Genomic DNA, 72,089 nt, shown 5'->3' with positions numbered 1-72,089 from the left:
AAGGCAGAGATAATATGTGGTCAATGGCTACACACACACACACACACACACACACACACACACACACACACACACACAAAAGCAACAGCTTGCAGTTCACTTCAGTGCAGGTTTTAACTCGCCCATGGGACGACCTCCTTTCAATTAACGACCCAAACAAGGAAATCACTTTCATCCTTGTTACCGAGGTAACGCCTGGGTCATCTCTCTGCCCATCTGTTCCCGCTCTAAGAGGAGACGTCCCACGCCCCTTTCCTGGCCCCGCCCTCCACTCGCCTCCCCGAATCTACATTCCTGTCCTCGTTCCTCACGTTGTGGAGATGTGAAGCTGCAGATCTGCATCCTCACTGAAGCTCCGGTACCCAAACCGTGATGAAGCCTGACGAGCACAAACAATGACGCCACCGCCGAATTACAGAGCGCGGCCGAGGCCGAGCGCGGCGAGGGAGCAGAGGAGTAAATGATTAAAGAGGAACGCTGCATGTGAAAAACTCATTTCATGTGTGATTTACTTATTTATGCTTCAGGGAGGAGATGCGTGTTCCTCTGTGCGTCTTATTGGAGACGATGAGCTACTGTACAATAAAACAAGAGAAGAAACTATGGCTCCACGACGCCGCCCGGATATCCATCCATCAGCCCACGGCCGAGGCTCCAGTCAGTGTTGGGTCCCCAGGGTGCCACAGCGGAAATGAAAAACATGTTTAACGGAGGAGATATTAGGCGACTGGTGGCACCGCCGCTTGTCCAGATAGTGTGTGAAGAGGGAACGAGGAAATTGGAGATGCACAAACACAAAGTGAGACAAGAGAATGGAGAGAGAGAAACATACAGGGCAACCTGAGGAAGAGGGGTTAAGGCGGATTGAGTGTTTTGTTGTTTAACAGAGTGCTAAAAGTCCTCATGATGAAGAGAAAGACAAATGAACGCCTTCTTTAAAAATCCAAGCCACAAGGAGACCTCCAGTCACAAAGAGAGAGAGAGTTTGTCTCCGTGGGGTGATACTCACTTGATAATAGTGTTTCACACAATTCAATGTTCAACGTGACGGGAACCTTGGAGCTTTGACAGGTTTCTAACGCGGACTCTTCATTTCCAGCTGTGAAAAACTAATTGCTCGTGGGAAAACGAGAAGCTTAAAATAACACCGCGTGAAGGGGAGACTCCTCCTGTCCTGCACTCCCGATGCACAGCGACTCGAGAGGAAGAGGAAACACATTCTAGTGATAAACTACCGCCAGCGATGAGACACATTTAAAGTCTTTTTCTGCACAATTACACGCGGCGCGAGCAGCGGAGTGAGAGGACGCGCGCGCGGAATAAAGATCACCACGACAATCTGCTGCGATCCACGTGGACGCCGTCCCGTGTCCCCGTGTCCCCAGCGCCGCTGAACGGACAGAAGACAGAACGCATCTCCAAACACTGCGCGCACTGGAGAGGCGCGTCCCCACATGTACAAACACGCACACTTCCACTCGTGCATTTACCTTCCATCGCAGAGGATGTGCTGACCAGCACGCACAAAAGCGCAAACAAATCCACTGCCATGGCAGAAAGGTAGTGTCCACGGCCCGTCCCCAAATCACCAAGACGCACGGTGCGCGTCCAAAAGAATCCCTCAGTGGTCAGCGCGCTACTCCAGCAGATAGCCGGTGCTGTGAGTCACATTTCAAGCCGTAGTAAACAATGTGTGACAATCAGCGGCGGGGAAGAGCGGAGTGTCGGGGCTGAGGGGTGCGAGGAGCAGCGGGGGGGAGGGAGGGGAAGGGGAGGAAGAGGAGGAAGAGGGGGAGACCCGACACTGCCTGCTCGCAGCAGAGAGCCGCAGCCAATCACCGGCTGGGAGCTGAAACTCAGCGACCAATCGGCGGCCGGCCGCTCCGCCCATCTCGCATTGTCAAAACACAAAACTTTTCCTTGACCTATTTGAGGCGACGTCCGCTCCACTGAAGGGAAACACCGCCACCACTCGGGTGACGTCCGCTACTGCACGCAGAGCTCACAAGGAGCCCGAGTCCGTCCCCACGGGAGGAGAGTCCGAACGGCGGAGTCCCGGTCCACCGGGATGCTGCTGCTCTCCTATTGGACATGAATACCGTCCTGACAAGACGAGAGGGATTGGTATTTCACTATGTTCATTCCTAAATGGACCGTGTGCTTATTCTCCCCCCCCCTTTACATTTTAGACATTTAGACATCTCTCTCTCTCTCTCTCACACACACGTAAAAGCATCATTTGCACTGACGATGTTCTTTAATAGCGTCAGCAAATCAACCTGCACATCCTAATGATATTAAACACACACACACACACACACACACACACACACCCTCCCCCCTTCCATGTGCTTCAACAGATGGTCCACACAATGGGTAATTCCCCTCAGGGGCACACAGGGCCGAGGCCTCCAAGGGGGCAGTCGCTGCCCCGTGGCCCAGAACCACACACCTGTCCTGGGCTGGACGCGCCCCCCTCGTCCCTGGAGCTGCAGCGTTGGGATGGGGTTGTTAATCTGCAGCCTGCAGGTCCTGATTGACCCGCGGCCCCTGGACGGCCTCACACTTCAGTGTTGTCTCTTCACAGCACGCTGGCCCAGATACTTTTTACCTGCTTTACCTGCACGAGATGAATGGGTGGAACAGTCGGGTTTTCCAAATGTTATGCAGCTTATAGAATGAGAGCCTCAATCTTATGAACTATTGTTAGTTCATCTTGAGCCACACCTCCCTCTTTAATGTCTTCACCCTTTGTTCCCCAACACGCCTACACGGCATCTTTCCTGCATCCATCTCTTTGTGCTCCTGTGCTTCTAACCTTTACAATGACAAAAATCACAACACCTTATGAATCAAAAGTGACTCGCACTTAATAAATGGTTCTTTCCAGCTGTGCCAAATGCCGGCAGATGAACTCGGGCCGACGCGGTTGCTTTGGGACGCGCCGGGCGGCGGTCGCTAACACGAGGAAGCAGTTGATGAGAGCGTTTGTCATTTTTAATGGTGCGGTGAAAAGCGGCGCTATCGCACGGCGCCACACAGCACGGCCCCCTGGGCCGGCTGCCGTGCAGGCGCATGATCGCCACCTGGCCTCATGTTTCACCCGGCCAGTCATCATAACCTACGACTCCACAGGTCCTCTCCAAATACAGGAGCAGCACACAGCAATCTGTCCCTGTTTGCTGTCCACGCCCTGGGCTGTGTGGCGGGGGAGGAGGAGGATGGGGGAGGAAGGAAGAGTACGAGGGAGGTAGGAACAATTGTGCTGCTGCCGTCGCACATCCTCCCTCACAATGCACACATACGGATACAATAATACAGACGCGCGTGCAGCCGCTCACCCACACAGCACTCAGATAATGATCCACACAAAGCCACACAAGCACTCGCCTCCTTCAGCTGGAGAGCTTCAGCCCAACACCAGCCCCGAGCCGACAACATTGTGGAGAGCCTCTCATTCTCTCTGTGGCCTGATTTCTTCTGTGTGGTTAAGCCTGCGAGTGCAGCATCCCTGTTCTATTATCTTTCCTCCATTCCCCCATTTCTCTGTTCAGGATTCAAGACTAAATAAAAAAGCAGCGGTATTCTCTGACTGCTGTTTGATTTAAATGTTTTTTTCCCTTCCCTCCCTTCTGTGAGCTGACCCTGAAGTTATTGCGCTCTTGACCTGTAAACATCCAGCTGGTATCTTCCTCTCTGTGACCGATGTGCCGTGACCTTTACGTTCCTCCTCGCCGTCTCCTGTTTCCTGATTCCTGTGCGGCTGCTTGGAAAAGACAAAAAAACAAACACAATTGTTCTGTTTTCCAGTGGAGTCAGGCAGGAAATACAAAACAACATAAACCGGCCGCACACAAGGACGAGCCTTCATGATGAAAAATACATTTTTTTTGGAAACGGCGGTATTTACTCATTATTCAGATGTGTGATGGGCGTAAGGGGAATGCAGTCGGTGAAAAGAGGAAAGAGCTGGATGATTATAATGTCACACAATGTGAAAGGCAGGAACAGACACACGGGGAAGAAAGAGGAGTTTCCCAGAGACCACGAAGCTGGAAACATTTGTCTCCTGATGAATATGAATGCATGGAAATGAAATGCCTAAGTCAATATGGAGACAGTGCAGGGACCCAGGTGACAGAGGAGTGCAGCGCTACCCCCACCCCGGGGGGCTGGACTGGTTATTAGGCTTGGCTTCAGCTCCATCCATCTTCAGGCGTCTGGGCGCTGGCCATTGACAATATGAGAGCAGAGCCGGGCTGAATACAGATGCGCTCTGGACCAGCGTTCCCCAAACAGAGGGTCAGGACCCGCCGGTGAGTCCCGGCCTCGGTCGTATTTTCTGGGTCACGACTCGAGAGAGCGAGGCGATGCAGGATGGGCTGGTTGTTGGAGGGGACGCTGTTCTCTTAAAAGCTGCACTGGCAGAGGCTTCTTCACACGGCGCCCTGCAACTCCACACTATTTACTTCAGTGGACTAAAAATGGAACTTGGCTGCGAAAAATTCAGCCGGTCGCGTTCAATCAGCCGTCTATAAAGAAAATATGAAAAAAAAAAAAGAAGTTTGAAGGTTAGTGTTTCCCGCTTGTGGTCTCATGCAGGAAATAAGAGTTTCAAGAGCAGAACGCCTCTCTGACAGTAGGTCAGACACAGAGACGGGGCCGGAGCTAAATACAGCCCGCTCATTAATCTGCCAATGATGCCCAGACTGATGGTACCCGTCCCCTGCTATCTGCACACACTGCAGACACACACACACACACACACGGGCACACAGCCCTCCACCAGCCGACGTGAGAGCACCTTTTCCAAATATCCAGCAGCCACATAGAGAACAGGTTTAATACACGTTTGTGTTGTTTGTGTGTGTGTGTGTGTGTGTGTGTGTGTGTGTGTGTGAGAGAGTGAAGAGGGATTACACTCCAGTTCCCCTCGGAGAGAGGCGGTAAAAGCGTTCTTCGCTTTAAGTATCGCCGTCTGATTAATAAGTCGTTAGCTCACGTTGGTCCTATTCAAGATTCAAGCTCTTAAGTTGCCATTAATCACAACAACACAATGAGGAGACGCCGCTCGGCGCGCAGCGAGCATCATTACAGCTCGCCCTTCCTCAAGTGTGTGCGAGTACGAGCGAGACGGAGGACGACCGCGAGCTCGGGCCGCGCTCCTATTTACTCTTTTTGTGCGCGTGCACGTGCATCGTCATCACGCGCAAAGGTGGTGGAGCTGACTGAAACAGAGGCTGATGGGTAACGGAGCGGCGCCTCCCCCTCCTCAGTCACTCTGCCCTGTCAGCTGCCATCAGGTTATCTGTTGCAGACGATGTTCTGGCAGCGAGCAACCAATCCATCTCTCAAAAGGTGCCAAAAAGAAACTGTACGCAGGACTCACAAAACAGAATAAATCCCTCTAAACCCGACATCACCCCAGACAATGCACTTTAAACCAGCAATTTACTGATTAATTATTTTGCACTTGGTGGCCGTGGTGATTAGGATGCATTCATTTCTCGTGATTAGGGATCTCTAATCACAGAAGAGGTTAATGAGGTTCTCTGAGCGTTTAAGAAAGTCTCCTATTAACTGTGTCGCCTCGGCCACATCCGCCGTTCTACACCTTTCAATTTATGCACCGCCCCCCCTTCTAAAGATGTGCCTCGACAAAAGCATTTGACACATGGTAAATTGTTTTTTGTATCTCTCAACATGTTATCATGGGCTAGTTGAGCGGGGAGAAGCCCTTAAAGTAGTTTCCTGGCTCGAAAAAAAAGAAGAGACATTTAGGAGGTGGACTTGTTAATGAGGAGAAACAAAACTAGCCTGACAGCTCATCACTTCGCGTCGGCTCCCAGTGACAGCCCATCCCACTCGCTCCCCGGCTCCTTGTTTGTTTCGCGGGGACATCATCAGGATGCATCCCTCCGTCTCCTCCGACCCGTCTTTTACTCCCCTGGCCTGTGACAGATAGTTCAGTACAATCTATCAACCGCAGTCTGCGTCAGCTTTGTCGGGCGGCGTGTGGACAGAACACACACGCAACACGCACACGCTACAGCCCACAACCCCGAGCCCGTCACGCCAAATGGGATAAACATCTGGCGGTGGAGGGGGAGAGAAAAACGGAGGTCAAATCAATCTGGCCTCTGTCTGCCGTACACTGATCCCCGTCACAGGGCGACCTCGGCCAAACGCAGCAAATGAAACTGCAGCGCTGCTTTTGGATTCAAAGAGCTTCAGTTTGACTTGATCACGAGAGAAACTACTGACGGACGCACTCAGCGGACTGAGATACCTGTTCAGGTGATCATTTAAACTGAACAGCTGATAGAGTAATAACCCTGGAAATACATCTTCTGGTTATTGGAAGACATGTTGCCGTCTGTTAGTTAACAGCATTGAACACTTTACTCCCTGCTGGTGGAGGCCTCACGCTACGATGCTAATGCTTAAGTCACGAGACAATAGTATTGCAATATTATTGAATGAACATCCGAAAAGCTCTTTTTTTTTTAACTTTCATTCATTATATGAGACTGATTCATTTAACATCTCTTTGTTTTGCAATTTTGCATCGCAGCAACAGCTGAATGTTGGAGTTTGTGATTACCTTTTGTTTGATAAATCTGTTGTGATTTAGTTCTTCATATTTTGTTTTATACCACAAGATAACGCATTTCTAATTTAAAAAAGGATCCATTTTGTTTCTCTCATATTACATGTAAAATGCACACTGCACACACACACACACACACACACACACACGATGTGATGTGGCTGTGACAGCAGAAAAGAACAAAGGGATTCATAAATAAATGCACAAGCCATCAATAAATGTCATAACAGCGGCGCTCAAAGCTTTTTCCTTGGAGGACGGAGAATGTAAACTGATACTTGGCCGTGGGACAACAATGCACACGGACATTTATTTAGATAATAAGCACACCTCCACAGCAGTTATATTCATGCAGCCATGCAAACAAACAATGCCGCAGAGTTAACACACTGACCTTCTGATATTAACATTGACCTTTGAAAGCTATCTGTTCTCCCAGCATGCATCACCAGATCTATAAACATTGCTGCCAGGTGATGCTTGAAGCAGTATCGGCCTGTTGCAGGCTCAATTACAGGGAACACACACACACACACACACACACAACAAAGCGCATGTCAAATCCTAAATGTCAAAAGCTTGCTCTGCACGCAGAATGTGTGTTATGTTAGTAATTACTACTGTAATACACACTCTGAAAAACACTTTCACTCAGCATTGACTTGTTGACCATCACTAATTGTTAATCAGTGTTTTGTGTTTTGCGTTTAGAATCATTGAGCACAAGTGGGAAAGCAATTAACAGTTCCAATCTCACTGTATCACTCCAACACTTTTCCATGTGCCTCTTTCTGCCATTCTTAGTCGACTCTGAACGCAGGCGGCTCAGCCGTCTGCTGTCAGCCCCTCATCCAATGAGAAGCAGAGCCCATTACCTCACAGTTTCCCAGTCAATGATTTCTCATTTAGACCACACTCCCCAGATCCTCAGCTCATTGAGGGCTTGATAGATGACCTGTCAAATATGCGTGTGTGTGTGTGTGTGTGTGTGTGTGTGTGTGTGTATAGATCTTACCCGGGGCACGAGACAGGTGCAATGAGAAAACAGATTTAAAGCACCACTGGGTCAGAGTCCCTCCAGCACTTTCATCCCTAAAAAGTTAAAATCTCTCACAGTGACGGCACCTTCATCAAGTACTCCATTTTGTTTTTCGCATAGAAGAAATTGAATGAATAATACAAAGCTTTGGTAACGCGTTTTAGATAAACTAAAAGAAAATGTATGCATACACACTCCTATCTGTGTGTTAATGGAATTGCAGAAGCATGTCAAGCAGAGCAGTCACACTGGAAAAGGGACAAAAACTAATACGCTCTATGACAGTATTCATACTTGATTTTGTTCAACAATGCATTTCACAGAGGAAATGGAAAACTGCACAAACCTGGAAATAAAAAAAAATAAATCATGACAGTCCAAGGATGTCTTGGCATAACAGAAAGGTGTTGGATAGGTTTTTTCCTGAGGACTAATTGTCATTGGCGCTCCAAAGTCGCACGGTGGGCACGAAGGAACCCGAAAGACAATCATATTCCCAATTTACCGTAATAAACCCTGAAAGTGATGTGCGGTGTGCCGCTGGCAGACCATGAAGACGCATCATTCAGGCTCCTCTTGGGTCGACTAATGAGAGCGAGGCCTACGGGCAGCAGCTCATTGCAGGTGTGACAATGTTCTTAAGGGAATGAAAGGAATATAAAGGAAACCGACAACGCCACCTGAGGACTCGCACCCCAAGAAATAGAAGTCCAACAACCCTGATTGTTTAAGGACACACAGGTTCAGAACTGATATTGGCCAGAGACGTGTTTTATAGAATAAACCAGAAATGTATTACAGGAGTTAAAATATAAACACAAAGCCAAAACATGCAGAACAAAATAACCAAACCATGCAAAACAAAACAGGAAACACGGGCGCAGTACAACAGGTAAACGCTAAGCTAACTAAAGCAAAACAGACTAAAGCAAAAGGCTAAAAAGGGCAAAGTCAAAGAAACAGGCGAAAGCAAAACATCAAACAAAAGCAAAACAGCAAGCACACGCAAAACAGCAAGCACACGCAAACAGCTAGCACACGCAAACAGCTAGCACACGCAAACAGCTAGCACACGCAAATAGCACAAGCAAACAGCTAGCACACGCAAAACAACTAACACAAGGAAACAACTAGCACAAGCAAACAATTAGCACATGCAAAACAACTAGCACACGCAAAACAACTAGCACAAGCAAACTAACACAAGCAAACAGCCAGCACAAGCAAACAACTAGCACACGCAAAACAACTAACACAAGCAAACAGCTAGCACAAGCAAACAGCAAGCACAAGCAAACAGCTAGCACAAGCAAACAACTAGCACACGCAAATAGCACAAGCAAACAGCTAGCACACGCAAAACAACTAACACAAGGAAACAACTAGCACAAGCAAACAATTAGCACACGTAAAACAACTAGCACACGCAAAACAACTAGCACAAGCAAACAGCTAGCACAAGCAAACAGCTAGCACAAGCAAACAACTAGCACAAGCAAACAACTAGCACAAGCAAACAACTAGCACAAGCAAACAACTAACACAAGCAAACAACTAGCACACGCAAAACAACTAGCACAAGCAAACAGCTAGCACAAGCAAACAACTAGCACAAGCAAACAACTAGCACAAGCAAACAGCTAGCACAAGCAAACAACTAGCACAAGCAAACAACTAACACAAGCAAACAACTAACACAAGCAAACAACTAGCACACGCAAACAACTAGCACACGCAAACAACTAACACAAGCAAACAACTAGCACACGCAAACAGCAAGCGCAAGCAAACAACTAACACAAGCAAACAACTAGCACACACAAAACAACTAGCACAAGCAAACAACTAACACAAGCAAACAACTAGCACACGCAAACAGCTAGCACAAGCAAACAACTAACACAAGCAAACAACTAGCACAAGCAAACAACTAGCACAAGCAAACAGCGAGAAGGTGAACTGCCAGCCACCACAAGGTCGAAAGGGGCGGGCCCTGCAAACAGGTGACTTTTATATTGGCACGTTAGGGGCGGAGCCAGCCCGAAGGCTGCGTTCAAAACCAGTTCTCCAGGGAGCGTTGCCCACTACACAGGCTGACAGGACGTCACATGGGGATCGTCCTCTTCGCTTGTCCTCTAAGACGGACGGAGTGACACGTCCAGCAGACCGACCTCTCCCCACAGCACCACGTCGAAGGCCCGGGGGGGTCAGAGGTCATTATGGATTGGTTGAGGTCACACAGAAGACGTGGGGTTGCTCAAATGTTTGCTGGATCTATGAAGCGTCATCAGGAACCGTTTCAAGCTGCTCGACGTGTATTTTGAAACCGAAGCTTTCGCGGTAAATTATATATTTGTGTTCCTATTTTATTTATTTCCTCGTGTCTGCAGCACGAGAGAGGGATGCCCGTTGTTTTCTGGCAATGAGTGAAAACACTTCGTGTGGCGCCAGACAAAACACTTGATTTCCTGCTGGGATCAGCCGCTGCGGTGCCACAGCGCCCCCTGCTGGACGAGACGCGTCACTGCACGTAGCGTGGCCCTACACACATTATGAGGAGGTGATGGGGAACTGGCTGCTTGTCTGCAGAAAAGAAGAAATATTTTTTGCCAAAGACAGTTTTGACGTTGTAAAAACATTTGTTTTTGAATGTAGTTTGTAAATGTTGGTGACGTCATGGAGAGTCTTTAAACTGAAATGCATTATCGACATTATTCCATTCAATTTTACATTTTGTTTCCTTTTTTCTGACACAAATAACATGCTATTTAAAAAGTAAGCATATGCATACATATTTTTTATGTGTGTGTGTGTGTGTGTGTGTGTGTGTGTGTGTGTGTGTGTGTGTGTGTGTGTGTGTAAGCACTTTGTCTGCAGTTTGAAGATGTCCAACAGAAGGACGTACACCTGATATGATGTTTAATGTCTGACAATGCTTGGCATGTGTAAAACTATAAGATATGACATGTGTCCTCTATTGTTTCTCAGCTGCTTCTCAGCTGTCATTGGTTTGTAAATGTTTGCCCTAACCCAGTTTGGATCCCGTCATTAGTTCTTAATCATTCTCCCGTCGGTCTCATTTGGTGCATGATTTAGTATATGTGGTTTCTCAGGGTTCCAACATTTCAAATCCAATCTGAGAGATTTGTTATATGAAACTGTAAATCAAAGCTTGTTTTATGAAAAAAAAAAAAAAAAGCCCAAAACTGCGGCCTGAAGATCAGTTGGTGTTCTTTTGGTTAATATCATCTAACCTCCATGAAAACTGTTCAACATGAACTACAACCACAGTCCAGATGTTATGATGCCAACTTATATTTAAACGTAGTTGTATTTGTGTCAGATTGGGGCCAATATGGAGCAAACACTGTGTACCAGCAATTAAACACTAATGTGTGTGGTAAAAGCAAGCTGTTGCTTTACGATGTCTTGTATTATTTGCTTGTTGTAACTGAAATGAATAAATACACTTTTTATGGGACGGACTTAGCACACCCCTTGGAAAAGGTTCCTAAGTGAAAAACATATAAATAAACAGTAATAATAGCAACAATTAAGACGTAAACAAGTGAAATCTGTACAATACAGACATTCAAATAAAAGTTTCTCAGCCACATTTAAACAATTTAAATCATGCTAAAAAAACACGAGGTTTTAGCTGTTACATTAGTTATAGTACAATAGATTATGTGTATAAGTACAACAACATGTCAAAGAGTATCACTATAATTGTTTTATTGTATGGGTCCATTTTGAGGGCCCTGGTGCTTTCCTGCATGTAATGAGACCTTTTCCCCACTGGGTGGCAGTATGTGCATATCTGATCTACCTGAGAACTGTGAGCTCTTTGGTAGCTTGACCCAATCTCACATTCAGTCATCTGACAGCCAATGAGGTGACGCCCCTGATCTCAAACATAAGTACCCGTGTAAAATGATATAGCAACTCGGCTCGATGATGGAGAGAGAACCAGAGAGGCTTTAGTTCAGTTACAAGGCAGATGAAAGAGTGAGGAGGAAAGGTGACAGGATGCGTCTGCTGAGCCAAAAGGCAAAAGACTGCAGCGCTGTTTGCAGCCATGTAGGGAGATCTCCATGAGAACAGCTCCTACGGCTCCAAGCTGGACTTCCAGAAGTTACTCTGATGTTGAGGAATGACAGAAGAAAGCCTGAATGCATGCTTTCATAATCCATACACCAGTAGATGGGATGAATAAAACAATAGAATAACTACTTCAAATGCATGTTTATGCTACCAAACATTCCTTCACTGTCACTGAGCTGTGAACAATTATGCAGGTTTACCTCGACACCTGCTGCCCAGCAGAGTCAGACACAAAGAACGTGTTCTGCAGCGCTGCAGGATCCATTTAACAGGCCGACGTGTTCGACTCAGACGCTCTTTTAGTACACCTTCAGTTGTGGTTTTTAGATTTAAATTCATCATCTTTTATGTCAGTTATGTGTCTTGTTATCTGGTTTCATACGGCATGTTCTGGTGTTTGTTCTTGTAATGTGTTTTTTGTCTGTTGTGCACTGAGACCCTCGTCTGTTGTTGTCTGTTGTTGTCTATGGTGACAAATGAGTTTCCCCACTGGGCATTAATAAAGGTTTCTATCTATCTAAACTCCTTCAGCTCCCCAAAGAGTTGCTGTCACACTGGAATGTAATATATATATATGAAAATGTTATTTACCACGTCATATTTGAATGTGTTTTTCTGGGGTATTAAGTGCAGCTCTCTGGCAGCTCGTCTCCAACCGTGACGGCGGAGGCAGGTCAGGGTTTGTTGAGCTGAGGAGATTTTATTGACATGTGTTTTCCCCCGTTGAGGTGGTATTTCAAACGCGGAGACCATGTAAGGTTTTGGAAGCGGTCGCTCACGAGGACGCTGTGAGCCAAAGGGCAAGCTGGGAGCCAGAAGGGAGAGAACGACTCCGGTGCTTTTGTGCGGTTGTGTGCGCCGGTGAGCGAGGGAGAAGGTGAACAGACACAATCGATAGCTGACAATGTGAATGTGTCTCCTCGTTTGTGTTTACAGAAGCAGCCGCTGAGGGATGGCCGGTGCAGAGACATGCATCATCGTTTCAGGAATATAATTGACTGTATGGAGAGAAACGCGCTCCATCTCCAAGTATAGAAATGCATCACGCGTGAGATTGATTATAAAACCATACGAGCAGGGGGTTGTGAAATTTATTCGGACACGCTAAGCCCTCGAGCGCTCGTGTTGTGACATGAAACAGACGCCGTGTGAGGAAGGTCGACCCTCAAGGGCAGACCGTGCTGCAGCCGGTGGAGAGGCAGGGTGGCACTTGAGCATTACTTTGACACACTTAAATATTCATCATCTTGGTAAAGAACGCCGCGCTGACGCCACTGCATGTTCAATTTTTCACTCCTAAAATTTGTCGCCTCGTGACAGAAACGTAGCAGCTCTGCACGGGAAGCACACGGCCCTGCTTCTGTTCACGCACTGCAACACACTGCAACACACTGCAACACAATGCAACGCAACGCATGCATGTGAAGCGTTGCATCATGGTCAGGTACGTACACCTTGTTAAACCTCCTGATCGTCTCCACTCAGGAACAAGACAAAGTGTTCGCCAACACGTGGCAATGTCTTCTTCCTGTGTGGCAACACCAGACAACAGCTGGCACCTATGACATCATCACTGGAGCTCATTGGCCCTTTTGAGGTGGCAGTGTGCCCCAATGCGCTCTGGGAAACAATTTGGGCAGATGTTATATATATATATATATATATATATATATATATATATATATATATATATATATATATATATATATATATATATACATATACATATATATATATATATATATATACATATATATATATATATATATGAAATACACAGAGATAAACCAACCAACATGAAAGAACGAGTACTCGGGCTTGTTGAAAATCTTACAATGTATATAATTGACACAAGATTTCAGGTACAACAGCAAATGAGACATTTGTATTTTTCAAACCTCTTTCTATCTTCACCATAAGCACAAACTCTCCATAGATTTCTGAAAACAACAAAAACCAAAGTACATAAAAACAAGAGAATTAAAAGGACTTTTTTTCCTCATATATTGGCACCTTTAAGAAATTCCTCTCGTGTTGAACTCAGTGTAGAATAAAGCCTTCTGCAAAAGGCCTCACCAGCGTTGCATGTTTGCCTCTTGATGAATGAGAGCAGGATGGAGCTGCATGAGCTGATTGGAGATCAGCAGTCTGGACAAACGTTTCTCCTCCTCTCACACACAGGAGCTTTGTTTTCTCTCAGCGTGGAACAGGAGACGTCTCGCTGGGCCACAACTATCTGCATACACACATTCACGATCAATAGTCGTTCCTGGAAGGTGTTGACTCGCGCATTGATCGACCGTCTTGTGATGTCTTTGTGCAGACGATGCCATTTATTGGCCTCATAAAAGTGCAGGTTTTATAAAAGGGAGGGGGGGACTTTGAGCCACAAATTAATGAGATCAAAAGGAGGAGAGAGAGAGAGAGAGAGAGAGAGAGAGAGAGAGAGAGAGAAGGGGGGGGGGGGGGTTGTGCAAATCTCAGCCGATGACATTGTGAGGCAGTCATTGAAACTGAAGTTGTGAGTCGTAGTCGTCTTTGAACTGGAATGTCACGTCACAGCTGGAGTCATTTCTCTGTCTCTACTGAGCTGATTGTGGACGTTCGTGATCATCTGCAGACTTTCTGGAGGGTCACAAAGAGACGACCCCTGTGGCGCGCTCGCTAATTCCTCTTTGTTCATAATATTATTTTGGATATTTTTTTCCCCCCTGCTGGACTTTTAGAAGTGAAAAATGAACCCCGACCTCAGACAAAGTGTCACAGGCAGATTTATTTTACCAGGAAGTAACAGAAAGACACTCGACAGCTTTCTGAATACATATCTCCAACCCGACATATCTCCATGTCGGGTCACAGCCTCTCGTACCTTCAAGGAACCAAAAAGCTCAAACTTTGACCCCGACAACTGAATAGGATCTGCAGTATTATCAACTGTCAGGTTCACATATTGTGTTTTTCATAAAATGAATGAAACCTATATGCACCTATTATTTGATAATATTGAACAACTGAAGCAATTGAGTATTTTAAAACATGTGTCCATTTACACACATGCACAATACTGACGAGCAGAGATGCCGTCAATCAGGTTGGGAGTTATTAAAGTAGAAAATGGGAAAATCCCATTTTAGAAAAACAACATTAATCTCATTTATGTTGGACGATGTCGGTCCAATATATTTCTATAGTATTTAATGTGAGTACCATCCAAACGTTTCTCGAAGCCTCTATTGTCCGACCATCTTCTCCTCCATCAATCAAAGATAAGTCCACACACACACACACACACACACACACACACACACACACACACACACACACACACACGTCTTCCCGTTGGCCTGCCACAGCGTTCCTAAATGAGAGCTGTGACATTTCTTTGAATTAACATGCGGCCTGTGTTTCCTCGCGTTCCCACAACGTTCCCACAACGTTCCCACAACGTTCCCACAACGTTCCCAGTAAGGTTGACTCATAATGAAGCGCTGCGTCATCGTCATGGAGGCCTGCGGCCGCGCAGGAGCACGAGGAACGCTTTAGAGGTCGTTATGAGCGATGAGCGATGGGGAACGAGGGGCTGGAGTCAAGAGGCACTGAGAGAGAAAAGTTGCAGAGAAATGGAAGGCAGACATGAAAACGCTGTGACCGATGGTGAGTGAAATAAGTCGTAGCGCACGACGACCCGGCTGTTATAAAATGTTGATACTTAATTTGGCTATTCTCTTTCTAGAAAACAAAGACGAAGTAGAAATATGTACACGGCGGCGTCCGCCATTCAAACAGTAGGATGACGCGTGGCTTTAACTGTGATGTGGATCGATGCTGCGAACAGACAAAAACACAATATATGTTGCAAGTTGCATTCATGACGCTTATCACAGGAGCGCTGGGGCTTTGACGAGAGCGTAGAAAACACAATAAACCTCTCCACATAAAAAGAAAGCAGAAGAAGAAGAAGAGGAAGAAGAGGAAGAAGAAGAAGAAGAAGAGGAAGAAGCCGCTACAGGACAGTGGGGTTTCTGCTTGTGCTTCTGTGGACGTTTGTGTTCTGCTGCACGCTCCTGAAATCACAAAGCTGTCAATCTTTTTGCTGTGAAGGCAATCTCCCCCCCCCCCCCCCTCCATGCTGCATGCAGCGCTCTGTAGTGGGAAGCTGCTGTCACCTGAGACCTGACCATGCGCTTTGCTCACACCGGACTCTCCACTTGATCCTGCACAGCCAGCAGGGTCTTGAGGGGGGGGGGGGGGGGGGGGAGTGGATGATGGAGTGACGGACGGCGTCATGTTACTCCCACATTAGACGATCACGCCGGTGCGGACGCGATCACGGCTTTTATTACAGCTCTCATGATGAAATGACAGAAAGGTGCCGACGCCGGCGTCCTCGCCGTGAGAGCGTGCGGCGGTGCTGGAGAGGTGCTGTCCAGGTCACCCCCCTTTAAACGTCATCAATATTGTATTTCATTTAAAGTTTGTGGCTTGTGCAGATTGGGGAGTGATTAAACCGCTCGGGGGCCTGCTGGGAGTTATGGATCAATAAATTATTCTACTGAACATAAGTGCTGTTTTTAAGGAGTGGAATTACAAATCGGAGCGCCGCTTCAAAGCCCGTTCTCCCTCTCCCCATGGCGTCAACACCAACAGACTGTTAGCAGTATAGTCTTACACATGTTTTAGGTACAGATAGAATCTCAGAAAACCCAAACACCAGGAACAAAAGATTAGAAGATGCGAAAAGACCAGCTCTAATGGTGTCATAACATAGCAACGAAGAAAAGAGAAGAACCCAAACACGCATGAAAACTCGTAAATCCATTTTGTTCTAATCCAAAATCAACATGAAGTCCATCCAAGTGATATTTGTGTTGTTCTTTCCTTTTACCTATTTAGTTTTGGCAAAGTAACTAACGCCCAACGCCTCCTCCCTCCCCTGTCGGACTCTCCCCGGCCTCCGTGTCCCAAACTCAGTCCCGGTCGGTGGATTCCTCCGTCCATTATCGCCGCAGCAGCAGGATGAGCGGAGGCAGCAGGTAACTGGTGAGGCGGGCGCGGTTCTGCGGGCCGGCGGCCTGCACCTTCTTGTTCTCTGGAGGGAAGGGGTAGCGCGTGGGCCGGTCGGTGACGGGCACCACGAGGCGCGGCCCGCGGGAACACATGCTGTCGGCGCACACGCCGCTCCCCGACCCGCTGGCGTCGTCGCCTGCGGACAGAGGGTTCGACACCAGTTTAACGGTCAGACACGCATGCAATGTACACGCGGCGCGGCTGGTGCGTGACGGTTAAAGGTGCTCACTGGTGTCCTGGAAGTCCACGTCCTGGCCGTTGAGGGCGTTCCTCAGGCGGTGCGTCATGATCTTCAGCTGCATGATCTGTTGCCGTATTGTCATGTCGGGTTTGGTGATGTCGATTTCCACTTCGGGGTTGTTGATCTGGCTGGCGAGGCCGTCCCCCATCACCTCGGGGAGGTACCTGGGAACACGTCAACGCTTCATTAACATGTGAGTCACAACGTCTGTTCCTTCATCATCATCGTCATCATCGTAAGGGGACCAGACTGAGAGCGGCTCCTTTGCACCGATACTTTAACACACAAGAATAAAGTTCTACTCCTTCCACAGTGTGTGAATGGACTGGATTCAAATGAAATCAGTAGCACCTCACAGTTGCCATTATATTGCACGTTAAAACCCCCATTTTGAAAGATGTCTTGTGCTTTTATCTCCTATTTTGCAATGCATTTCTTCACAGGTTCAGAGGCCTTACCTGGCACGGTTCATGCCGTTCCAACACTTCTCCTCGGCCCCGGTTCCAGTGGCGACTCTGTCGCTGCAGAGGAGGCTCGGGAGGGAAACCCAGTACGGCTGCATGTCCCTCAGGCTCACGGTGACGTCGGACACCTTGGGCACAGCCAATTCAGGAGCTTTTAGACTTTGTTCACAATCCCAGGACGACGGTGAACTCAAACAGGAGAGTCAGAAAAAGTCAATAAAAATAAAAAACGGCAGCGCTCAGTCATCCAGCCGAGCGTTCATTCTCATCTAATCGCCCCGTCGCTGTCCGTGTGAAGGTGGAATCATCAGCAGAAAGGGTTTAACTGCCCATGAGGAGCGTTGGCGGTTCAAACCTGTGAGGAAGAAAGAGCCGGACTGGACTCACTGACTAAATACTCACCAGTTTGTCCATTTTGCTGGTTTCCAGTCTGTCCTCCACCGTCACCTTCCCTCCCTTCATGACGTCATCGCTGGCTGTGCTGCTGGCTCCTCCTTCTCTGATGTTGCCGCACGCCTGGAAGATCTGGGGCAAGAAGAAGTGAAGACGATTAATGAACACAATGCGCAGAGAGAGAGAGAGAGAGAGAGAGAGAGAGAGAGAGAGAGAGATAGAGAGAGGGATGAGTTAATAAAAGGGCGAAATGAGGACATTTAGAAAAATGTTTATGCTTTACTCAGCCTTCAAAACCCGGAGCGGCTCAAAATAGATCTCTGTGCTTTATCGTCTAATTCATCTTCACAGAGCGACGTGAAATGAAAGGCTTCAGAGTTCAGACTCTATAAAGTTTATTTTCCTTCTGGAAATAGCTCTTATTATTGTTGGTGTTAACAAACCCGGTGATGCTGAAAGCAGCGCTGTGAATAGCACCGTGTCAACCCGTCGTCTCACAGCATCAGCACAACACTGTGCTGGTTGTATACGAGCCCACAAAGAACCTGAAGCCTTTTGAAAGCAACAAGCACAAGTGTTCTGGTTCTTTGCATGACCCGGGAGTCACTGGCAGCGTCGCTCCGTCCCAATGATTCACAGCTCAGAGAGCTCGACTTCACCGACGAGGCTTACGGTTAATAAACGGCGCCCAGGGAACACAGCGAGGCTGCAGTCAATCTGTCATCCAATCTGGCCCGCGAAGAGGAGCCTGCAGCCTTTGAACCTTCACATGCAGCTAAATATTAATCCTGCGCTAAGATTCCTGCACATGTCCGTCAGCATAACTCCTCGGTGTCGCGTGTTCGCAGCAGATTGAATAATGGAGAAAGAAGCTCAGAACCGAGCAGCAAACGGACCTCATTCACTTCCTCACGGTGCCGTATGTTGTATGTTTCACTGGGAACCTACAGGAACACAACATATGGCTTCTGGTGTCAACAGATTACGTAAATATGAGATAATCTGTCCTCCACTGTGTCTATAATAACTTCCGTGGGATGAACGCAGCAGTGTCCCAAGAGATGAGGAGTTGACTGTGTGTCATCACCATGTTCACCTCCACCTGCAGCTGCAGGGCTCTCTCACAGCGTCGCTCACAGAGGAAGCTTTGTCTGCTCACCCGACACACTGCTCCAGCTTCACCAAACAGCCCGGTGAGGTCTGCGGCCCGGTGAGGTCTGCGGCGCTGCCGCGGCCTTTCAGCTCATGAAGCTGCTGCTGCAACGCTAATAAACCGTGAAGTCAACGCTCGGCCTGCGGGATCGGTCGTGACTCACATCCTCTTGTTTTTAAGCATTGCAACAGCAACATGTGGCGGTATGAGAGGTGTCAATTACACAATTAAATATATATATATATATATATATATATATATAGAGAGAGAGAGAGAGAGAGATGGGACATGAGGTGGAACAGAGAGCTAGTCTCTGAACTATCACTTCTATCACTTCACCAAGTGAAAAGACTTCAACATTAAATATTTATGACGAGATGAGCCATCACATTATTCGGGTGTGCGTTGGACAGATTTGATTGACAGTCGTCCGGCCTTTACAAGCAAAACAATAACCTATAATCGATTTTGATTCCAATATTGTGATTGGAAGCACACGGACGTAACATCACGTCGTTTTCCCAAATAGTTCGACCTACTTCAAACCACTGAGAGCACAAAATACAGAAAATCTCTCTTGTGGAAAACATGTAACTGTGTGTGTGTGTGTGTGTGTGTGTGTGTGTGTGTGTGTGTGTGTGTGTGTGTGTGTTTGTCGCAGCAGCTGGTTCATAACAATAAGCGAGAGGCCTTCGGGCCTTTTGAATGCAGAGCCAACAAAATGTTGGCAAATTTGACGAGCAATAAAGATCTACATGTATTTATGTCTCAGCCGAGCGGCGGCGGCATGAAGTCACCGTTAACTGGCGGATAAACATCCTCAAATGGTTTCGGCTTTTTTGCAGCAAACTTCTTTTTGCTTCATAATTGCGTCGGTACATTAGTTTCCCTTCAGGAGAAGCTTTTATGGACCTGCGCCCTCCTCCAGAAACACAAACTCACAGACGCGGCGCCGAGCAAACGGCTTTAATAATAAAGGAAACGGATCATTCGGCTGGTTATGACTCAAGCGAGACCATCACGCCTCCTGACGCTGTCTGCTCCAATCACGCTGCAGGATCTCAGGCCGCTCTTCGGTCTCTAAGTGAGACGCCGTGAGCAGAGATCAGTATGTACGGCGTGCGCTCCGTGTGCGATCACTATGATTCAGCTGTAATGGAGGCGCTGACACGTCTGCAGCGTTATGCTTCAACTCAAATGATCATTCGATGTCTTTTTCAGGAACTCTTCATTGCATTTGTGCAGTAAAACCGGTCTGAATGGTTCAGTCGGCGGCATACAGCTGTGAGTGTGTGCCATTGTGCGCTCTGACCTTGCTGTTGATGCCGTCTACGTTCTCCATCATGGTAAACATGGCTTCTGATATGCGGCCGGGGAGGGAGAGGACCACGTTATCGACGCCAGACGGGCCGTCAAAGCGTCCGGCCACCTGCATCATTGTTTCTGCAAAGACGTGAAGCACAGTTAGTGCACAGAGCGAAATGTTTCTAATCTGCTGTAATCATTGCACAACGCAGCATTGTGCGTCGGGCCGGATTGGATGCATGTGTAAACGTGGCTGCACGCTGCACACCTGCCAGGTGCCTCCACTCGGTGTTGAGGTCCGCCTGGTTGGCCAGACAGCCTTTCATGACGTTGCTGCAGTAGTTGGAACAAGGCCTGGCAGAGGCCATGCCGCGGCAGTGGGGGCAGTAGGTCATCCTCATCATGGCCCGCATGCACTCCTGGCTCAGCTGCACCTGGCCAACAGAAACACACACAGCACCTGGGTGAAGAAGGACCGCTTTGATGGAGCACGCACGACTAATAGTCTATGAAATGAAGATAAGAGACAGCAGCAGTTGATCAAGATCTTCCACAGTCAACAGCCCGGCTGCTGCTGCATGAATACATGTTGGACAAGCGTCTTTTGAGAGTATTAATAGTTGTGTAACCGGACAAAGACGGTCGCAGCGCTGCAGGAGGTCGCCTCCCTTTGCTCCAGACGCTCGTTGAGCAGTTTCCCTGGAAACAACTTTGGGAGAATTTGCTTTGGTTTGCACATGCGATGAAAAGGCCCTGACAGTCACACAAGTATCCTCAGTCCCTCACGCCTTCCTGCCGGCTTCTTCCATTTCACTACGTATCCCACAAGGCCGAGCGCCCGGCTGCCTGCAGAGGAGAACTGGGTTAATACCAGTAAGCTCCGTTCACGAGGGAGCACAGCGATGCATACGAAAGCTCAGGAAGTGTGTGAGCGAGAGAGAGAGAGAGAGAGAGAGAGAGAGAGAGAGAGAGAGAGAGAGAGAGAGAGAGAGAGAGAGAGAGAGAGAGAGAGGTGGATCGAGCACAGCTACGCATACAAAGCTCCTCTAAGCTGACATCTGGGCCATCTTGATGCTTTTCCTGGAAACCGTTCTTCCAACAGGAAAGTCTCAGTGAAAACCAACTTTCTTTACAAATATACAGTGAAAGTAGGACAAGGATCAGCTGGGGAAACTAATCCTGTGTTCTTGTGTTAACACCTGCAGGCTGTCAATAGTCCAGTAAAGAACAGAACTGGACATAAAAGCGACTCTGAGACCATTTTGTGATCACTTTAAATACATTATTTTATCTGTTCCTGTGTTGAAAAATGTGATTTTAAAGTTTCAAACAACTTTCTGTTTCAGTCTTTATTTTTCTCGGCTGTATTCGTGACTATTTACGGCTGTATCAACCCAATTTCCCCACAAGGAACATTCAAATTGAATGTAATCCCGTTTGATCCACATCAGGCAAAAGTAATTTATTTTGACTCTGTTTCAAAATCAAATTAAATCTTAAACCACATTCGAAAAAAAAAAAAGAAATATAATTAGTAAATGGATTTCTGATGTATGAAAGAGATCAATAGGGGGAGGTAATTATTGCCAGTTGCGCAAGGAGGACAGCACGAAGTGAAATAAGTGACACAGAAAAGCAATAACCACATTCCCAGGATTAATCTCAAGTCACATGAGACGTGAGTCAGATCCTCACTCCTGCCCTCCTTTCCTCGCTCCTCCTCTCCTCCCTCCTCCCTCCTCCCCTCCTCCCTCCTCACCAGGCCGCTCATTAGCCAGCGATGAGTCAGACGAATGCTTCTTTGGTGAGAGAGAAGAGAGGGAAGGATGAGTGGAGAGAGAGAATCCAGAGAGATGTGGGTGTTTAAAACGCTGCGAGCTTCAGTGAGGGCGTTGGCAGGGGAGTGAGAACCCAGAGTGGTGTTAATGAAATACTTATTAAGGCTGTCATTAATCCTGTTTCTGTTACATCATCCATGCAGTATTAATGCCGGGAGTCCCCGGCTCACACACACCAAACCCACTGCAACGCGTCCGTGATGCTAATTGGAGGTTTCTGTTGACAACTTCCTCCGTCTTGTTGGAGCTGCAGAAACTGTGTGAAGAGACGCTGAGGCCTCGGGCTGCAGCTCAGGGTGAGTTTCATTGTTTATGGATCGTTTCAGTATTTCTCTCATAAACTGAGAGTAAAAAAAAACAATTAAAATGCCCATCACAGTTACCCAAAGCACCAGGGGACATCCTGAAATGATTAAACACTTGACAGAGATATGAAATATATAGGAAGGAAAAAAAAGGAGTAAATCTTCATTTTTAAGTAACCGGATGAATTTATCAAGCAAAACTGCCAAAACATGCAGTGTAGATACGTCGCTTGATAAATTACTTGGGTAGTTAATTAAAGCTGTTCCAGATACATTTTCAGACACACACACAGAGACACACACACACACACACACACACACACACACACACACACACACACACACACACACACTGGCCCATCTACAGATATCAAAAGAAAGTTTGAGGTTTGAAATATTCTCTTTGATGGCTGCACGTTCAGCTCATTGACTCGACGGCGTTACATTTTAAAGCCCCGTGTCCTGACTCGCCCTTCCTGGCTTTCTCAACACCTGACTGCAGCTTCTCCGTAGCTTGTGGCTATAGAAGCTCCTCTCTGCTTGTCTGTCCTCTGTAATTACTCGGGATGCATGCGCGACCTCTCGCCCTCGCGTTATAAAGCGAGACAATCCAGACTCCTCGCCACCGGAGCGAGCCGTGTGGCGCGTGGCCCGCTTCCCCCGCCCGAGGGAATAAAACAGTCCAAATAAAATGGACACGGCGAGCGGCGCTGCTAAAGGAGGAATGAACACGGTGAAGACGGCGTCTGACTGTCGAGGTCTTTATGTCGGCCTCACAAACACATCTCGCTCTCAGGATGCTCTCTCATCACCTTTCACACTTGTCTCTCATCGCTAACACAACCAAAGCAGGGGTTCATGTTATTTTCCTTCTGAGCTGGTACCAAACAAACACTTCATCAGGAGACATTGGACGCAGGTATGAGCAAAACAAATGGTCTTCTCTCCAGCTTCCCACTCGACCGGTGCGATAACTCCCTGAGCAGCGTGTGGTGAGCATCCTCAGTCACTGATCTCTTCAAGTGGCGACACAAAGCTAAAAATAGGAGCGGGTGTCATCAGGGCCCAATCAATCCAAGGTAGAGTTACAGGGGAGAGGAGCGGGAAGCTCCCATCCAAGTTGATGCACTACGCTCTTCACACCAACAGGAGACAGAGGACAGCTCTGGGAAATATCAGCAGACATGCTAAGCACAATGTATGTGGTATGAGCAGCATAAAGGATCAAGAGAGGATGCTGGAGTCTGTCACAGGCTGTTTTCCTCGCTCACTTGTTCTCATTAGTTCCCATCATTGCACAGTGCTCCTGCACTCTGCATACGACTGACAAACAAATTATGAATTTGAAACTGAACAGTTGGTTGAAGTCTGAACTTGTCACAGTCAAACGGCACCAACAGGCCTCGACTTGTCTCAAAGAACAATTCAGCGTTCTGTCTCCTCGCACACTTCAATGGTCCGAGCATGGAAATTCCCACGAGCAGAGATTGACCAAGTGTGTCCACAGTGACTCTCTCAGTGTGTGTGTGTGTGTGTGTGTGTGTGTGTGTGTGCAGCCCGTGACCTTATTCAGAGTGGCGGCCCCCCGGCGCCGTGGTATTAGCGGTGGGATGACATTTTGTAATTTTGTAAAAGCTGTGCTGCCTATGAGCCGGCCGTGTTTAATGAGCACATCGCTCACTGTCCTTCAGCGCCAACGACACGGCAGCAGTCAGGAAATGTGTTTCAAGATGTAGGCACACAGGGGAAACGCTCATCACCGTTGGAGGGAAATGATGGCGTGATGAGGTGTGTGTGTGTTTCCGTACCATTAAGCACTTGCGCACACATGTGTGCACATAAGTGTTTGTCTGAGAGCGTTGCTTATCAGTTGCAGAGATTGTAAGCTACTCTGGCTAATCCATGTTTCCATCTCCGCATGCTAGCCATGCTAATTGTGATCCTCCCTCCTCTGTTTGCTCGCTTGAGTCAAAGCTGAGCATTAGCAGTGTCTAGACGAGCTGCATCCCTCAGCTCCGGGTCAGGCGGTTTCACTTGTCACCATCGCTCTCTGAGTCCTGTTATTCACCAGCGTCTCGCTCCGCCGGGCGAGCTGCGCTCCTGGTTGTTCCTGATTGTGCTCCCTTGTGGACGCGCCACTGCAGCTTAATTGAGACATCCTCAGGTCCTGTTGTGTAGGTGTGAGACGTTGCACCTATTTTCTGTGCCAGAGAGAGAGAGAGAGAGAGAGAGAGAGAGAGAGAGAGAGAGAGAGAGAGAGAGAGAGAGAGAGAGAGAGAGAGAGAGAGATGCTTGGCCAGGCGGTCTCACTCTGATGCTAGCAAACACTGCAGAACACATCCGTCAGCGTGAAAGGGAGAAGCATCATACAGATTCTGTATTTGACTCGTATCCAAGTGTGTGGCCTTGTCGTCGCGTAGTAGCAACACAACCACTATCGCCACGTGTTTCTCCTCCTTTTCTTTCTCTTGCTCTTTGTGTGTTCGTGCTCACACACACACACACAGCCTGACCTTGTGACATTCCTTCAGAGGAAGGATTGTAATATTCATCTCAGATACAGCATTGTTTTCTCAAAGGAAGCCGCTGCTCGCTTCACCCTGCTTGTGTCTGACGGGAGGTATTTTTCACCTCCTCTGCAGGAGCTGACATTATTTCCCAGTCTCACTGGGATCTTAACCTTCCTCTTGTCTTATCCACAGAGGGGCCGTTTCTCTTGGGAGATATTAACCCTCCCCACGGCCCGGGGAGACATCTTTCACGACGGGGCTGACATTAACTGTTGTTGCAGGGGCTGATTGTCTGAGCCGGAGGGCCATGCTTTATGGAGCCTCTCGTTTCCACCAGCATTGATCTGCTTTGTACGATGCGCATGGACTGGTAAAAACCCGCCTGTGTGTGTTTGTGTGTTCACATAAAGAAGGGGCGGCGGGGTTCACCAGCGAGGGATGAATACAGAGCCTTTAACACAAGAATACCAATGAACTGCGGTGGGAGCAGAGAGTATGAGCTTCACGGCCGATTAGACGCCAATAAAAAGGCAATTAGACACTTTCATCAAAAAAAGGAAATGGGACTATAATTTTAAGGGAAGGAAACGAATCACGATGGCTGGACGGAGGAGACGCCGTTCAGAATGAAAAGGGGAGAACATGGCGGGTTAAGCAGAGATGTGTTACCTGGGACACTTTGCGCACCACCTCCCCGCTGACCACCAGGCCCTGGACGAAGGACCGCGCGGCCACAAATGTGCGCGTGACCATCATCTTCATCACGCGGGGCGTGTCGCCGAAGGGCCGCAGTGTCTCTATCTGCTTGGACACACAGTCCAAGTAGTCCTCACCTGCAAGCAGCAAACACATCAACATCTTCACAGCAGCAGATAAGACGTCTGAAGATCGTGCTGTAATATGAAGTGACATCAAAAACCTGTGCAGGGTTAAGAAACATCATATTGACAAATCTTCTGCTCTTCATCTGATACTGCACTTTTCTACTGCTGTGTTATGAAGTAGCTCTTGTATAAATACATGTTTAAATACTTGTTTATGCTGTCTGTACATATAATACTGCTATTGTGGATCATTTGTTATTATTTTACTATCTCTTGCTGCTGTAATCCTGTGATTTCCCCACTGCGGGACTAATAAAGGATTATTTCATCTCATCGTATGAAAAGGTTGGTTGTACCGATGAAATACTGCTTGTTTGCCTGGTGGAAGAGCTTCTCCAGCAGCTTGGCCCAGAAGTCGTTCAGCACCTCTTCCAGGTTGACGCTGGAGCCGCGGTAGTAGTGCCTCAGGTCCGTGAACAGGTCGGAGAAGACCTGGGAGTTCTGGGAATAAACTGAGCCCCACGTCGGCGTGAAGGTCTCCTGCAGACTCACCGCAGAGCGGTTCAGCAGCTCCAGGAAGTAACCTACGAACAGACAAGTCCACGGGTTAAAACCATGTCCATGTTCAGCAGCCAGACGGCACAAAGTGGTTTCATTCTGTGCCGTATGTTCCCTCCTCACACACGAGTCCACGTCGTGTGAGCTGCTCAGTCATTAACAAAGATGTGTCATCCTCTCAGAGCCACGACGCTGTCTGGAATATTCACAGGAAGCTTTTACCGCAAACACACTGATTGTTTTCGACACAGTTTCCCTCTTATTCCTTCAGCGCCTCGTGGTGCATACCAACACCCTCCTCACACCGCCGGTGAACCAGCAGCTGAAGGATGCGAGCACCTTAAGGCGCCGTCAGAGCGCTTCAGGGTGCAGTCGAGACCGAGAGAGGATTGAGAGGTGGAGCGTGCAGACGAAGCTCGACAGGCAGGCTGTCAGCATTAAAAAAGAAGATGAAGAAAGTCTGACTGAGACGAGAACAAACAAAAAAAAAGAAATGGAAACAGAAAAGCAAACAAATCCAAACCGTAAACTAATGTTTTGTTCCATTCGCTTACTTCTACATGAGGGGACAGGATACTGCACACGTCTACTACAGGACACAAATACACTAATATCTCCTCCAAAAAACAAAGTCGACAGTGCAAAACAAACGTTTACAGGTTGATAAACTTTGCGTTGCTGGAGCGTTGCAGCTGAACGAGGTGACTCGCTGGCTGAGCCTCCGTGAAGGAGCAGAACACGTTCACAGAACGAGTTCCTCATGAATCACAGCTGTTCTGAGGCCAGTGGCATAAACATTTTGCTCATTTGTCTTGTGCGTAAACAATGTTCATAAATGAGGCTCCTGTTCTGCCAAGTGTGTGTGTGTGTGTGTGTGTGTGTGTGTGTGTGTGTGTGTGTGTGTGTGTGTGACAGCAGCAACAACAACAACACTCCGCTCGAACCGCCCATCCATTCACAGCCGACGTTTGCTCTGCAGCTCCACGTACACACTGGGTTCAGACCAGGTGTGTGTGCGTCTGTGTGTGTCTGTGTGTGTCTGTGTCATGAGACAGGGACCTGGAAGTGTGCGGCAGCGTTTCCTTTGTAGGCGTCTTATCGCTGCACCCCTGATCAAGGGGAGACGAGGAGAGGGGGAGGTTGTGGCCTCCACAGGGAACCCTCGCCTGGAGCATGTTCACAACACACACACACACACACACACACACACACACACACACCATCCAGCATATTTAAATAAGACACACACAGTCTCCTCTAACAGTTTCCCTGACGACAACATATGGAAAAACCAGCCGAGTTCCACAGGAGCAGAAACTCCGACGCCCACATGCGCCGGGCCTGAAGACATTCGCAGCACTTGGAGTTATGTAACGTTTTAATATGCTAAGCCCGTCCTGACCCATCTGCGTGGCGGTATCTCAGCGCCGGCCCTGTTGGGTTCGTCTCTGTTCTGCTTCCCGGCTCGTTCAGGAAGCCGCCTGAAGATGTGTGGAGCTGTAAGTTGTATCCTCGTTTGTTTGTTTGGAGTGGAAAGCTCTACACGCTGACACCTCGGCTCAGGTTGCTTCTCCTTCGACCTCCTTCTTGTTCAGCGCCAGAACCCACTGGGTTCACGCCCAGAACATCAGAGCAGAGTCGTGGTAAGGTGTCTAGTGGATGCACGCGATGTGCAGCGAGCGCTGTGCATGGAGGGAGATTTGTGTCTTTTTAACCCGAGCAAACTTGTTTGTAAAAACTACTTTGTAAGTAAATTATCTCCAAATCTTTGCTGTTCATTCAAAAAATTTCTCTCTAAAAAATTTTTTTTTTAAAAAGCTCTCAAATAAAAAAATAAATAAAAATGCTCTCAAAACTAAAATTTGCTCTCAAAAAAAGAAATTTGCTAAAATAAAAACACTCCAAAAAAAAAGCAATTTTTTGAATTGAGAGCAAATATTTGGAGATAATTTACTTACAAACTAAAGGTTTGCTCGGGTAAAAAAAGACATAAATCTACCTTCATACATGTGCCTCTAATGGCTGAACAATGCAACAGAGGACCAATATCTATAGGAATCTAATTAAAAGGCCTTTATATTATATATGTTGTCACTTTTGGGGCTGTTGCTGAAACCTTTGCCTCTTCCTCACCGGTGTGATATCATTTCATTATCAAGTTTAAGATTGTATTGATATGTGGACGTTTTGTTGTGTCACAGATTGTTTAAACGATAAAACCCTGAAAGAAACAGACCACAGTAACTGTGTCTCACTGTAGGATGATATGATGGCACCAGGTTCAAAGTCAACTTTATAAATAACTTACAAGGAAACAAAAGAAGTCCATTTCCTAAAGGCAGAAACGACTGATCTCTACAGGATAGAGAAATCCTTTTAAAGCGTCTCATTATAGCTAAACACCTAAAGAAAAGTGAAGAGCAAAGGAGACTCCATGAAAGCCGGCGTGTCTTCGTGTGTGAATCTTTTCTTTGTTTCTGATTCTGAGTTAAATGTTTCTGACGTCAAGCAGACGAACAGCCAGCGTTTGTTTAGCGGCGACACGTCCGAGCTGGATGACACTTCACTGACCTGCTGTCACTCAAACTATCTGGAAACACCAGGAGACGCACACGCGAACACACACACACACACACACACACACACACACACACACACACACACAGTCAGCAGAAAAACACATGCGCACACATGGATACAGAGACGCCAGCTTCCAAGTGACAGTCTCTTCATGTGTACACACACACACACACACACAGACACACACAGACACAGACACACAGACACACACACACACACACAGACACACACACACACACACACACACACACACACACACAGGCAGGCAGCAGATGGGAGCTGCTGTGCTGGTGCAGCTTTGCTTTTAATCCCCATTAGAAATCATTCTGGCTGTTTCCTGTCAGCCTGTGAGAAGCTTCGGTCTGGAAAAGAGTTTCAGCAGAAATACTTTCATTCGGGTGATGGAGTGAAGCCGTTTTCACGACTAAATGAATAACCAGGGTTCTGTTTCCTCTCCTTCACGCCGTCGGGCGTCTTCATCACGTCTTCATCACGTCTTCATCAGAGCTCCGGGTCGCCTCGTGGAGGTCGAGTCTGTAAATGTTATCGTGCCGTCCGGCTCTCCTCTGCCCTTCAGCTCAAGTGAATAATGACCGTCATTAGTACCACGCGAAGCCCCTGTGTGTGTGTGCACGTGTGTGTGCATGTGCATGTGCATGTGTGTGTGTGCACGTGTGTATGCATGTGCATGTGTGTGTGCATGTGTGTGTGCTTGCATGTGCATATGTGTGTGCATGTGTGTGTGCATGAGGTGTTGTGTGTGGAGATGACCTTTCTCATTCTTCATCTGCTCGTGTCTCCACGCTCATCCCTCCTTCCTCATCCCTCCTCCCTCCTTCCTCATCCCTCCTCCCTCCTTCCTCATCCCTCCTCCCTCCTTCCTCCTCATCCCTCCTCCCTCCTCCTCCCTCCTTCCTGCTCCCTCCTTCCTCCTCCCTCCTTCCTGCTCCCTCCTTCCTGCTCCCTCCTTCCTCCTCCCTCCTTCCTGTTGACTCTCCCTCAAGTGAAGCCCGTCCTCCTCCTCTGATGCCTTCAGGGTGTTTGTTCTAACTTGCAGTGTTTATTCATAAGGACACCATATTGCTCCTCAGTGTAAACATTTAGTCATAACTCAACTTATTATAAGTGATGTAAATTAGTTGGGAGGATTGATCGTTGCTATTTCCTTTTAGTTGTTGTTTCTTGCACAGTAAATCTCAGTCATTTGGTCCAAACATTTTCATAAAATAATTATAACAATGTGTATTATTGTTATTGTTACTGAAAAAAGGTATCTATGCTATATATCCTAGAATAAAAAATATAAAAAATGTCAAAAATATGTGCATGTGACATTGTGTGTGTCCACAGAAACTGACTTACAATAGTGAACTGGGCTATAATAACTGAGCTATAATAACTTAACTATAATAACTTAGCTATAATAACTTAGCTATAATAACTTAGCTATAATAACTGAGCTATATTATCTGGGCTATAATAACTGAGCTATAATAACTTAGCTATAATAACTTAGCTATAATAACTTAGCTATAATAACTGAGCTATATTATCTGGGCTATAATAACTGAGCTATAATAACTTAGCTATAATAACTTAACTATAATAACTGGGCTATTACATAATATATAATATAATATTGTCCTGTGAGCAGAATCATTAACGTGTTTAAAAAAACGAGCAAAATGCTTTTGGTCTGAAGTAATTAGACCGGAACAAAGATTCATTATTTTGATCACTTTGAGTGTTTTCTAAGCGTCTGATTTGTCGGATATGATTATTGCAGAATATCTTTTTAATATCGTGGAACACGTCGAGCGTTGGCTCCGTGTTACAGAGACCGGCCACACGGAGCGGATATGCTGATAATTATCAGCAGTTTCTTTCTTTAATGTGACAGTAGGTGAGGACAACCTGTCCCTTCATCATGTCTCTTCCTCCTCCTCCTCTTCCTCCTCCTCCTCTTCCTCTTCTCTCTCACTGAGAACAAGTCGAGCATTTGTGGCTTAATGACTTTCCTCCTGCGGAGAGAAGAGTTAATGATTTCATTTGTAATCACTTTGAGCTTCACATCCAGGCCACCTTGACACGTCAGAGGCTTATTTTAACTCTCTTCCTCCGCCAACGTATCCCGCTGCCTCTTTACCTAATTAAACACGCATATTGAAGTGGACACACAAATCCTTATAAACCATAGAAATGCTCTCTTTGTCTTATGGCAATCCACACAGTGCTTTAACGCAGACGAGTGGCCTCTACCTGCACCTCGGACTCTCTGGTATCTCCATCGTCCTCCCTCTCTCTCCTCCCTCCATCGTCCTCCCTCTCTCTCCTCCCTCCATCGTCCTCCCTCTCTCTCCTCCCTCCATCGTCCTCCCTCTCTCTCCTCCCTCCATCGTCCTCGCTCTCTCTCCTCCCTCCGTCTCCTGCGTGGAGGTTTGTTCTCGACAAGAGACTCAGAGTAAAACAGAGGTAGCGTTGATGCTGCTGCAGCTGTCAATCACCTCGCTGCAGCTGATCCCGAGTTACTTTCTCACACAGAGGTATTAACTGACCGAGGCTCGCGCTCCTCATTCCAGGGATAATCCAGATTCAGGTTCTCATGCAGAGGGATTACAGCGGGCCGGGCAACATTTGCCACCGTCTACTAAAGTTGCAACTAACACCGGCGGATTGAATAATCTGATCTGATGCAGGTTGGTGATGCAGGAATCACAGGCCGAGTAGAAATCACTGACTCTTGAACGCAGCTCACCTCACGCTCTCGTGCACCTTTTAGTTTGTGTTTCCTCCAGTTGGCTTTCCTCGTCTTGTACGTGCAGCAAATGTTTTAAAGCACACGGGACCGAGCTGAGAAGAACTTTATAAAACATACAATCCACATTCTGGAGAAGGTTTATTGTTATATTCGTGCTCAGTGATTTGATAGTAACGCTTCAGCTTATTGCAGATTCACACATTTACTCAACGACAATTAAGACCAAACATGTAAAACCAGCTGAGGAACGTGTCCGATCGAGAGAGAGGTCTGGCAGCGCTGCAGAGGACGAGGGAGGATCGAGAAGGAAGGAGAGCGAGGAACAAACAGAGGAAAGCAGCATTATATCTCTTTCATATCTCACAGCCTTAATTCTGTTTGTCCATTTGGCAAAAGCTGATGACCATGTGAGCTGGTTGGTCGGTCGGCAGGGAGGAAAGAGGCAGAGAGTAAAAGATGAGACGTACGCCAGGAGGAGGAGGAGACATGTCTCACGGAGAACAAGTCGAGCATTTTGTGATTGTGTGGTGGCCGCTGTGACTTTTGGGGAATATCCAAATCTAAGTCTGGGAAAATTCGTCGTTTGTACAAGAAGGAGTTGCGCAACATCCATGTGACTCAGACGCAGGAGTTCTGGGTTCATTAAACTTCATCGTGTCGCCGCCTGTAAACTAACTGCCGTCGTGTTTTTCCGGTTGTCTTGAACCGTCGGCTGCACCCGGTGACGAGTTCACAAAGTCTTCAGCGAGCATGTCGGCCGCGCGTTGAAAAGGATTTAGCGTAAAAATTCTCATCGCTTGAGAACATTTGTTTTGCCGATACAGATGTGGCGAGCACGAATATGACTCTTCACGCGAGGAGTCCTCTTTCCAAAGAATCCCTCATGGTGGAGAAATGAGCTGTTTTTGTAACAGCTGTGTTGTCGCATAAACAAACCCAAACCTGTCCTGCACGTTGGAGGTAACCTGATCTCCAGGAGAAGGAGAGAAAGGGCGAGTGGCTGAGCGAGGCTCATCTGTGCTGCCCGTCGTGTCTTCATAGGCCGGATGCTGTCGTGACGTCTACTTTTCTACCAGGAGCTCCGTTCTCTGCTCGGCGAGCAGCCGGCTCTCCAGCCTCTGAGACCTGAGACCGATGAACACATAACCACGACGGGCTGGAACGCGCCCGGCTGTCTGGGGCGCTCTGGATGTACAGAAGATGATCTGGGAGCCATTAGAGTGTTTATGTGTCGGTCCGACGCTCCATCAATAACAACACTTATCACAAACGCACGGCGCCCCGAGAACACGGCGCGCCCCTCGGCAGCATTCAGACGCTATTAACAGCTCGCCGGTATTAAACACGCCGACACTTCACATAATGCATGCGATTCATCAACAAGCTTTCATCCCACTTTCTCTCCTCTGACTTCCCTCTTCATGCATTCTGCAGCGTTTACCCGACGGTTTCTTTTTCCATCCGTCCTCTTCGCTTGTTTCCTCCTCACCCTCACTATCATTTCAGTCTCATCTTACTTTCCACTGCTGGCTCTCTGTCTGAAATCCTCCTTTCTTTTCTCGCCGTCTTGTTCTCTCTCTCTCTCTCTCTCTCTCTCTCTCTCTCTCTCTCTCTCTCTCTCTCTCTCTCTCTCTCTCTCTCTCTCTCTCTCTCTCTCTCTCTCTCTCTCTCTCTCTCTCTCTCTCTCTCTCTCTCTCTCTCTCTCTCTCTCTCGTTCTGTCCTTCCAAGGCGCCGTCGCTCCTGGTGAGTAATGTGTTTGGCATAATTAGGCCAGTGTACTCCGGGTCCCCGCCGACGTGATTTGCATGAAGATGAAATGAGCCAATCGAGCGCCACAATGGGAACAGATGTCCTCGTCTCTTGTGACATCACCAGAGGTGACCCTGAATGCAGGAAATTAGAGGGTGGGTGGCGGGAGGAGGGAGGGAATCAAATGGGTTGCTTAATTGTAGGAATATTGCAGGACAGATGTAGCATGAGCCACCATCTCTGAGTAAGCCTGGGTTCATGTGGAGGTGGTAAGAAAACAAACTGGTGCTAAACAACGTATACTTTAATATATTCCAGTTTTGACCTGTAAACACGGCGCATCAAACCGTCTTACAGGGATTGCTTTACAGTGTTTTATCTCCCGATGAGCCGCCAGACTATTCACTGAAGAGAATACAGCCGGCTATCAGCTGACGGCGATCCAGACGTGTCCTTTGATCCGGGTTTAGGGCCCGTTTCCTGAATCTGATGACGGGATACAATTGAGAGTGCTTGATGTCATACTCGTGGATTATTTCCCCTCGGCGGTTATCTCCCTGGGAGGAGATGGAATGACTTAACAGTCCAGCTGGGAGATGTTCAGAGCTCGACTTTAATGAATAAATAAGCGAGTCCTGCCCGGTCGTCTAGAAACCAGTGTACCCATAAACCAGCCGGCCAAAACTCTTCAAATCAGATTAAGCTCTATGACCACTGATCTGCCTTGAAATGAAATGGGCTGGAAAACACTGGCCAATAAGCATTTGGCTGCTCATGAACAGTGTGTGCCAGAGCGTGTGTGTGTGTGTGTGTGTGTGTGTGTGTGTGTGTGTGTGTGTGTGTTAAAGATTCAAGACCTGAGTTAAGAGTTGGGAAGCACCAATCCAACTATTCCAGTCCCGAGACAGACACCGAGGCGCAGAGTACTGATCCGATGTCATTGTTTAATTCATAAGCTGTCTCACGGACAGAAATCCAATATCAGCATCGCTATGGATGATTTTTTATGCATGAAAACTATCAATAGTTTTAGTGAAATGATGCTGGCAATTAAAACAAGAGCTCAGGCACAGTGATAGTGTTTATTGGATGTTACTATTTACTTATTTTATTCAGATTTAAGTTAGATTGCACACAACCTCACACACCGTACAAACCAAGTCTTAAATGTGAAGAACAGGGATGAATTGTGTGAATAATATTGTATTTTTCTTTTGATCTTGGTTTAGACTAAATAAGTATCCTCTTGTACAAACATGTGCTTTTGCATGAAGCTATATGTGGCAGCAGTACAAGTGAACACACACACACACACACACACTGGATGAGATGCTCGTGATGGGACCATTAGGCCAAACACCACCTGTCAGGTTTAAGGCTCCCGTCTGTCTCTCACACCTGGTTGCTCTCTCACAGAAGTCCCTTTGCTGCCATCACTCTGTGTCCTCGCTGACCTTTTCCCTCTCACTTTCATATGTAACCTCATCTCTCTTCCTCCGTCCTTCCTCTTCCTCTTCCCTCTCTCTCTCTCTCTCTCTCTCGCCCTCTTCACTCGTCCATCTCTTACTTCGCCCTTGCTCTGATGTCACGTCGTCCTCTTTCTTCTGGATCTTTTATCCTTCTCTCCATCTCTATTTCATTCTGTCGCCTCCTCTCCATCCTGTTTTTACTCCGCTGCATTAAACGTATCTTTGTTTAACATGATATATTATTTAGTTTCTACCTCTCTGCACAGTCTGCACAGCAGTGGCAGGACTACCGAGTGAAAACTACACACACACACACACACACACACACACACACACGCTGTACACAAAAACCCATCACACACACCAAACCACAAGCTTACAAACACATGCATATAAACACACATCTGCTTGCTCACACACACACACACACACACACACACACACACACACACACACACACACACACACACACACACACACACACACACATATATATATGTGCACGCACACACATTAATACATACAGTGCAGGCTGCAGGCCTGCAGCACCAGAGCCAGCTGGATGTGAGCATGCTGGTCCTCTAATCTGTGGCTTGGTCGAGGCTTCTTCCAAAGTTCCTGGACCTAAAAGTCCTCGTCTGCCTGGAACAGTAACACCCTGCATTTAGCCACATGGCGCTAGCTCGCCCACACCCTGCTAAACACAGCCAGATGTGCAGCAACTGGCAGCGTGGTACAATGTCACTGAACTCTGTTTCAGCCAGGAAAGAAAACCCGATCTGGAGTCATCTCTTCTTCACCTCTGTTAAACCGTAACAACCTTCCTGAATAGTTGAACAAGATCCAACAACCCACACTCCTTCCAGTCCTAACTTGTTTATCAAAGCCTGAAACAGAAACACGTCCTCTTTGACCTTTTCACTTTCCCACAGCGAACAAGAGGATGTCTTTTCCAAGAATGGATGGGTCCTCCCGAGTTGCGCTGATCATGTGGCAGCAAATGCAACGTGTCATGGTCCAATTAACCCCAGTCTGAGTATGCAGTCAACAACATATGGTTCTCAGACCTCACGGCCTCAGCACACATATATTTCTGTCCTCCCTCCGTCAGCTCTGCATCACCATCTGAGGCTGATTGGGGTGAGATAAGAGGACCAGAGAAACAGAGACTTTAGACGGCAGGAACACGGTTATGTGCCTCCACCACCAGCCAATGGCTCGTATAACTCTATATGCAGCGGAGACTTAGAAGAAAATGAATAAAAGGTATTAAGTGTTTGTTTTTTTGCACGTTATGAATACATTGCTGTGTATGATGCGGTGCTGTGCTGCCCGGCTGGAGGCATCGAGGCTTTGAGGTCAGCGGCTGTGAAGGCAGACCGGCTCTGGGCGAAGAGGAGGAGGTTGGATGTTTGTGCTGAAATGGAAGACATTCCCTTGAGGCGTTCCTGTGACGTGAGGTTCATGGGAACGGGATGGGCAACGCAGAACCATAAACTCTGAGCACACATGGGGAATGAGGCAACACAAGTTTCCATGTGTGTGTCTGTGTGTTTAACGACGGGCGTCTGGACGCACGTCATGAGGATGTTTAGAGGCCGGAGCTGAGAGTGTGTGTCTGTCGTTGTTTACAGGCACGCCGCGCTAAACGAGGTGCTTTCCTGAAAAATTGGGAAAGCTCAAGAACTGCAGGACGACATAAACTCACTTGGAGATGATTTGTATGTCCTGGCCAGGTTTGTGTGTGTGTGTGTGTGTTTATGTGTGTACTTGGCAGGGTGACTGTGTGCGTTTGGCACAGCCAGCCGCCCTCTGAGTGACAAGGAGAGCCTGTGAGAAAGCAGCACAGCGATGGAGGAAGAGTAAAGATATGTCACTCTGCCGCTAATCAGGGACGCTAAAGGTCAAGCTAACTAGCCGCACGCAGAGCGCCGACGGGTCCACTGTCACCGACGAACAAGTGAAGCTCAGAGACACCGTCTAAGAACTGGAGCAGGTCATTAGACACAAATAATTGACTCGGTGTGCCAATGTGCCGAGATTGAAAATCTCTCTCTCTCTTCTTCTCTCCCACTCGGAGCGCTTCGTTTAGTCCTTCTTTAAGTTCATCTTTCAAAGCGCTAACACAATATTTGGCTATGGGTTTAGTGAAGCAGACCTTTTCTCCACATCAGTCATCACAACACTGGAGAGACGCAGCGACTCCTGCAGCTCCTCCGGCTGCAGGAGTCGCTTCAAGAAGGACGACATTAAAGTGTGAGTCCTCTTCTTGTTGCTGACACTTTGGATTGAATCCACTAAACAAACACAACGCAGAGCGAGGCTGCGACCTGCTCCTCTGCTCCTCAACTGTTATAGAGGATCAGACACAGTGACAGAGCAATTTAATTCATATGTATGACTATATTCATATCAACATATTCATTTCAGTTTCACATTGGAATTACATTACGTGATTGAATTTTTTTTTATTATCAATTAATTAGGTTCAGACAAATTTCGAGTGGCACATATTTCTGCTCATACTGAAACTTATTAAAGTCAGTTGCAGGAATGCATGTATCAAGTCCTCTCATGAAATATTAATATTTATATATAGTATTGTTGAGATGCATCCTGACAAACTGCACGGCGTCACCCTCTCCTGTATGAGCGTGACAATAAATCAATGATCTGCATCAATCAGTGGACGTGATGATAAACCTTCTCTCCTCCCGTCTGTGTGTTGTGAATAATAATAATAATAATAATACATGTCATGGTTATAGCGTTGGATCCACAGACTCACCATCGAAGGCCTTGTACTGTCCGGTGAGGGAGCTCTGCAGGGAGCGGCCGGCCTCTTTCAGGAGTCCCTCCATCTCCCTGCGGCTCAGCGCGGCCAGGTTGTCCTCCATGTCGCTGGTGCAGCAGGTGTAACCCTGCGGGCAGACGCGCAGGTGCTCCCCTACGAGGAGAGAGGATGCAGGAAAGGAGGGTGGAATAGGACAAGAGGAAGAGATAAGGGCGAAGAAGAGGAAGAGGAGGAGAAAAAGAAAAGGGACGACGTTATTATTCACAGCTTCAGTCAGAGAGCGATCGTTCCTGACGCTGCTGTGTGAACTATTCAGTGAACATGAACGTGACGGCGGCGTTAGCAGCCGCCGCTACTCGCTGCCTCCGCGGCCTCAACGCAGCCGGTTGCAGGAGGAGGCTGAACGTGTTCGTCTGCATGATTACCTGGTGAGACGTGTGAGCAGCGGAGCCGAGCACGACATCATCTCCCATTCAACGCTAATGAGCGAGCCTGACACACATTCACATGTATGCATTTAATAAAGGATCCGAGAGCTCACACACACACACGCAAATACATAACATATGAATACATTCAAACAAGGGCTGTCAACGTGGTTAAAACGGAAGTCAAGCTGCAGCTGAAATGAAGAGAAATGATGTAAGACAGAAACATCGCCGTCCACATCGACGCCGCTCAGCCGGAGGCGAACACGACGCACGAGGAGGATGTTCAGCTGCAGGTGAAGATATTGTGTGATGCAACATCTTTTTAAGATTTCTCCGCTTTAATTACTGCCAGACAAAAGCATATCTCTCACACACACAGAGACATAATATGAATCCACAGGATCACATGGAGACGTCAGTGGTGTGAAAGAGGAAAGAAGGTTTGAGATGATTCTGTTGGACTTCGATAGAATTCAATTTATTTCTCATGAAATATATGAATTAATAGATAGGATGGCAATGAAATAAACTGATATATATTATATATATATATGTACTATATCTGCAGCATCCAAAGCCCACAATGCTTGTTCATGTACATAATAAGTGAGTAAATCATCTGCAAGACCTTTGGCCTTGTTCTCTCCTGTATTATTAGAATGAATAGGCTCAGGCTTAAGCCTCCGTCTAATCGTCAAAGCTTTGCAGCTTACACATTCTAATATTGTGACGGTGAAGTCTCAAAATGTTTATGTACCACGCCGTCATCATCCCAACTCTGCTTTACGTCGCCTGCACAAACCAATGCCATGAAACTCACGAGCGCAGGATTAGAGATGTGAGGTCCCTCTGTTAGCATTAGCACGCGCCGCTAAACGCTCTGCAGGCACAGCGCCGCCATGACACTGATCCTCATCCTTTCATCACTAACGCTGGTACCTCTGCATGCATGGGCACGATCATTGCCAGCATGCGTCCTGCTGCGTACTGTCCACTGCGATCCGAACTTTACACTCAATGACAGCGCATGACAAGAGCCTGTGTGTGCTCCCCCGATCACATGTCAACCACGTCTCCACAACTTTCCTTGACGAGTCTCATCTTGACCAACAAAGTGAAGCAATTAAAAGGTGATTTTTTTTTTCATCTTTCAGCACGAAAGTGGAGGACGGGCCGCTCGGACCGGAGGAGAAGATGACATTGAGCATCTCTCAGCACCTCACCGGTCATGGTGTGACTCATCCACAAGCCCAGAGAGAGAGAGAGAGAGAGAGAGAGAGAGAGAGAGAGAGAGAGAGAGAGAGAGAGAGAGAGAGACCTGCAGAAGGGCGCTTGTGGGCAAGTCTGTGTGATTTGTGTGTGTCAGTGAGAGGACGAATAAATTGAATGCGAGGAGTGAGAGAGTGCAGAAGAGAGCACAAAGAAATGGAGAAGGAAAAAGGGAGAAAGGGAGGAAGGGGGAGGAGGAGTGAGAGGGAAGCGTGATGGAGGAGCATGCAGCGCTATCAGGGGTCAGCTGCTATCTGTCAGCCCTCGAGACGGCGGCTTAAATGCCTGGACTGGTTTTAGTGTCTCTGTGTATTATTACGGCCTGTGGCCGTTTCTTCCAGTGCAATCTGATTGCTGCCATTTGAAGGACGTCTGAGCAAAAAGAACAAAGCAGACTTTAAAGCACAATATGCTCACACACACACACACACACACACACACACACACACGCACTAGGAGGTGTGAGGCGTTCACAGGCAGAGCCTCTCCAGACGGCAACGTTGAAATATTATAATACAAAACAGTGATGTCCCGTATTCACTCACAACATCTGCTGATTGGACACGCACACGTGCCGGTTTAAACGCACACGCAAAAGGTCCTGGACACACACATCTGCCACACGGCAGGAAAGGTCATCAGTAAGAGAGCGTCGTGTTTCAGGTTGGCTAACCCAACAGTCGGCTAATGTTACAAACAGAGCAGCCTCCTCCATTCGACTCAGTAAACTGCAGTGTGTGTGTGTGTGTGTGTGTGTGTGTGTGTGTGTGTGTGTGTGTGTCCATTTGGGTGAGAGCGACAGTAAGCCACTTCCGATCAAAGTGGAGAGGAAATGTATCCTTAACAACCAGACATAGCTCTCCATTTTACACTTACACTCGTTTGGTCGTTCTCTCCTTCCCTCACTCTTTATCTCTCTCTCACTCCCTCTCTCTCTCACACACACACACACACACACACACACACACACACACACACACACACACACACACAGTCTAATAGCCAGAGGATACTCGAGTAATCGACAGCTCAATGTGGAGAGGAGCAGTTTTAGTGGGAGAGACGTTCAATGTTCTGTCTTTACGATCCCACAGATCCTGTTTTCTGCTCTCGGAGATGTTTTCATTACACACCACGAGACCACTCCTCGTACATTACAGATTTACTCTTGCTTTAACCAATTTCCAGCCTGCCCTGGACATTTCCTGTCTCTATTGTTCCTGAGCGGCTCCTGCAGCCTGAATAAACCTCATGGAGCGCACGATAAACCTGAAAAACACGGTCAAGATAATGTTCCTGTGTTGAGTTTAAACTGCTCAGTCGCCTCACACGGAAACTAAAACAAGAAACAAAACCACACGTGAACAAGAGCTGCTCTTCAAAAATATTCAAATTGACAGAGTAGGTGTTCTGCATTAATCAGCCTCCTTCTGGGAGGCCAATCAGAACGGAGGAAGCAAGCCAATTATCTGGCCTCTCCTACGATTACAGACGTGCATGAACCCCCCGTCCAACAGCTCCTCTCAGCGGAGGGAAAGATTTGAGGAACTATTCGCTCCATAACAGTCGACCGCCGCTTCTTTCCGGCTCCTTTTGACAGACGTGGCCGCTTAATGCCGAGCAATTCCCGAACCATTAGCTTATCGCTGCTCACCAGGGAGGAAGGCTCCTATTAAACAGTAATGTGGGAAGGCAGAATAGGGTCGCGCACGCTGCGATGAAACATGGGAGAGACTGACAGTCAGCGGCTTTCAGAGATGGTGGGAAACACACGGAGAGAGGAGAGGGCAACAGGAAGTGAATAATGACTCAACGCCAGAGCGTCTCCGTCATTTGTCTGGAAGTCTGGGAACAAAAGTGGAAAAGCCAAAATGCTTGTCTCGTTCATTCATGTCACCATCGCCGGGTCACTGCGGTGTTTTGTTTCTACTACAACAAAAGATAATAAAACACAATCGCCGCCTCTCAGCATAATGCGCTGTGAGTGCAGCAGATTATTTCCTGTCGCTCGTTCCATCGACTGAGGACACGTGAACCTGTTCAGGTGTCAAGCTGGTTGGAAATCTAGACTTTGAGTGTTCAGTGTGTTCACGGAGGGTTTCCACACGCCTCCAGGTGCACACAGCGGATTTAAAACCTCCGTTTCTTTCATCGGTACGCTGGAAAATTGGAATATAAAATACATAATTTTTTTCCATTTCTGTCTGCTGAAGCTTTTTTTTGTCTTAAAGCACATTGAGTATTTAATTCAACGGTTGACACTGAAGAACTGAAACAATAAAGACTCTCTGATCTCGTCCATCTCGCATGTTTCCTGCACACTGGCCTCGTGCCTTCAGCTCGAGGAGACGTGATGGACTGCAGACAGCGGAGAACAGGACTTTGTGGAAGTGTAAACATGAACGTGGTCTATAAACACATTACATATTGTATCTGCAGTTTCTTGCAGTCCAGACATTGAACGTTACCTGGAGGTAAGTGTTTTGGTTAATGCTTAATCTCACGCTACAAATACACCAACAAGATCAATAATCAAGACCCAGAGACTCAGCAGGAGCTTAATGGAGCATTCAAACTATTTCTCGGCCTTAATTGACTCATTTTTCGTCATGTGACGTGTGAAAATATGCATTAATCAACGACCTGAACTCAACCCGGCTTATCATTTTATTACAAAGCCCACAGGCGTGTTAATAAAGGAGACGTAATGCCTGATGGCATAATGCTCGACCTCACAATAAACCAAAGCAGGCAGCAGTTCTGGTTGTGTGTTTGCTTTCTGGCGCTCTGGAGGAGTTTGCTGCAGGAATGCGAGGCGCACGTGAACAGGCGTTTAATCTCCAGACTTTTCTTTCGAGGCACATTTGACAAAATGGCAGAACTTCAACGACGCTCATGCCGACACGCGGCTCCTCGTTATGATCGCTATTGCATAACTGACACGGTTTCAAACAGTGTGTGTGTGTGTGTGTGTGTGTGTGCGTGTTTGCACACATGCATGTGTGTGCGCTCATGTTGTGGGATCTGAGGGATTAGCGCCCTAATCCAGTCATTGATGAGAGTGCGTGTGTGTCCACAGCCAGGTGGATTAATGCCAGAGCCAAGGAAAACACCCACGGACCCCAGGAATCACACACACACACACACACACACACACACACACACACACACACACACACACACACACACACACACACACACACACTGGAGCAGTGGATTAGGGTTAAACAGGTGAAAAGGAGCGCGGCCATTTGGCAACTGAGCTCCACGCGTCTCATCCAGCAACTGTGAAACTTCACATGCCGAACAAACACATGCTTCATACGGGCCGGAGGACAGCGACCACCGCCACGCATTCCCCTGGCTGCGTTGTGCTCGTGACTGTCACACACACACACACACACACACACACACACAAAGCGACCTATGGGCTTTGACCCGGACCCTCGGCGCTCACCAGTCTGGTAATCTGAGACCAGCAGAAAGTCACATAAATAGCTTCCTCCAGCCAGACGAGGCGGCGGCCACAAAACACATTAATAAGGCATAACCACTGAGGCTGATCTCCGTGCTGCCGTCTTCCAGCCGACTGCCTCACCTGAACGGCCGGAGACGATTACTCTCAACCACCAACAGATGCTCAGTGCGCTGCAGTCACACTGGTTTCAATGGGCTGGGAAGAGTTTGACCAGCTCCTCATTGGAGAGAGGAATGACTGAAGGAATAGTGTGATGCTGTGGAGAGGAGGCTGAAGAGCTCTGGATGTGATTAACGAAGCGGTCAGTCTGCGTTACAAATGGAGCAGAGAGAAAAGAAGTAAAGAAGAAGAGTTCAGCAAAGAACCGGACGCCATAAGACGCCATGTTGCCCAACATGTTCACACCAGCTTATTGTTCCATAAGTGTGTGCTCATGCTGATGCATTATTCAGATTTATGTTGTTATCCCAAAGGAAAAAATAGCATTTTTGCAACGTTAAAGAACATGTTGATATTACTATTCATCTTGTTTAGAAGGTGTGACCTTTCAAAGTAAAACAACAAATAGCTTCAGTATGAGGAGCATGAAAGTTAATAAAATCATGACGCCTTGTTGATATCATCTCGCTTATTAACAGATGTGAACCAGATGCTGGAACATCAGGCGGAGAACAGCAGCGATGATGTCATCGATTACGCTTCAAACGCTAGAAAAGAACAAGAGAGCGTGAACGGGCGAGCGAGGTCCTTGTGTTCCTGGTTTGGCCCACTGATGATAGACAACAATGACCCGTTGTGAAGGTGCAGCAGCACCTGTGGGATCCCAGGATGCATTGCATCATGTTGTGTAAACAGGAAGCCGTCGCTCTTCTGTACGTGATACACGTTCCACTGCCCACTCGAGTTTACACGCTTCAATGTGCACAACTGCCTTTCCTCTTCATCCCGTCGCCTTCGCTCTCCTTCCGGCTGAAAATAACCCTCAGCTGAGCGCCAGCTGTCCCGTTCACTTAGCAGGTAGCGTCACAGAGCTGTCAGAGAGGCTGATGTGGTTTTGTAGCATCCCGACCAGCCTGCCAACGAGTCTATTCATGTCCTGCCGTGTTTCAGTGTCATCGCCACTGTTTTCTTTTCCCACCAATCTATTTTTTTGTTCACTCGTCTGTTGACTGAGATTAATGCAGACGGACCTGGAACGCAGCGTATAATGTAATTGACTTAACAAGAATAACACATCCAACAAAATACTGTGCAGACAGTTCAGACACACACTAGTTACACCCTATAACCATCCTGCGTGTTGCAGGCATGTCTGAACTTGAGTTGGTCTGTGTGTTCCCTGGCTTCATCTGAGAAAAGTAGAAGAGAGACGGAGGAGAACAAGTCGGTGAAAAAGTGACAAAAGTTATCCCGCTGATGTGAATCTGAACCACATCTTCGACACACTCTCTTGTAAGACATCTCCAAATAAAAGGAGCGAGTACATCCTGCAGAGAGCTGACCTCATTCCTGTGTGTGGAAGAATGTGTTGGTTTTGAATGTGTGTGTGTGGGTGAGTTTTCCACTGATGATGGAGCGAAGGTCTCTGACAGGAAGCGTCAACAGTTGAAACCCATCAGGCAGAACATCCTGTCACATGACGGGGACTGAAGCTCCCGCACGCCATGAGCGCTACGAAAAGCTCTCTGAGATGAGATGAGGAGGCAGAAAGGACAGAAGCCCTTTCTGCATGAGACACTCGTAACATTGCTCACAGGCCGACATTCACAGTTCCTAGAAAGGAACATTTCTGCTTCTCGGAGGACAAAACAGTTCAGAACAGATTTGGTTGCAGCAGCGCAGCAGGACCAACCGCACAAATAATGACAACAGAAGAAGAGCATTGTTCTCAGCTTGTCTAATTGTTGTATTGTGTATTTCATGTGTATTTCATGTTTGGTGCTGGGGAGGAAACGAGCTCCTTTCAGCTCCCCTGGATCCTGTCGAACACAATTCTCCATCTGAATTGAGAATTGTTCCTATCGAGCGTTTAACAGCCTTCTAGCAGCTAAAGAGCCAGATAGTCAAGAGTTTAAATGTGTTTTAAGGTCCTGAGGAGGCAAATTACCAAAGCAGCATTTGCAGGAAAACGCGCTTTGCGTTCCTTTTAAAGACTTATGTTGACGTGTAAAATTGCCTCAATTGAATGTGTGAAAGGGTTTAGACAGCCGATGGAGAGGAGAGCCGGTGCAGCACACAGCCTGTTTGCAGGTGTGTGTGTGTGTGTGTGTGTGAGAGAGAGAGCTCATGGCTTGACTCCTATCAGCGTGCACACTTCCCTTTGTGCTGCTTCTGTCTCCTGATGGAGGAAGAACAAACAAAGGAAGCAGCTCCTCGCCGCTGAGAGCTGGAAGCTGAGCAGCTGCTGCAACGAAGCTGCAGACACATCCAGAGAGTCAGAGACACGAGGAGCTGCAGCTACCGAGAGATGGACGGTATGGAGGCAACATGAGGAGGTGAGCACTTAGGAAAGGAGCCGAGGCGACGTGAAGGAAACATTGAAGGAAACGTTTCCACAAAGGAACCAAAGCAAAAATACAGAAAGATGAAGAGTCGACGAAGCCTGAAGGGACGAAGAAGGGAAAAGGATGAGGAACCCGATGATTTTGTGACTTACAAATAACTGTTTGCACCATATTCAAGCAGATAATAAAAAAATTATATATATATTGTGCGCAAAATCACACTGTAAACATGTTTAGATGTGCGATTTGTTGAAAAACTCTAAACTAAATAAAACTTGACACGACTTTGACTTGAATGTGACTTGGACGACTCGTTCTGGATCGTTGCCAGAACAAATAGTCCACATGTTTGCAAAATAATTCACATTATCAGCTCTGTTAAATTATGAAAACCCCCATGACTTATAACCGGGCCCTTCAGTCACGGCTTAACATTACTAACTTTGCCTGAAGCAACCATAAACATCCCCAAAGTGATCAATATTATACTTAAACATAAGCATAAGTCACGTATAACCTGAAGACATTGAATACACATCGTTGTGCCGGATTATTGAACAACCGGTTTTAAGATGAGGTCGAATACGTTTCTGCCAGTTGATAAACTAACAAATAAAACTTTCCCACAGTGAGTTGCTGTTTCCTGCCAAGAGTTTTGACTCCAACAAGATCATCTCCTCCTCACATTCATTCACACGATGAGTCCATATCGCACATTGCACAATGAACACAGTGCAGGTTATGATCTGTGCACAATCACACTGTTAACCTCTAACATCCTGCTGTGTATCAAACCCAAGACAAAGAGTGTGCATTTAGTGCGCAATTATTTCTTTATTGAGGGTTGTACGACTCGCTAAATCATAATAATAATAATAACATTAATAATAATAATAACGAAAGCACTTAGACCTCCTACATTTACAAGCTGTCAGCCAAGATTGATGCTTCTAACTTCCACTCCACAGAAATAATGAACAGTCTGTTCTCGCTCTCAGTCTTTGGATGCAAATGAACAGAAATCCATTTTTAATAGAAAACAAATGGCACATTTGATGGAAGGCCTGACTGTAATTCTACTATGTAATGCGGCTCTTTTCTCTCTGCTGTCACCGTACAAAGGAGCTCGTAAAAGGCCGTCAATCATCGGCTCTCAACCCACGAGCTCACGCCCGTCCACGCCTCTCAGAGCCGACGGAGAGGTCCATGAATCCTCCATCAGATCTTCTCTAATCCTCAATAACGATTCAGATAAGTATTAAATGTTGGGTGATCTGATCATAGATCGGCGCTTATGTGACTGTGACTGACTCTCTGCTCGAGTTATCAGATCAAAGCACAGACAAGTCTCTCAGTACATCTATAGTTCACACCCCCCTCCCTTCTTTTGCCTCTGGGAATTTGGCCGGGAATCTGTTCTCCCAAAGAGCAGATCCACACTTGCCCAGATCCTCCAACGCTGGCATGTTTTATTCATGGCTGAGGCCAGACATCACTCGTTACCTTGGAGGGTTTTATTCTTATCAGTATGATTTTCTCATTTGTCTACATTTCAAATCAAGATAAATAGCACCATCACCATCATCATTTAGTGGCTTTATTGGTGTGTCGGCTTGTAGTTGACGTACTGGTTGTGTTGTACGCGTGTACACTCACACTTCAGTTCTGAACATTCACAATCCAGCTGATCAGTCAACAAAGCAGCAACAGCAGCACTTTAATCAGTGAAGCAGAAGACGGAGCTTTGTGTCGCTCTGAGCGGGTTCCTGTTCACTGACAATCAGGCGCTTCATGACCGCGAGCTCCAGCGTCGCTCTCCAGCGAGCGCTGTGACGTCTCGTCACCAGTGAGTCATGTCAGGAGCCAGATCTGAACCAGGGGCTGACATGGGAACTCAACGCAGGACAAGGAAAGCCCTGTTTTGGCGCTGGTGTGTGTGCATGGTGTGCGTGCCAAGCCGTCTATTTTGAAGTCAGGTCAGAACAGGCGAGCGCTTCAGACCTCACTTAGTCACTGTGAGTCAGTGAAATGTCTCGACAACAGACACACAGACACAGCTAACTGATAGCCGCGCCGAGCGACTGGAAGGCAAACGGACAGGAACATGAACGCCGCATGGCGAGAGCGCACCGAGGCAACAGAGCGGAGGAGAGCTTCAGGTCGGCAGACAGCAAAGAAGACGTTCGGCGCATTTACAAAACGTTGGAAAGCAACAGGACTGTCAAGACCAAGATGAAGATGCCGAAAGAATGTCAGAACCATTAAGTCTGCGGTTCCTCCTCGCCTCCAACCATCCGGTCCTCCCTCCAATCCTCAGGAAATCAGCATAAAACATCACAGGGCAGCACGCGCCGCGGTAGCTCGTTTCAGAGCGCCGGCCACCGCATCATTGTTCTCTGGAGGCCGCCATTACCCGTGTCACACACTTCTGCTGCCTGATGCAAAACAGCGTGGGCCTTGACCATTTACAAATAATGAGTCGAGAACCACAACCCCCGGCTGTGCCTGCGCTCGTTCGTGGAAAAAGGGGCTTGATGGGAAGCTGAGTCACCTTCAGGATGTTTGTGGGATCGGTATTTTTAAACTCAACCTTAGTTTTGTTTGGATACAAAGCAAAACATGCTGATGTTATTGGTATTTGATTGCACAGGGAACACATGTTGGTTTCACACCACAAAGGACGAATGCTTTTGGCTCCTCCTGAACTCGACGTTACCGAACATTAGAAAGTTGCATCCGTCACACAATGCACACAGACAGACGACACCAACGCTACACAACCCGTCTGATGAGCATCCCGACACCACATCGCTGCACGGCTGCCACAGCAGAGCCGAGAGGACAGACAGAGAGCTTCATACTTTAAACCTTTGACTGAGCGTTAGATCTGAAGCGTAGCACACTGACATGCAGCGGTCCGACCTTGGAGAAGAAGAACATTGGAGAAGTTATGTTAAGTGCACTTGATGATCCATAGATATGAATGGTAAGATTGCATAATGGAAAAACTACAGCAGTTTGAAGTTCATATTAAAGAACCAAAGTTACATGAAACATGTGTCGTGTTGCCGAAAGCAGCTGCAGAGTTGGCACAGTAAACATGAATAAGTTAAGGCCTGACAGACGCTTCACCGCGGTGAAATATTCTGTGACTGGAACCAAAAACAAAGTCCTGGAACAATGTTCGTTTGTGCGAGGTCGGACCCGAGCGCTTGACCTCCATCAAACTGGGAGATAGAAAATAAAATAAGAGAAGGTTTTCTCCCCTTGCACTATTGATACTGGTGAATTTGTCGTGGGTTAGCACTTGTTAGCGTGACAGCGCGGCGCCACACAATGACCCCTCCAGCTCTGGAACGAGCTTAATGATGTAAAGAAGTCATGAGTTCTCTCCCCGCTGTCAGCGACACTGGATTATGTTTCACGAAGCATCGTCCGAGCATTTCTTCACAGATCAGCTCGAACCACAGAAAATTACTCCTCACCCTCGCTGCGAGGGAAATCACATCCAGAAGGGAACTGATGTACGACTCCGACGTGAAAAGGTCAGACTCCGATGTAACAGTCGGAGGCAGAGAAGGAGATATTCATTACACTCCAAAGACTGCACGATTTATCATTTGCATACAAATAGTCCGGCAAATACGGCTGGAAACTGAAGATCAGAAGTGTGGACACATCACAGAATCTTAATGTTATTTGGCCATAATGTGAAAGTATTTCCCTGAACAAAGACTTGATGTGTTGGGCTCTTCTCCGGCTGCCCTTTGCGCTCATAGAAAGCAGCAGCTTGGCACATCGCCCACGCGGGAGCAGCTTTATTGCGGCGCTCTGACAGGTAGCTGCTTAAGCTGTGTGAAGGAATGTTTGTGTCTTTCACTGGCTGTGCATCTGTCTCCGGCCTGAAAGAGCTTTTGATACCGTCGGTTCTCCTCTTCGGGAGAAAACCTCAATGCGTGTCAAGTCTGCACTCCTGAACTCAGAAGTGCAGCAGTTCTTTGCTCTCTGCCTCCCTCCAATGATCCTCTCTGCCTTCCTCTGTCGCGCTCACATTCCTCCTCTCGCTGGCTTTGTCGTTCGCTCCCTTCATGTTTTCCTCTCGGCGCTCTTGTGGCCGCTGACATGAAAGTTTCAGATGTTTTTTTCCCGTCGCTTGTCAAGATGTTTCGGTTCGCTGCGTCGCGGCGGAGCTTGAAACTCCCTCTCGCTCCTCTCACTTTATTTCATCCCCATGGTTTTGTAAGTCTTTCATTAGTTTTTACGAACATTACATTTTCTCAAACGACCCTTTTTCTGGGAGTTTCTTCTTTTTTTAAGACTTCCAACTTTCTCTTCTTTCCAAATTTGACTCCTCGTTCATGTTATCACTTCCCCACCTGCAGCGTTTTATCTGTTATAACTGTGTTCAGAGCACAGATGACGAGGACACTGTTGCACCTTAAGGTGCACACAGCAAAGAAAAAGGAACTGATGATGCAGTTTTGCTTATTTTCAATTGTGAAAGGACCTTTGACATTATTATTTTAGCTTGCAGTCAAAATCATTTTTAATTATAATAAATGCCCTTTAAAAAGCCCACACACACAACTATTACATTAGCAAACATAGTCAGCCATGTAAGGAGTGTGTGAGAGTCGCTGACATATGACTTCAACAGGCAAGGGTCAAACTTAAATCAGCATCTCATCTTGCCAACACATTCAATTAAAATGTCCGTCTCCGCGTCGCTGTCCAAATATATTTAGAAAAAGTGGAATCGACTTCCCCTTTCCCCCCGAGCTGAAACGCAGCAGCGCGAGTGAGACAAAGCTTCTCCACTGTCCTCCCTCACCAGGAACAGTCATTAGAGAGAGCTGGCCTGTGCTGAAAGGCGAGATGGTTATCCTCCCAGAGTGAGATGAAGGCCGAGGAGGAGGAGGAGGGAGAGCTGAGAGCGAGGCCACAGGGAGACAGATAGAGCACCGGCTTCTGCTGAAAGGCGAGATGGTTATCCTGCAACCGGGGAGGGAGGAGAGGTTAAGAGTGGAAAAAAGAAAATGAGAATTTACAGAGAGAGAGAGAGAGAAAGAGAGAGAGAGAGAGAGAGAGAGAGAGAGAGAGAGAGAGAGAGAGAGAGAGAGAGAGAGAGAGAGAGAGAGAGAGAGAGAGAGAGGTTGTCTCCTCTGTGACTCTGTGGCGTCGTCAGCATCACCAGCAGGTAAAGAAACACGCAGACGGCTGATAATTCATCTAGAAAGCTGCAGCGTGAGACTATTATTCACTCATCTTTTCATCCTCTCATCTTCTCTCATCGTCCAAGACACAGACTGCTTTTCTTCACCATAATTACAATCATTATTTTATTATCCTTTAACAGATTGCCTCTCCGTACAACTTATTCTTCTTTTTAATTTAAAGGAATAGTTCAACATCTCTGGGCTTTAAGCTCATGTTGCGTCCCTGCAGAGACGCAGAAGAGAAGATTGACTTCTCTCTCGTGTCTCTACAGAACACATAAAGCTGCTGACGATTAGCTTAGCATCTAGCAACGACAGGACAGAGGGAGAAACAGCTGGCCTGTGTCTGCCCAAAGGTAACCACCCACTCCACCGCTCACAGTTTAACACGTTATATAATTATATATTGTATATTTACTCTGCACAAAAACCAACGAGTAAAAATAACAAGTTGTCGTGGCAACCTCTCAGGGATGAACCAGGAAGTGACGGCGGCCAGAAACCATCCGTGATGGTCTGAGCCTGTTTCCCTCCAGTTTACTGGCTTTAGTGGCATCTTTATTTAGCATACTCTATTTATGTAATGCTGCTGAACAGAAGGAGGAATATTAAACTAAGTATGGAACTATTCCAGGTCATAAAGTTGAATAAATCTGCTCTAAAAGAGTTTGCAAACATCCTACAGTCGGGTGTAAAGTGTCTTTTACTTGTTTAGCTACGAGCTAAAGTCTTTCATGCAGCTGCAGAGTCTGTACCTCTGACACACAGACCTCTTCAAACTGGTCTCCAAATGATCTTCCACCATGTTATTGACCTGCAGTCCATTGTTCTGCAGCTCCTCCTGCAGGACGCGCCTCCAGCACCTGCTCGTCCCACTCATCCTCATCCAGCTGTGCGAAGGTGTGAAATGCTCAGAGGACGACCGCTGGACTCAAACACACGGCGCCGGCCTGACATCACGCAGCCTTTCCCTCCATCGCCGCCCACAAAGCCGGCATTGTGCGGGCCGGGCCCGCCGCCCGCCACCACGACATCAGTCATCGGGCTAAAGAGCACTTCTAATTACCTTCAAATCTGTCAGCTGCCACTGAGCCATGTCAGATCATGTCTCATTTGATCTTTATGAGGATTTAACCCGTGCAATTAAAAGTGGAAGGAAGCCAACATGAAAACTAGCAGATATTTCCACAAATCATCCGTTTCATGCTCACCTTTAAAGCAGTGCTACAACAGGTGTGCGTGTTTATGTGTGTGTCTGAGGTTGTGTGTACAGTACGCCGCTGCGTGTCCGGACTGGAGAGGAATGGTTCTCCCAAACAAGACCAAATGTTCACCTGTTTATACAACTTCTGATCCGCGCGCTGTGTAAATGTAAGATTTGATTCATGAAGGAAGGCCGCGTGTGTTAAAATGTTGATTATGGACAAATAGTTCCTGTAATGAAAGGAGGTCTGAGCTGTGCACGATGAAAGCATGCACACGGGTTCATACCTGCTGTGACAGATTTAAGGGTGGAGACGAGCTTTGATCCTGTAACAGCGTCTGCTGTGAAACGCACTGAAGGGAAAGGGATCGTCTGCATTAACTCGGTTTAATGTGTCGCTGTGATATTACCTTAATGTACACATGTATTTCCTACGAGCCCGCTGTCTCTAGAGGTGAACATATAATAAAGCGAACACCCTTTTCTCTCTTTTCTCTACCATGTCTCCGTGGTTGAGATTCAAGCCAGAAGCAATACTAAAGAAGCTCGTCTCAGCCGAGAGAGGAACAATGACGCCTAACAGCTGAGCGCTGATGTCACAAAGAGGAAGAATCCCTGCAGTGTTTAAGAAGCAAAGCAAGAAGAGAAAGGAGAAATGGATGATGGGGTGTTCCTTCTGCAGCAGAACAGCTCATTTCAGAGGGAGGAGACGCTGCACATCACAGCTCTGGGCTGGAAACAGGGGGAAGAAGAGGTGGAGGCAGAGAGATCGTACCGCCAGTGGTCCCTACCGGGAAGCTCAGACAAGGAAGACAAGTTCCCTTTTATCTCAGAGAAAGGAACATGAACTTGTCTCCAGACGGGTTCCCCTCACGGACACAATAATAACTCCAGGCCGTCGCCAGCGAACTGCAGAGCCGACGTCTGTATCACCAAACACTGCAGAGCCCGGCCGAGAGTAACAGGGACAGACCTGCTCGTAAAGCAGCACACACACACACACACACACACACACACACACACACACACACACACACACACACACACACACACACACACACGCAGTAGCTACAGACCGCAGACACACCTTGAGCTACTATAAAAGTCCTAGACTGCAACAGAGTCTGTTTGCTAAACAAAGCAGAGACTATTATATTTTGACAAGACGGACGCACGGCTCGCGGCTCGTACTGCGTTCATCCGGTTCCTCGTTCCCAGTGGAAAGATCACGGAAAACTGACTGGAAGCTCTGAGCGTGCCGATCCGAGAGAACTCCATCAGAGGAGATGGGATCTAATCTGAGAGAGAACAGTCAATGGAGTAAAGCTGCAGTTTCCACGGCTTTCTGTTTGTTGGCTTTCTTGCATTTTGTCTCAATGGCAAATTAATTACACAAAAGATGTGGGTCGAGAAGAGAGATTGTGTCACCATAACCTCTCCCTTCATTTCAGGAAGAGAGCCAACAGCCTTGTATCTCCATCTGACGCCTGTGTTTGGCTCCTCTTCTGCTTTTTGCATAAACAATGACGGCTTTCTCTGATAATTGAACCACACAATCGCATAAAGAAAACTGCTGCATGCAGCCGAGCATTGATCAAAAACAACTTCTGCTCGGGGGGCAATTAGTGACACTTATGCCAGCCGCTGCTCAGGATGAACACGCTGAACGGATGCTAAACTGTCCCATTACCCATCGGTCATAATCAGACACGAGGGACAACATTAGAACCGCCGGTCTGAAATCATTTGAAACAGCCGGACTCCACTTTCACCCGTGACACCCGTCCCGGGAAGTTGAAATAAAATGATAATCACATCACAATGGGTCTGTGGACGAGAGTATTTATAGCGGCGTAACGGTGCATTAGGCCGTGTGTTTCCAGGACAGAAGGAGAAGCTGCAGCCTGCAGGATGGTGATGTGGGAGGTGGGACCACTTCCCACCACCGCTGCATGTCCTTTACTGAAGAATACCTCCATTCCTGTTAGAGAGACTGAGAGCAAAGTGCTGTCAGGAAAGGTAACACTCTGGTCTGGTGGTGGTGGTGGTGGTGGTGGGGGGGGGCAGCTTGACAGTGAACGCCTCTCATCTGAAGGGCTGAAGTGCTTTCCTATCACAATGTCCTTGGAGGGCTGAAGGGTTGTCTGAGATACATTTAGCATCCATTAAGTTCCACTGCCACACGTCAGAGGAAGACCGATGAACAACGTTCATTAAAGTGTTAGAGCGGCCAACAAAGAACAAAAGAACAAAACGCTGTTCTGTTTGCACTTCTGTCCATCAGGTTCACACGTTGATCATCTGACCCCTGCTGACACGAGCATGTGACTGAAGGCATCCCAGAAGTATTGGACCAACTGATCTTTAGGTTTTGAGCTGTAAGAAAGCAAAACAAACAGATCCCCTCGGGTTCAGGGGAATCGTAGTTTTCTCTATTGAGAAATGTTACAGACAAAATGATTAATTAAAAAAGAGACTTAAGAAACAAATCAAAGATTATTAAATAATAATAATAATATGTTTGGAGTAAAGTTCCTGACGTCATCAGAGTCAACCGGCCTGAGGAAGATAGACGGACGATTTCTACAACAATGTGAAGACGAGGAGCTTTGCCATGAGAGCGACAGCTGTGCTGAGTCACGGAGCGAAGCCAAGAGATGTGAAGGGGAAACACAGAAGGCCTGAAAGAAGGTGAAGAAAGCTTGGGAGAGGAAGAGAGAGCTCGAGGGGGAAGAGGAAGATGGGATGAGACTGAAGAAAGAGAACAAAGTCTCACACCTCAAACACTGAGAGCCTGAGAGAGGGACGGGAGATTCAAGAAGATGTTGCAGGGAAAAGTTCATCCCAGTGAGCAAAAACTCTCTTGACAAAACATCCCAACATGAAACATCAAAGCCTCGACGCTTCTCTTTGCATCAGCACCACATTGCAAAGAGGGGAACATCTTGCAGGAGCAAGGCAGCAGCTTGTTGTTCCCCTTCACCTCCTTTCAACGAGAAGCATATGCAGCACATTGTCTTACCGCTGCTACACGGGAATGTCATCCATTATATAAAAGATGCAGCATGAGAGGCCTGAAATTAATGTTTTAAAGCTTTTTTTCAAAATAAAATAAACACATTTTCATTGTAGGAGAATATTCTACACTACAAATCCTCCTGTGAAGAGCAGCAGGTCCACTTTCCCTGGTTCACCCCGTCCTCTGCACCCTCCATTCATCAGCAGACATCACATGACCGAGCCCAGCCGTTCATCCTCACGCGCCGCTCTGCTCAACACAATTTGTGATCCAATTTGACTGAGTAATGCCCCGGGCCCCTCGGCTGGACCGAGGCTTCTGGGAGAAAAGAGTGTAGGGAGCAAGGACACAGGAGACGAATGGCCACTTAGTCACTACCGCACTGTGTCCTCCTGTGGAAGTGTGTTACTAGTTTATTTTAGACAAAATCACAAGCATACAGTACACAAACACCTGGGTGAGATGAAAAATGATTTTTAAAAACGCCGCACAAAGTGTGGCGTTTAATTTCTGTGCACTGAACAAAGGATGTGATGCGTTGCTTGGAGTTATTATTTCATAATGCTGAGGTGAAATAACGAAATGAAGATAAAGAATGGTATGAAACAGAAGTCACTTCTGGTTTTTAAGCCTCACACATTAATTCTGTCTCTCACTTGATCTCAGGAAGCCGAGAGCATGAAATATTTAAAGAGAATGCTTTTAGTTTAAACCAGAGCTTGGCCCAAAAAAGAGAAGAAGCAGAGACACTGAACTATCTCCTACAAGACTGAAAGACACTGGATACATACTGGAACCTCCAAACACACGATAGCTGAGAGCATCTAGCATCTAGCATCTATAGCATCCAGCATCTAGCATCTATAGCATCTAGCATTCAGCATCCAGCATCTATAGCATCTAGCATCTATAGCATCTAGAATCTATAGCATCCAGCATCTAGCATTTAGCATCCAACATCTATAGTCTAACATCTAGCATCTAGCAGCTAACATCTAGTATCTAACATCTAGCATCTAGCAGCTAACATCTAGTATCTAACATCTAGCATCTAGCAGCTAACATCTTGTATCTAACATCTAGTAGCTAACATCTAGCATCTAACATCTAGCATCTAACATCTAGTAGCTAACATCTAACATCTAGCATCTAACATCTTGTATTTAACATCTAGCATCTAGCATCTAACATCTAGCATCTAGCAGCTAGCATCTAGCAGCTAACATCTAGCATCTAGCATCTAACATCTTGTATCTAACATCTAGCATCTAGCGTCTAGCATCTAGTAGCTAACATCTAGCATCTAGCATCTAGCATGTAATGTCTAGCATCTATAGCATCCAGCATCCAGCATCTAGCATCTAGCATCTAGCAGCTAGCATGCCCAGGCCCCCAAAAACACCAACAAAACAGGAATAGTGGTTGTTTCTGCCGTGGCGGATGTTTTCATGACGATAAGCCCCTCCTCCTCTGCAGCGCGTCTGAAGTGCATGATCACAAATAAACGGGTCCGCGACGCACTTCTGGGTCGTGAGCCACACGTTGAGACTCTCTGGAGTCCACGATGGCTCTGTGACTGTATACTACTGCTAGCAGCTCCCAGTGTGTGCATCCAGCGTGTACAATGTGTACGCCATGTGATCTCGCCCCAAAACAGCAGGTCGTTGCTCTAAATAACACGTTTCATAGTCACCTCGTCTGGTGGAATAACACTTGAATAAACAATCGTAAACATTATGTAAAACACGTCCCGAGCGAGCTCTTATCAAAACATGCATGCAGGAACCGAGCGGTGCGTCAGAGGGAAGCGACACATTTTTACATATACATTAAAATACACGCGTGTGCGCTCAAACACGCGTCCCACACAAAACACATTACGCGCTTTAGAAACACACGGCCAGCCACGAGCTATGCTTGAGTTGACAGAGTTCATTTGGAAGGTGTAAAATATGCATGAGAGAAGACTGTGGAGGGGAGGAAGAGGAGATGAAAATAGTGAGCGAGCTGCGGCGGGCGAGCGAATCACCAGACCAATGAACCGATGACGAGGGAGCCCGGCTGAGACGCCCGGCTACAGCTGAGCGGAAGAAGCGCGAGCTAAATAAGTCATTGTCATTTCAAGTTCATTAGCTCGCTGTGTGCCGCGTCCTCCTGGGAGGACGGAGAGAAGAGCAAACAGTAGAAACCTCACAACTCCTGCACAACACAACGTACGCTCATGGAGGACGTTGCTATATGAGTTGTAAGCCCGTGTGTTGGCACACGTTCATGCTAAGTCTTCTATTGTATCGCCGTTCCATTAGCATAAGCAAGGCCGTGTGAAAGTCTGTCCATAAACATGAATGTGGATCCAAACGCGATCAGAAATGTATCAGGAAATGTTCGGTTTCAAACCAAATCTGAGAGGTTGGCTCAACATCTTCCTTCCCGCTGTTCGTCCATCTTTTCAGGTCAGAAGTCAGACACACTGAGCACGATGCTATGAACTGAGATGCTAGGTATACGAGGAGGATATGATGCTACGTTTAGGATTCACAGAAGTAGCATAGCTGCTCTTTATAAACCACATGGCAGATTCAGAACACACTAGAATTAGTTCAGGGGCTGCAAATGGAGCGGAGAGAGGAATGTGGAAAAAATAATTAAGTCAATATGGATTTGGGTAATAAAAAGCTAATCCTGTCCCAGCTAACAGGATGACAATTGACAGTAATTACATATTGCCCCCTGTAATTATGAGCTTTTTTTACTTTAGTAATCCTCTGGTCATTCTCGCCTCCTCATCTTCAGACAGTCGCTCGACCTCCGGATCCAAATAGTCCGGCGTGGTCAAGTCAAAGAAGCTAACCACCATGATGCACACGGGGATTTCCTACGCCGCAAATAACGCTCGAGAAATGATGTCACACAAAACCAGATCAGACTATCTCATTACAGAAAAATGTGCTCAGAAAGCAGGAAAAAGCCAACAGGGGAACTCAGGAAAGCTTCTGCACGACAAACCGGGAGAGAGAGACACACAAAGAGGTCGCACACACAGCCACAACAACCATGAGAGAGTCTGGTTGTGAGAAGCACGAATGTTCTGGGGAACCAAAGATCTCTGCAGAGCCAAAAGTACCAGATGGAGAGGAAGCGAGGCAGCGTAGGATCACTGAGCAACGGGAGCGAGAGAAAAGTTGCTCGGCCTCCAGGAAGCAACTAAACAACACACAGATTTCACTCTGACTCCATCGTAACTCAGAGCAAAGGAAGCTGCAGGACGGGTGAAGCGAGGGTGAGAAAACGGATCCAGACACAAGAGTTTAAAGACGAACAGCTTCATGGGCTCATGAAGGCTGCGCTTTTAAAAATGATTCATTTTATTCTCACGCGTCTCCTCCAAAGCCCAGAAGAAGAAGCCGTCTCTGGTATCATCATGTGTTCAGCTCCATCGACGGAGGTTTAGCATTTAGAGCGGGATGCTTGGAACATATGGCTTCAATGTTAAAGCTATAAAGTGTGTGGTACAATTACATCCCCAAAATATGGAGCCATAAAAATCACAGACAAGTACCAGAAACAAACTGGCAGTTTTTTTTGTTTCGTTTTATTGGAGAACATCTGGGAGTATGCAATAAATTTCGCATGAAAAATAAATGAATTCACAACTTCCTCGGCAGGAGTAGATGGAGACTGAGAGATAACGCCTCACAGGCGGGACGAGAACATAATCACCACCATGGAAACAAATGTGAAACACTTTATCTCAATGATTAAAAAAACCTTCAGGAGGAAGAAAAGTAACACGGAGCTGAATCACCATCGTGTGCAATCACGTTGCCCTGAAGCGGCAACGGGATTCCTCCAAAATGAGCAACTTAAAGCGCCGAGCGTGAGAACGCGGCAGATTGGACAGCGACGAGGAGAAAGGAGCGCTTGTAGTTTGGAGGAGATTGTGCTGAATAATGACGCCACTTCTGCAGGAGAGGAGCGGGAAACCAGACAAAGAAGATATTCACGGGTCTGGAGACACCTGGAGATGTCCGCCTCACACACACACGCAGGAACACACTCGCTAACGGACGGCTTCTGCACCGCTGCACCTGCAATGTTTCACTCTGCAGATGTGAGCCGCGGTGGTTTTAATAAAAACCCGTGTGTGGAAGAGAGGGCCCGTGTTGTACAGAGCGGGACAGAAATGATTGCTTATCAAAGGGAAGTGTGTAGTTGAGGGATCTGCGTGCCGCTGCGCCTGCGAGTCCTATCTTTATTAAATCTGCATTGTGTGTGTCTGGCATCTGAGCAGCGAGGTGCAGATTCAGGCATTCAACAGTTAGAAGGCAACCTGACCGGGTTTATCCTCCACGACGATCTTTTTTATATACAGGCCCAATCTACCATCCCCTCAATTCCTGTTTATCTTTTATATATTTCAGAGATAGAAGGCTGAAGGCTGTCTCCATCAGAGGGCATCCATATATGTTGAAAATTATATTTAGAGTAGAGAATTGGATCAGAAACACTCAAAAGGGTGAACGTAGCCACTATTACTGTATATTTATACAATATTTATAAGTCATAATTCCCCAGAATCAGCTGATCCCAGCACATAAAGTGAAGACAGAATAATGACAAACAAAACACAGCAGCAATCATGCACACACACACACACACACACACATGTGTGCTTCACACACAATGACAGCAAATGGAGAGGAAGCGGTTTAATAATATTCATACTTTGTCTTTAGTCGTGCAGAGTCCACACACATCTGCGGCACACACACACACACACACACACACACACACACACACACACACACACACACACAACGAGACACAACGAAAGGCGCTCGCAGTGATGAGGGAATATTTCTCCTTTTGACACAAACAATTCATCTGAAGACAAAAGACGAGTCGTCAGCGCCAACCACCACCATCACACACACACACACACACACACACACACACACACATACACACACACGCACGCGCACACAAACACACACGCCTGTTGAAATGACACTGCAAACCCCTGTGGTGACATAAAAAGACTGGCCAATGCTGTCATTTGTGTGTGTGTGTGTGTGTGTGTGTGTGTGTGTGTGTGTGTGTGTGTGTGTGTGTGTGTTTGCTCGCCAAGGGAAGGCTGTACGTGTGAACTCCTACTCTCACATTAGACAAGTGACACGGAACAAAAGACACGAGGAGTGCAGCCAGAGAGGAAGAGAGGAAGAGAGGAAGGAGAGGAAAGAGAGGAAGGAGAGGAAGAGAGGAAGAGAGGCAAGAGAGGAAGGAGAGGAAGAGAGGAAGGAGAGGAAGAGAGGAAGGAGAGGAAGAGAGGAAGGGGAGGAAGAGAGGAAGAGAGGAAGGGGAGGGGTGGCAGCAGCTGAAGAGCATGCTAAGAGACGAGGTAGCTAACGCTTGTCAAGCTAATGCGTTGTATCCTAAAAAGCAGTTTATTTTGACCTCGATGTCCCGTTAAAGCTCTTTAAGATAAATTAAAGTAGATTTTGTTTTCTTTTTAAATAATCCAGATGAAATGTTTGTCAGCTCTCGCGTCTTTCCGTCCATAAACGAGTAAATGTAATTATTGGACTATTTCCTTCCCGGTCCAAAGGAAACAGGGCCGTGACCTTTGGACCTTGAATCTTCGTCCCAAACAAGAAGCGACTCAGAGGAAGACTCCAGCGCTTTGAGGGCGAAGCGCTTTCTTCTGTCCTGGTTCACACTTTGCAGAAACATGTTTGGACACACTGTCCTCCAGATGTTCATGTTTCTAACAGCCACCAAATATTTAAAAGACTACGCAAAGAAAACACACCGGCAGCTTTTCTTTGTTGCTTTAAACCATTTTTAACTCCATCTTTTGTCTTCTATGTCCTTTGTGTTGGTGTTTTTCAGACATGTTGCAGGGCGGAGCGGGACGAGCAGAACCAGGCAGACCGGCCCGAGTCACAGTCAGCAGACCATGGACCTCTCTCTCTCTCTCTCTCTCTCTCTCTCTCTCTCTCTCTCTCTCTCTCTCTCTCTCTCTCTCTCTCTCCCTTTCTCTCTCTCTCTCTCTCTCTCTCTCTCTGTCTCTCTCTGTCTCTCTCTGTCTCTCTCTCCCTCTCTCTCTCTGTCTCTCTCTCCCTCTCTCTCTCTCTCTCTCTCTCTCTCTCTCTCTGTCTCTCTCTGTCTCTCTCTGTCTCTCTCTCCCTCTCTCTCTCTGTCTCTCTCTCCCTCTCTCTCTCTCTCTCTCTCTCTCTGTCTCTCTCTGTCTCTCTCTGTCTCTCTCTCCCTCTCTCTCTCTGTCTCTCTCTCCCTCTCTCTCTCTCTCTCTGGTGAACATCAAACACTCTGTGGTCTGTTTCATGCTCCCTGCAGCCCATTATGGCTTAATGCTTCAAGAGGCTTCTTACTGACTTCAGCATTTTAACAACTCCAGCATATTCAGTTGGAAAACACACACACACACACACACACACACACACACACACACACACACACACACACACACACACACACACACACACACACACACACACACAGTATGCATTCAAACAGGCGCAGACAGGAGTCCAGCTGCAGAGCTTCACACACTGTCGAGTGCATTGGGCTTATGATCCTGCACACTGTGTTACAGACACAACTGTTGCTGTAATCTGTGGCGGACCAGCAGATGCATTTGTTGCTCGATGCTGACGCCGACCCTCAAAGAAGCCTCAACGCTCTCATCTCCACGCGAGCTAATGAGTCCATTCACAAGGCGGCAACATGTAGTGCGATCAATGAGTTATCCACCACGAAGGAGAAGAACAGAACATCAGCAGAGACGTCAACGGGCTGGAGAGAAGGCCTCGACCAAGAGAATGGGTTGAACACACACACACACACACACACACACTATTCATGCTAGTGTTTGGTCTGGCCCTTTTAACCTTTTGGAAACCGTGCGTAATCCTCCCGTGCCAATTTTAAGTCCCGGCATGCCCCATTCAGACAATCTTTTGGCATAAAATACATAATTTTTTCCATTTTCGAACCAAACGACACAGTTTTTTGACTAAATATCCTTCCTAACAGACCATGACTTTGTTTTATTGTGATTTATGTTGCAGATTCTGATTCTTTAGGTCCTAATCTTTCCAAAAAGGTGTCTTATTGACGCTCCGGGAGGCTTTTTTAGGGAATCTGGCTCATATCATACAAACAGTATATGTAACATTGCTGGCTCTAGCTGGCTCGCTGTGTTTAAGTGCTCGTGTCAGTCCGACATCCAGCCGGTGTGCAATTTAGAAATGTTGTTTTGGAGCGTTGCTGAATAATCCTGCAGCTGGAATGAATGCACACATGTTGTGATTGACGCTGGTCGATGACTCGCTGGGCCGCATGTGGAGTTCTGCTGAGTCATTTGCTGAAGTGCAGCTGAGAAGCATCTTAAAAACAACAACTTGTAATTGCAGAGAACCGAGCAGCAGATCCGTCTGTCACTGTTGCTGATGTGTGTGGGAAGCACCACGATGGGAGGCTTCATGTTGCTGCTCCCACTGACACTGAAACTGAATGAATCTCACAGGGGATTTGGGTTTTTACTGTGATGGAATATTTGTGTTGTTTTTGTAATATTAGTACTTTATTGCAACGTTCCACTGTAGGCCATCGTTTATTAATGTTGCATACGGCCATTTTGATTATTTCATGCTCCTCACATTCGGCTTTTTAAATGTTTTAATGTTTGATTTTAAATGTTGTATTATTCTTGCTGTCAAAATACAGAATAAATGAAGGAGAATCTCTCTCTTAGGGTCAAAACATCTCTGGTGTTCAACCTGGTGAGACGTCCTCACACGAGGCGACCGGCTTGCCGCCCCGCTGCCTCCGGGTTTAAGATGAACGTGTAATTGAAACGTCACAAGTTCAAGGCCAGTCGGTGTTTTTATTCCCGCACGCCTCGCTGCACTGCGACGCCGTGCCAGCGTCAACGCTATGAAGAGCGGTTTCACTATCAGACTGCGAACTAACGATAAGGCTCAGGTGACGCTGTTCACACTGAACGTTACCAACAGGTTAGTAAATAATTGACAACACTGAAGAGATTGAGGAGATGGAACTGGCATGAGAGGACATGAGGCGGCACCGCCGGTCCAGCAGCCTCACAGGGAGGCTAAGCTAACAGCTACTGCTGGAAGGCACACAGGATGAGTATGTCCACACAGATTAAGGGCTTAAACTCACACAACACTGGACATGATCTACACTCCAGTGGGCGCCTCTGGGTTGCAGATTGTGTAGATTTTAGGTGCGATGAGATTGAGATACAGATTTTAAATGAATCCGTATTGTGGTTGTTTGGTTGTGTAGCCTCTCCCTGACTTCCCAGCTGTGTTTCATTCTGGCAGTGGACTCCTCCATTTAACCTTTGGCTGGAAAGTGATGTCGGGGGCGGCACACCAGCAGCCATTATCTCATCATCACCCACAGCCTCTTCGGGGAGCCAGCTGCCCCGGAGAAGTTCCTACCCGGTGTGTTAAAACACATGCTTTGTTTTAGCGACTTTTACCTTTCAAGAGTGAAATTAAAGTCAAGCTGCTGTGTTCCAAAGTTTCAACTACTTTTCTCCGTACTGATCAGAGTTTGCAGCCGGTCTTCAGTCTTCAGGCCCCACTGTGTCATTTGCCAAACCCCGGCGAGAGATGACCCGCCGTCAGCCTGTAGCAACCGGCAATCAACAACAACACAAACACAGCGCGGGCAGAGCCGATGCCGTACCAAAACGTTACCAGCCTTCCTCCAGATGTCTCCTGCAGCTTGTGTCTTTGTCTCGGCTTCATGGCAGAGAGCATCCAACTCTCACTGGCTGCCGGCCGCTCTCACAGAGCGTCTGGCGCCGGTGAGAGAGACGGGGGGACGAGGGGTCGCGCCCCCTGAAACCGAGAGGTCATCACGGCCGCCACGGCGGGGTCGGACGGGGAGGAGACAGGTGAGCCCCGGAAGATGAAAATACAGAGAAAAATAAAACGTTTTCCATAAAATACCTCCATTGGACGGAGTTACTCTGACATCATCTCATTATGTTTGATCCTTTTATTTTGCTGCTGGACTGAAACTGTTCCCACGGTCCAGTAAACAGCTTCAACACAATATCACACGGCTCACCCTTAACTCAGGAGCTTTGTGTGTTATTTATGTGTTATATGAGGCGTATCCATGTGACAATATCTTCTTTTACTGCTGACTGAGCACAATCAAACAGCTGTGGGATGTGCACCTCACACATTCATAAAAGTATACTTCAATGTAAAGAGCAGACCAGTTAAAAGTATATCTCTAAAAAACAAAGTAATACATCTAAAGGCCATACAACTTGCAGACCTTGTAGACGTTATCTGTGCATGATTCCATGATTGATTATTCTCGTTTTGTGCATCTAAAAACTAACTTTAAAACCGTGCAGGACTGCAGTCGTTGCGTTGTGTGCTGAGATATTATATCTCATTTATTGTGCAGTGGCATTTAAAGGATTGGACAGAGCTGTGACTGGACATTGTGTGCACAGTTGGTTTGCAGCTGTCTCTCACTGTCCTCCCAGACTCAGACCAGGTGAAGCTTCTCAGCCTCTGACTTTGAGTCAGGCCCAAAACATCAAGGCGATCGAACCCTGGAGCCTCACGGGGAAATATCAATCTGCAAATATCAGGTGGCCCATAATAGGCATGAATTAAAAGCTCAACACTTTACTAAGATGTTTAATACGTTAGATTATTTATGCCTGAGAGCCAAGAGACGAGGACGCAGCGAGGAATGTAATCAAAGAGCAATCTGCCCTTTCCTCCGTCTCTCTTTCCGCTTAACATCCAGTTCTGCATCTCTTTCTCACTCACTTCTCTCTCTCTTCCTGGCACTCAGCTCTGTCTCACTCCTTTATTTTCTCTCTTATTGAGAAAGCATTGACCCCCAGACTTAAGTAAGCTCCACATCATTGATTGAAACAAGAGCAATAGGCGGTGTCATGACAAGACAGATTTTTATCTTTAAAGCATTATGGATTACAGACATTTGGAAGAAAAGGGGCTTTCTAGAGGACAGAGGCTGGCGTTGATTCTGTCAAATCATTTATTCAGGATGGCCAATCCATTAATCCATTTAAGTGTCAAGTTACTACTCGGCCCTCACCGCCTTCAGATGTGTGGCGTCATGACATGAGCTAACAGTTTCATCACATTACCTCGGCCCCACCCTCAAATCTCATAATCTCTCCTCTCCTATCAGGGCGAGCAGAGATCAACTGAGCGGCCCTGCGTTGGATATCATGTTCCTCATGAGCACACTCGTAACGCTCCATTTTTATGCATCTTAAAGGCGTCTCTCGATGGTCACGAAGACAATGGGATGTAGAAGCCGTGCGTTGTATACTTGCTATTTCTGTCAGGACACAATGCAGCCGAGCTGTGGCAGCTCATGCACCTTCAGAAAATAGATCTGCTCTACCTTTAGAGGGAGTCACCTTTAGGTGAATACTGCAGAAAGTCACTCTTGTCCGTCTCAGAGCCGTCCGGCCTGCGCTAAAGGACAAACACCTCTGTCTCCACAGGGGGAGAGTTCATCTGCTGTCACAGTCGCGCTGTGGAAAATGAATTGGACAAAACAGAGAAGGTGTCTGAGGCCGTCTGGAGAGGCTTCTGGAGGAAAAGGAGAACGTGTTCAGATTGAGGGACTGTGGCAGAGTGACAGGGAGAGTCACTGTGCACATCTAATATGTAGATTACTTTAAATATTAAGGTTTTACTTTCTGATCTTCACTTTTGGAGAAGAAAAAAACCCGTCACATTCATTCATTTGACAGTTTTGGGGCAATAAATAAAATAGTTTATATCTAATTTATATTTCCTTTGAAAGTGTGCACGGCAGAGTGTTTGTGGAAGCGTGCACGGCCACAGTCTCCGGTCGTGTCCGTGCACGCACGCTGCTGTAACTGTAGAACCTGAAATTGCAGTAAACTGCACATGTGTGAAAGCCTGGCACTGAATTCCAGAGGAGGCACACGTGTAATCATCTGAACGGCGGAGAGGCTCGTGACCGTCTGACATCAGACCGTGAACGACACAGCGAGCAGCATGTTTGTGCGGTCAAGTGACTGTCAGGCCTCGGATAGGGAGGAACTACACACAAAGAACACACTGATTTTAGAGGAGATGAACTATTGGGCCGTGGAGCAGCTTAGCTTTGGAAACAAGGCAAGGTGCTGCTGCAAGTGTGAGGGAATGAAAGGACATTTCTGATGAGGGATGAAGAAGCCAGAGTGTCTGTGACATGTCTGCAGGTCTTAATGTCTTTTCAAGTGTTTCATCTCGAGAGACAGAGAGCTGGAGCTCCCTTCCTTTACCATGTGACAGCTTTCAAAAGGTATAAAGATAGAAACTGGGTTTGCTCTCACAACAAAGAAGGACATAAAAATACATCCTTCTAAGTTCCTGGGAAACGAGAGATCTTCTAGAAGTAACAGCTCGCTGCAGCGATGTGTGCAAAACTGCATTGTGTGCGGTTTGTGAAACAAATGGACACAAACATTTCTCCTAGATAGGTCAGACACACACACACACACACACACACACACACACACACACACACACACACACACACACACACACAAAATGGTGCTACTGCAGGTGCGACTTTGGCCTCAAAATAGACTCACATTCCTTGGGGGACTCGCAGAGAGATTCTGCTTCTCAGAGGCAATGAGTTGATTCTGTGTCTGTTCCGGCTGCACAGTTTAACACTGTGACGTCATTTAAGCAACATGTCGAGCCACATTCGGACAGGTACGTGGTCCCGAAAGTGCGTTTGGGCTCGGGGGTACAGATCACATTTTGCTCCAAGGAGACAGTGCGCGCGCCATGACCGCGGCAGCATGCGGAAGGGGCTTACCTGATATCTCAGACTGAGGGACCCCGTCCAGAGCGAACCCTTTGCCGCTATAAAACTGCCTGATATCCGAACAACTCCGAGCTTTGCTGGTTCCTTTGTCTCCACAGGCTGGTGCCGTGAGAGAGCACACCGCCAGAGCCGCCAGGATGAAGGAATCCATCATGTGGATTTAGTCAAGTGCAAATCCGAGCGAGAGGCGACGCGGCTGCGTTGAGTCCCGAACGGAGCAGGAGACTCCCGGTAAGTGTCCGCGAGTTAAACGGGGCTACCGGAGAGCTGCTGTGCGTAAAATATCCTCCACCTCCCGAGATCCCTCCTGCGCTCTGAGTGCGTCTGCTGAGTCTCCGCGCACTGCTGCACCGCTCGGGGAGCGCAGAGTCCCGTCTCTTCCCTCTGCTGTGGGGCCGGTGCGGGCAGGACGGCCGCTTGGGTTTTCTTCCCAAAGGCTGGATCTTCTCGCGATGTGCGCAGGACGAGTTCTTCTCTCTCTCCGCTGTTGTTGTTCAAAATGCGTTTTAGTGTTGACTTCACCTAGACAGGAGACAAGAGATGGAATAATTAGGTGACGCGCTTCCAGCTGAAATCATTTAGCTCGTGTCATGAAGCAGCACCGTGCGGCGCAGCCGCGGAGCAGCAGGTTCTACCGGCGGTGACGACCCGGACGGATCCGAGGGAGGAAGAGCGCGCAGGCGGCGGCTGTCGCAGCTCGGTCCCGGCTCAGGATACTCTGAACGATGCTATGCCAGCGCTGCCACTGCGTGGTATGGGGAGGAGAGAGAGAGAGAGAGAGAGAGAGAGAGAGAGAGAGAGAGAGAGGGAGAGGGAGCGGGAGAGAGAGAGAGACGAAGTCTCGTGTTCTGCTCCGTTTTCATTGCGTCTCATCTCAATATTATTTTTAGACGTTTCAGAATAACATTACTGACAGATTTGACTCGCGGGGGTTTAGTTCTGGAAACGTCTGTCGTGTGTGTGTGTGTGTGTGTGTGTGTGTGTGTGTGTGTGTGTGTGTGTGTGTCCTACTGTATACGTGGTGTCTCGTGAGGTGGTCTGGCTCTCGGGTAAAGAATGCGCTCTGCGCGTCCGGACAGCTCCAGCAGCCAGGTGTCACAGGTGAACCGTGGGCGGGCCTCGACCCCCGGCCCTCCCGCAGCAGCAGCAGGCCCTCTCCTCCACTTCACTTCATCACTCCTCTCAGTGCGAGTCAGTACCCGCCCGCTGCAGTTGTGAGCTTACAGTTGTCACCAGCTGAATGCCTTCATTATCTAGTTTCTGTATGTATTTAAACTATAAGCTCACCTGGACGTGTACAGGTGTGTTGCTGTCTTCTGCATAGCTGCAATGCCCACTTTGTTTAATTTACTAACCCCCAGGGTCTCTTCTTGTTTGCCTTGTTGGCTCAGTTTAGCCAGATCCATTTCTATTACTTCTCACATCGCCAACGGAAATGCTTTGTTTATTAAACAGGCTGCATTTCATACATACTTGGAATTGCTTCAGTTCATTCATTACTTCTAATGGGATCAGCGACTACTGGTTCCAAGATCCAGATCCAGTAAGCCGTGGCCTTGTCATGGTCAATGGCTGCAATATGTCCAGAACTAATGTGTTCTTTCCCCTCCTCCTCCTCTTCCTCCTCCTCTTCGTCCTCTTCCTCCTTGAGCGAGGAGAAAGTTCATCCAGTTCAGGTTGGAACCCTCATGCAACAACTGAGTTAAAGGTCTTGTGTTGATTGCGCTCATGTCCTCTAGTAACACGTGAACACAAATAGTCATGAAGGTAAAAAGAGCGACACATGTCATGTGACATTAGAGACCCAGCAGAAGCTCTGTAGACCTTAAAGCCGGGCGCGCTGTGTAGAAGCATTTCACTCACTTTAAATACTCTCTTTACTCATCTCGGTGTGTGAAATTGAATTAGACAGCGTGTGTTTGGTGGTGTCACTCCTGTGGGAGATGCTTTTTAAGGATTGTACACATTATCACAGTGACACATGGAAAAACTCCAGCGCAGCCTTAAATAACCAGCCGCCACTCGACTGACGAACACATGCAAGAAGAGGAAGACAGAAACCAGAAAAGACAAGAGGAGGGAGCCACATGGCGCGAGCAGTCATTTGCTACCTCGCAATCATCCTCTTTCTGAAGGCAGACATTGTTTATGCATACATTAGCACATGCTACTCTATAATTAGTCTGTTCCCCATGACTGGACGGGTCCAAACCAAGAGGACAGCGTCTCACATGTCACCAGCAGACACATGGCTTCCCTCGCTCTCCATTATTACAGCTCTGGAACGAGCGGGCATGAATCACACCTCAGTTCTGCAAAGTCAAGTGTCTCGCTCATTTGCATCCCGTGCATGTGCGCTCGGCCAAATCTGGCGCGACGCCACCGCGGTTCCTCAGCTGAAGCTGGGACTCGTGGATTAGGCAGGAACCACTTTGGGTCGTCGTGTTGCTGTCGGGGAACATCGGCCGGTGACACACATGTGGCCAGAGGTTAATCAGTCCAGAGGCCTCAAAGTGTGCGAGCGCGTAATGAAACGTCTGTCGCTATTATATATGGCTTTGTGTACCGATGCCCATTGGGAGTGTGTGTCTGTGCACGTTTCTTCTGTGGCGGCGGTAGTTAGTGTGTGTTTGTGTGTGTGTAACACAGGTTTATGTGTCTGTGTCTCACATGTGGCCGTAGGTCGGCAGCGCTGCTGGAGAAACTGATTGGCCTCCACTGTCTGGTGGGGAGATCATGTAATTAACGCTCAGTAAAGCCACAGAACAGCCATGTTTTCTCCAGCCTGCCTCCCATTGAAGTTTTATTGGCTCTGACCATGAAAGGCCTTCTAATGAGCAGCAGGATGCTGGGGAAGTGGGGGAGACCGGAGAGAGCGAGAGAAGGGAGGCAGAATGGCAGCGAGGGGAGAGGAGAGCTCGGGGTGAGAGACGTACGACTGAGAAACTGTCAGTTCAGTGTTCACATGCAGTCATTATGCGGCCGGCAGCTTCAGGGCGTGAGGAGCTTTTTGAGAGAAACTGCCATTGCTTCTACGCATAAATACTACAGATGTTGTCCCGCTCCTTTCAGGCAAAAACACTTAGCTGCTAAGCAGATGGATGGACGAGAACGTCGATACAACACAGTCCTTTATAAATACTCCATTAACTTCACCACACTGTGGGAAGCTGCACACCAGGAATGTGTATATGTTAACACACCGAGCCAAACCGGATGAACTCCGTCAACTCTTTAGACCGCTGACGAGTCCACCGACTGCAGCCGTGACAGACGTATTGTGAGCCCAACGTTTATGATCTGTTCCCACATCGGGAACCTGCAGACCTGCAACCCGGAGCTCTTCAACCGGAGTAAAAGAGGCACAAAGTCGTGTGGAAGCAAACATGGAGAGACCACTGGAGCCAAACGTTTATGTTTTTTGTATTATTTTGAAGTTGATGTTCAGTGGACGCCAGCACACGTGTGATCACATGACCTCCATCAGCTGTCTTCCATGTTCGTATTCACAGAGCGACTCCCACACGAATGTCCATCGACAGTCACAGAAGAATTGTGCGACTGCGACTCCTCTGCTCTTCTGGACGCGCTGGCCCGGCTGTCTGAGGCCATCAGGCTTTGAGTCGTGGTGGTGAGGACAGCCCACTGGTCAGAGCACAGGACCGGATACATCCAGTCACCTGTACCTGTCCAGGTTCAGTCGTGCTCGGGTGCTGCAGGGCGTCTCCTCAAGAACAGCTGTGATTCATGACAATGCGTACAAATGATTGAATGGACTGTGCAGACTGAGGTCACTTTCTCACTGTAATGAAAGAAAATGTGAATAAGCTGAGTCACAATAATGTGCAAACCTAACACACGTTTGGACCAGTGGTGGTGCAGCCTGAACGCAGCCTTGCAATAATATAAAGTATGACTTATTAAACCGATTCTGCAAAATATTCACAAGACAAACAAGCTCAGCAGGACTGACTGATTCACTGCTGATTGCGCTGATTCACTGCTGTCACACTGGAGATCTCAGTGTTTTCTAAATCTCTCTCTTTTTTAGTGCAATCAGAATAATTTGGAAACCTGCTGCTGTATTGAATATTGTTCCAGACACCAGAACACCTCCTTCAAGCCTCTGAAGGCCGTCATCCTGAAGCAGCTGCAGCAAATGTTGAAAGACTGGGAACTTATTGTTGAATACTAATTAATGCACAACTAGATTTGAACACTGTAGTTTCACTTTTGTTCCTACATTTGAATAAAAAGCAGAAGTGAACACATTGAGATGACAAAAGCGTGTATGATTCATAAACCTGAGAGCATCCTGCCTGTGTTCAATGTTTACATGTGATAAACTTATTTAGAGACGTGCAATCTCACTAAAGCTTCTCTATTAAAGCTCATGCAACCGTATGAACATGGAGAAACAGATTGTGTTAATAATTATAATACTGTGGCATTGAAAGGAGGAAAGAGTGCTCTTATCCATCAAACCCACGAATACAGTTTCATGAAGGCATTAATGTCTAAAAAAGCAGTGTACAGCCAGATCTGATAGAACACACACACACACGCACACACACACACACACACACACACAGGGATGGAGCAGCAGGATTGGCCGGCGCACAAGGCCCACCGCCGGGCATCAGCAGGGTTTCTATGTAAATATCCGTGTGCGGTTTCAAGAGATGTAATCAGCCTTCAGAGGAGATCATCGTGTCCTCAGCCTGGAACCGTCTCATCCTCGGCTCTCAGAGATACAATTGATTCTGGTTTTAATGTCAACCATTAGCTGGAGTTCAGCACATCCACCGCGGAGCTCCGGTGTGTCCACATTACTCACCGGGTCGCTCTGCTCCTTTTCTCCTTTATCGCCTCTTTTCTTCAGTCCATTTAGCTGTTTTCTGTCTCTCTCGCTCTTCTTTCTCCCTCTTCCCATCTCGGCCTCATGAGAACATACGGACTCGGCTTCATTGCTGCTGTTTAAACGCAGTCGGGCGTAAAACCTGAATTCAGAGTCGCCTTAGCGACTGCCTTCCCTTCTCGCCTGTTTGCCGTGTGAAGACGCTCCATCTTGCCCTGATCCCCTCCACCCAGCGTCTGCCTGTGCAAACACAGCCTCCACAAACACTAGATCTGCATATCTCCACACGCAGAGCCCTCCCGGCTGCCAGAGACAGATGATGACAGGAAAAAAAGGCGACATTTTGATGGTTAGTGCAAAAGGTAGACAGATATTATTGTGGAGGAAAATGAGAAATAGTGAGGGGAACTGGTGTGAGCTCATGAGGCGAGACGAGAGCCA

General features: G+C 47.3%; 2 protein-coding genes across 4 annotated transcripts in view; both read right to left on the bottom strand.

Annotated features, from left to right (window-relative positions):
• LOC137801677 (ephrin type-B receptor 1-B) overlaps positions 1-1,713 on the bottom strand; it is a 131,998-nt gene extending 130,285 nt beyond the window's left edge. For both annotated transcript variants that reach the window (XM_068599028.1, XM_068599036.1), the window contains exon 1: positions 1,491-1,713. In XM_068599028.1, coding sequence (XP_068455129.1) covers positions 1,491-1,551 — 61 coding nt within the window. In that variant the 5' untranslated portion in view covers positions 1,552-1,713. The remainder of the gene's footprint in view (positions 1-1,490) is intronic.
• Positions 1,714-13,606: 11,893 nt separating this feature from the next.
• gpc1b (glypican 1b) lies at positions 13,607-67,514 on the bottom strand. Of its 2 annotated transcripts, none has more exons than XM_068569185.1 (11): positions 67,426-67,514; positions 66,782-67,312; positions 37,757-37,915; positions 26,210-26,437; positions 25,699-25,862; positions 20,645-20,810; positions 20,384-20,514; positions 17,928-18,050; positions 17,520-17,653; positions 17,050-17,225; positions 13,607-16,956 (listed from the first exon to the last, which is right to left on the bottom strand). In XM_068569185.1, the coding sequence occupies exons 2-11, from the start codon at positions 66,942-66,944 to the stop codon at positions 16,751-16,753; spliced, it is 1,650 nt and encodes a 549-aa protein (XP_068425286.1). In that variant the 5' UTR covers positions 66,945-67,312; positions 67,426-67,514; the 3' UTR covers positions 13,607-16,750. The 2 variants fall into 2 exon arrangements, with proteins under 2 accessions (XP_068425286.1, XP_068425296.1); XM_068569195.1 differs by lacking the exon at positions 67,426-67,514 and adding an exon at positions 67,393-67,416.
• Positions 67,515-72,089: the final 4,575 nt, after the last annotated feature.

This window comes from Clinocottus analis, unplaced genomic scaffold, assembly GCF_023055335.1.
Source record: "Clinocottus analis isolate CAN_PGR_092001 unplaced genomic scaffold, fCliAna1.0.p SCAF_11, whole genome shotgun sequence".
NCBI classification, from domain to species: Eukaryota; Metazoa; Chordata; class Actinopteri; order Perciformes; family Cottidae; genus Clinocottus; species Clinocottus analis.
The sequence above is the reverse complement of the archived record's forward strand: the minus strand, read 5'-3'. Positions and strand labels throughout refer to the sequence as shown.

Coding starts and splice junctions, on each gene's coding strand:
- gpc1b (XM_068569185.1), bottom strand. CDS start 66,944: ATGATGGATTCCTTCATCCTGGCGGCTCTGGCGGTGTGCTCTCTCACG. Junction 17,654..17,927: donor CCAGCAAAATGGACAAACTG/GTGAGTATTTAG, acceptor GCTGTGCCCAAG/GTGTCCGACGTCACCGTGAG. Junction 16,957..17,049: donor CGTGGACTTCCAGGACACCA/GTGAGCACCTTT, acceptor CTCTGTCCGCAG/GCGACGACGCCAGCGGGTCG.